The 72,089-nt window shown below is 38.9% G+C and overlaps 2 protein-coding genes across 3 annotated transcripts; both read left to right on the forward strand.

Moving 5' to 3' along the window:
- Positions 1 to 13,622: 13,622 nt before the first annotated feature.
- Positions 13,623 to 14,985, forward strand: LOC122042559 (leucine-rich repeat extensin-like protein 6). The gene has a single exon (XM_042602728.1). The coding sequence runs from the start codon at positions 13,694 to 13,696 to the stop codon at positions 14,834 to 14,836; it is 1,143 nt and encodes a 380-aa protein (XP_042458662.1). The 5' UTR covers positions 13,623 to 13,693; the 3' UTR covers positions 14,837 to 14,985.
- A 24,447-nt stretch (positions 14,986 to 39,432) lies between these two features.
- On the forward strand, positions 39,433 to 53,999 carry LOC122042560 (methylcrotonoyl-CoA carboxylase subunit alpha, mitochondrial-like). Of its 2 annotated transcripts, XM_042602729.1 has the most exons (16): positions 39,435 to 39,866; positions 40,121 to 40,242; positions 40,346 to 40,493; positions 41,033 to 41,170; positions 41,982 to 42,077; positions 42,153 to 42,212; positions 45,966 to 46,058; positions 46,208 to 46,319; positions 46,811 to 46,915; positions 46,988 to 47,124; positions 50,927 to 51,149; positions 51,238 to 51,404; positions 52,897 to 53,013; positions 53,186 to 53,425; positions 53,520 to 53,615; positions 53,698 to 53,999. In XM_042602729.1, exons 1-16 carry the CDS (start codon positions 39,510 to 39,512, stop codon positions 53,710 to 53,712), a joined length of 2,226 nt encoding a protein of 741 aa, XP_042458663.1. In that variant the 5' UTR covers positions 39,435 to 39,509; the 3' UTR covers positions 53,713 to 53,999. The 2 variants fall into 2 exon arrangements, with proteins under 2 accessions (XP_042458664.1, XP_042458663.1); XM_042602730.1 differs by lacking the exons at positions 53,186 to 53,425; positions 53,520 to 53,615; positions 53,698 to 53,999 and having other exon boundaries at positions 39,433 to 39,866; positions 52,678 to 53,014.
- Positions 54,000 to 72,089: the final 18,090 nt, after the last annotated feature.

The raw sequence follows: 72,089 nt of genomic DNA on the forward strand, positions 1-72,089 counted from the left end.
CCTCCTCTCCTTCTCTTCTTGGTTCCTCCCTTCTCCCAATAAATTTCATTGTCCCCATGTGCCAACACATAAATACAACAGCATCTCATTCAAGAAACTTTAGACAACTCAATAGAAAATGAGATTTTAAACCTCAATGGTGAGCTTTCCTGCGAATTTAAATGTATAGCTATTAAAATTTTTATGGTGCTTTTACCTACCCTATTTTGATGTCATCTACATGTGCACTTTATGAATTGGCAAATGCTATGTGAATGTGATGACATCTTTGAAGCATCGATTAGATAAAATTTTAGTGGATGCTAGATTTTAATACACTTTGAAAATATTTATTAAATTTGAAAAAATAAAGTATTGAGCTACATTTGAGAAAAACCTATAAAAGTTATGCTAGATTTTTATATATTAACCCTTTGAAGTACTAACAAGGTTTAATGGTAATGACTCGATTTTAAAAAATAAAATGGGTACAGCAAACAATTCATCCATCAGTTGAAAGCACAAAGCGGCTGGGAATAAGATAACCTATTTTGATGTCATCACAATTTTTTAGCAATAGAATTTTAGCTCATATTTATTGTTGTTATCATTCTAAACAAAGGGATTACTAAAACTACTGAACATAAAAGTTCACATTACAATATATTATCTATCCCAGTCAAGTTCTAATTAGCCATACCTTAATTGCTCGTGCTTGATTTCTAGCAAACTTTAATTGCACGTGCTCGTATTTTACATTCACTCATATCGTTGTCTTCATTCTAAAATATCATGCAGTTATTTATACAACAATCAATCTTCTCTACAGATAAACCTAAACCTCTAACCAATTTCTTTGTACTGTAAAAACTATCCGTCATTATGTTGTCAGCACGAAGCAACTTTGACATTAATTGACATATGTCATCAACATCTTTGTGAAAAATGATGTTCTACTTTCATATTCAATAACTTTATAGTAAATGATAATTGCGAATGACCAGAGGGAATGTCTTTCCACACTTCTCTTTTACTAGTCTTTAACATTTCATATAGTTACTGATATTCAGATGTTGGTATTTCGTTGATATTGGAATAATCAACTACAACACTCATTGCATCGTGAACCATCGATTGCACTCCAATATCATAAGTTGATGATTTAGACGCAGTAAAAGTTGTGTCAAATGAAGAACCACCAAAAGACTTAATTGGTTCATACAAATAATGCTCTCCGTAATAGTACCAATTATAGTAATTTGGCACAAAATCATTTCTACATATATGTACTTTCACGGTATCCTCATCACGGAAAGCTCTATTTTGATATTTTTTATGATTGCACAGACACTGTAACTCGGCATCATTCATATATTCTAGATGACTCTTAGCAAAATTCACAAATTGTTCTACTTCAGCAATAAAATCATCTCTAATAAATCATTTTTCTAATCGATTGTATATCCATGCTTTGTTTATAGACATTGTCACCTAATGGGAATATAATTTAAAACACTATTAAACTTGTACAATTTAATTTAACCTTAAATAAAGTAATCAAATATAATATAGTGTGAGTAGTTTCCATTTAATAACATAATATGTTAGATCAAATATAACATTCACTTTTATTGAACATTCAACTTAGTGAACCAAAAGAAACCTAGATTATTTTTCCATACATTGAACATGGAGTATCTACCAACACTAAAATCACCATATGACTATATCATGTTATATATCAAAATATTAACTTAACCTACATCTAAATTCAACCATGTAGATTATACCTGAATATATGTAGTCCAAATAGAGAAGAGCAACAACAAATGCAGTATACTGCAACAAAAATAAAATTTAGTCAAAATTAAAAAAATGACATGCTAAGATACACTCAATTGGAATAAGCCTCTAGCTGCCCGACCTACTCATTGGCGGGGAACACAATCGCCAGCCGAGTGTTGGCGCCCGCAACAGTAGCCAGGTGAGTGCTAGCAGCCGTCGTAGCCACCAGCCGCGTGCTGGAGGCCGCCGCAGCCACCAGCTGCGTGCTGGCCGCCGACACAGCACGCCAGCTGCGTGATGGCCGCCAACACAACACGCCAGCTGTGTGCTGTGCCAGCTGCCAGTCACTGTCAGCGTCGAGAATAGTAGGGAAGAAGGAGAAAGAGAGAATGTACCAAATCACCGAAGCGAGAGATCGGAGAAGGCTGCGCACGCATGAAGGCAAAAGGATCAGGCATGCCTTAGTATTTTAGGTGGGATTACTGACGGAATTAATATTCCGTCAGTAATTTAGGTTTCCAACGGAAATATACATTCCGTCGGTACTTTGTGCACATTACCGATGAAATGAGCTTTTTTCGTCGAAAATCTCAAATATATCGACGGAAATTTAGTTCTGTCGGTGATTACTAATGGATATTTTCATCCGTCGATAATTCCATCAAGAATGCTAGTTTTTTTTTTTTATGGATATCGCCGAGGCAACTCCGGATAAGTCATCTTACACAGTTACACTTATTATTCCTCGTAGAGTCATCCAAGGAGGAAACCTCTTTATAAAGAAAATAAAGAGGGTGACATATTTCGACCGCATCATCATACATAACTAAAAAAAATAACATTAACAATATCCAACAAATAATCGTGACTTTTCAATTATAAAATATTTATTAACTAATTAACTACCCGATCATAATTCATTAATGACATAAATTAACTCACTACCTCTATTGCGTCTGAAGTGATCTTGGGTTAAAACTTAGTATGTTCAAGTATGTCCTCTTTCAACTCAGCTCACCTCAGCTCAGTTCGACGCTCGACTAGCTCAGTACGACGCTCGACTTATTTACAACCGTATGTAAAGATAAGGTTTGAGGTTTTAGTTAAATAATATATTTGTAAAATCAAATCTTTCTTTTTCTCTTAAAATGGAGCTAATAATTAAGGATAAAATAATATTATATATTTGACCTTTTAAAATAAATTATTTTATCTGTGAATTATTATGAAGCATGTGAATTGTTAGTAATGATGAAGTTGTACTCCCTTCTTCTAAAAATAAATATATTCAATAAATTATATATATATATATATATATATATATATATAAATGACTACAAGTAAATTAAAATTTATTAGTTAATTAAATATTAAATAAAAATTATAAATTAAATTAAATTAAAAAATTATAAGTTAATTAATTTATTAATTAAAAATTATAAATAAATAAAATTAAATATCATAATTATTTAAAATATTAAATAAATATATATATATATATATATAATGTAGGGCTCATGCTTGCATCCACTAACTTATAGTAATAAAACCTACTTCAGTCAACCTCCACTCACCCTTAATCACGTACGAACCCACCGATTCTTCTTTAACTAAGTCAACATCGATCCACATGTAAATGAATGACAATAAATGAGAAGAATAGTAAGTTCGTCCCCACAATCATTATCTCCATCTCCAACAAAACTATAAAATCAACAAATAAACAGTCTATTAGAGGGAGCAGTACTTAACTCTTAATCCTGCCAATTTATTGTTGATGACTACACTTAATATTTTACCTAACAAGATTGCTAGTTCAATGTTTGTTCAGCCTTACAGAGATTTGTGAGCTTAGCTAATTAGCTCAGCATGTGTAACGATCGACTACAGAGTTTATTGCATGCGGTCAGAGTGATTCGATGGCCGAACAAATCGAGTTGTTGCAACGTCTATCCGATCATATCAAATGAATGAACTGTTAAATTGAATCGGATTTAATAATATAAAAATACTAATATTTAAATTAGAGCTTTCCTAAAAGAGATCTGCTAAATGTCGACACAGTTTATTGGGCTTTCTTAATGTAACATAAGCCCATAAATATTTGCAGGTGTCCCCTGAAAGTTTCGATATTTCAGTAAATGTATCGAAGGGAAAAAGAGAAATATTATTGGCCAAGAGAATTTTTTCTCCTATCCAAAATTGGAGATGACGGCAAACTATGTATATGGTTGGAAAGTTGACGGAAGGAAGACTTCATGCAAATTTACAATACAAAGTCATTAGTGTCAAGTTAAAAAAGGATTTTCAACAATGATCCTCTGACGCTTAAGTCAATTTTTGATGAGTAGAAAAGATGGAGAACTGTTCAAGAATGTGTAGAAAATAAAGTTGCGTATCTCTTTGCCTATAGGTGGGAACATCCTTTTATAGTGTTACTGTAGCGTTCGTACACGCATCTCAAGGCTTAGACATGCTTTTCTAGATGTCCTAGAAAAAGACAAGTCAAAAGTGTCTCTGACACTATTCCTTAAACAATCATTCAACTTTACGATACGACAACCTGAAAGCTTTTAAAATACAATTTGTCTGACACAAACTCCCAAGAAAATATGATGGGATATTTCGTGGGTCCACATGTGGTCGATCGACCGCTGCTTGGCTAGGTAATCTTTATCTAGATGTCATGCATAGAACATTATCCTTCTTTTCGTTCGGTTGTATTACTGTCGGAGGACTGCCCTTGGTCTGACCAAACATACCTCCTGATATGAGGGAGTTGTTGCTTGATTATCAACTTTAATCATGGGCTTTCTTAGAGCAATCAAGTTTACTTTCTGGACCGATGCCTTCGATTACTCTAATTTTAACTTCCACATCTATTATTTTTCTTCTATTTTGACCCATTAATAGAATTCTTCTTCATCATGGCATCATTTTCCACTATATTGACGATTGAAAATACAAACATTCTTTTTTAAAAAAAGATGCTCTTTGTAATTAAATTATTCGATGGCAAAGAAAGAAACACCCAAAAGTTTAAAGTAAATAAGCGAGCGTCGACTTTTGCTTTATTTCCCTTTCTCGACCCTTGATCGATCATATTTTTCAAAAAAAAAAACTATATTAATTTATTATTATTTAAAAAAAAAAAAATGGAGAAGGTCTTACTGACCACGATTAACAAAAAAGGATTGGCTACCAACCAAAGGCCAATTAACTCAACCACTCACGTTCAACGACAGCGGCAAGAAGCCGCCCCCGTAAACTAATCCCCCAAAGCGATTCGATGCCGCTGGACCGTCCCCCATCAGACCGGACCGGCCGATATGCCCGTGACAACGATCCGTCAACCACGGAATCGAACCGTTCACGTCAAGGGGCACGCTGGTAATTTCATACCGCAGTGGGTTTTCTTAGTGAACCATCTTAATCGCCAACGTCACCGATTCGCTTAATTATGGGCAATTAACTCTTTCTAGCAACTGAATTTGCACCGAAAAAGGTGTCCTTTTATGTTTTTATTTTATTTAATAGGAAAAATCTTATCTAAACGATATATAGATATATATATAAGGCGACATAAAATTGAAAAAGACGTTAGAAAACTATTGATTTTGTGATAATTAATTTTCACCGCACTGAACTGGTCTCTACGTATCTATCGAACAAACTCGATCAACGCACCCGATTGAGAAAATATGTTTGTTAAAATGATTGAAATTTTAGTTAAGACAAAAAATGAATTGCATTGGCGACTTGGTTTAGAGTTACAGGAGGAATCTTGCTAAGTAAAACAATGATATATATTAAATATAATTTTATTCGAGTTCGATTGACTCGGTCGATCCATTGGGTCTCACCCACTCCCTTATATTTTTCTCGTGAAGTGGACAACTCGAGTTTGTTGTGTCCATATATAAATATTCCAATGCTGATGATATATATATAGCTATATATATATATATATATATATAGATTTAAGCAACTATATATGTGGATGGATTATGTCTAGGTGAGACACGGTATAGTTTTATTAGGCTCGTGTATTTTCATGTTGTGACTCGATCGATGTGATTTAAAATGAGTCGTGTAGGGCAGGGCTAGGAAAGACCTTAAGTCCCATCTAACATAGATTCGAGATTGGGTGACTCATGTTGGCCCACACTTGGGCTCGCAACCCCAATTTATTATTCAATTATATATATTTAATTATATCTTGACTTTAATTATTATAAATATTGTGTTACAATATGAGAATGATAATACATATGTAATTATAAGGTTATATATCTTCTTAGCGTATAATCAGATAGATTATATATATATAATATGACTTATTCTAAACGATGTAAAAATAATAATTATGTATTTTTATTTCATTAAATAATGTTATTGCTTAGGTTGTGTTTCCATATACTAAAGATAATATTGCTAAAGTTTTTTATCCTAGCTAGTGTGATGCGATTTTATATAGCGAATAAAATGACAATTCATTAGATTTAATTTGTATATGAAAATTTTTCTTAATTATGAAATTCTCTTCGATGTTTGGCACAACTTCTTTCCACGCGTTAATTAAAAGAGACGAAGCTTGGTGTTTGACCGATCGAGACTAACTGGAAGTCGTGCATGATTTTTGACGGGCAGTGCAACCTTTGTATTGCTACTAATTAAAGATTAAAGAGGAAGAAATTAAGCATAATTAATACGAAGAAGAAAACTTGGTCTAGATGATTAAATGAATTAAGATGCTGTAGTTAGTAGCGTGGATGGGAATGATGTGTAAGCTTCGTGGAAAACGCGCTTACTAACGTAATCTAAATTAAATGTTTGCATTTTATTTTATCTATATATTGGTGGCGAGAGATTGAATATAAGACAAAAAAAACTAATCTTTAATTAACAATATTATTATATAAATTTCAACCCTACATTAACTATCTAATTTGGTGATTCAACAAAGTAGCCACCGTTAATTACTTCTAAGCTGTAGGATATGAATTGAGTTGACTTCCATTGAGGCGACTTTTAACCAGCTGGGGGTGTACGAACGTTTAGGATCCTTTGAGATAGTCAAAAGCAAGTTATAATGGGGATCAAGGCGGATTTTGACACAATGCCTTCAATGCTCAAGTTCAATCTCAGCGATTAGAGAGTTAAAGCAAAAGAAGAAGAAGATGTTAAGTAAAGAAAAAAAGATGTTTTTTATGTGTGTACCTCCGTTCGCAAGAGTGGACCCTTTTTTATATAGCTTTCTTGATGGGAGAAACAACACCTTGCATTCCTCTTTAACCACATTTTAGTTGAGGAGGTGCCACAATACCACATCGTCCTTTACTCCTTTATCTGTGCCCCTAGACACCCATGTTTTAAGGGCATCTCCAATGAAAAATATTTGGAGAAAATATTTCTCCAAATATCCCTCCCTCTCAAATATCCTCCACAATCAAATATCCCCCATTGTGGAGGATATTTGAGAGGTGAATAGAAATCACCGGGCATAAAATAATCAAATATCCCCCATTGTGGAGGATATTTGAGAGGTGAATAGAAATCACCGGGCATAATTTTATGCCCGGTGATTTCATTCTAGGTGGCATGCAAGTGGGCCCCACAAGGGGTAAGATTATCTTTTTTGAGATATTTTATTATATAATTTGAGATATTTGAGAGTAAGATATTTGATAGGTGAGACCTATAAATATTTAGTTGAGGGGATATTTGATTGTGAGATTTGAGAAGTGAGATATTTGAGTGATGATGTGGAGGTGGGGACCACAAATATTTGGAAGAAATATTTAGTGTTATTGTGGATGCTCTAATTGAGGAGGCCATGACGCCACATCATCTCCCATCTGTGCTCCCAAATAACCACGTTCTGGCATGAGGAGGAGGTCATAATCCCACATCCGTCATTATCCATTGATATGATATGTTATGAGTGGACCTAGTACTAGTGAGGTGAAAGTCAAGGTCAAGGTGAAGTGACAATGAAAGTCAAGGTGAGATGGTAATCAGGATCAGAGTATAAGTAAATGACTAAGTCATCCGCACCAAGACTCAGCTCCTCACCCTCAACGTTAAGGCATTCAGCATGGAGTCGCTCAACTTTAAAACCGATCAGACTTAAGGACCTCAATGCTCTACACCTCAGTGCCAAGACACACAGAATAAATCATGTCAGCCCAAATAGTCAGTCGGGTTTACAAGATAGCTCCTTACCTCTTAGCATATGCCTGAACGACCCAAGGGCTAGACGGGTTTACAGGGAGTAGTTCCCTATCTTGCAACACTAAGGCAACTCTCAGCATATAGTCGGTTGGCCCAAGCGTCGATCGAGTTTACAAGGCATAACTCCCTATCTCCCAGCATATGTTTGGACGACCCAAGGGCTGGTTAGGATTACAAGGCATAACTCCTTATCTCTCAGCATATGGTCGGTCGGTCATAACATCGGTCGGGTTTACAAGGCTTAGCGCCCCCACATATATAAGGCAAATATATGAGGTAATTTTCAGTACAAACTTTGTTGGTCTAAGAGTTGGTCGTACTTAAGGGAGTTAATTCTCCATTTCTATTGTCAAGTCTCCTATCATATAGTCAGTCAGCTATTAGGTCAATTGGACTGCCTATAGGAGACAATATTTCTAGAATCGTAACCACCAGTAAGAAAATAATAGCTACGTGTCAGGGAATATTCTGTTGCTAGAACATATACGCGCGATGGAACCTTCCTCGAAAGGTGGTTATACCCCTCCTATCGTCCGACATATTCTGACACTAAATATTCTTTGTCGCCTCATTATTACAGAGGTTATGAGAGGCAATATGAAAAAGGGTTTCCTTCGTTGGCGAGGTGCGCAAAAATGAAACATCCTCATGCTTTCAATTGCAGATATGCATCTACTGTTCATTTTCTTCTTCACTTTTCGCTCGGGCATCGTACTGACTTGAGCCTTGGAAGACCTGTGCCAGAGACCCCCTCCCTGGTTCTCGCCTTTTCCCTCTCTCTGGTGTGTAGAGAAGAAGAAGGAGTCATTTTCTCCCTAGTTCAAAGTCTTCTCCAGTCAACAACAGAAGTATGTACCTAGTGCGTTATCTCTCTCACTTTTAGATAGGATCATCTGTACCCCCAGTCAGCCATGTTTTGGTCGAGGGCTAGCATGTCGTCATTCCACGTTCTTCGTACCTTCCGCTAACCACATTCTCTGCACTCAGGGTGAGGGGCTCTTAGGGCGTCCGGACATAGATGCATTCGGACATCAAGGAATCGGGCTTCTATTGAGTCAGATGTTAGTCAAATATAGAGTAACATTGCTCACGGCTAGGTCAAATGTAAGCTCGGCTTGATTTGACATGAGCACTATCTTGGTCGAGTGTGATCTCGCCTTACCTTTGACTTGTTGGTGCAATATCCCTCAGGTCAAGGTTGACCTGGGTAACCAAGCTGAGTCTTGGTTTGGGTTTAGATGTTTGACAATAAGATATTGATTGAAGAAGAGTCAAGTAGGTCAAGGTTGACTGGATACTTGACTGGAAAGTCCTAACTGGGATGTTAGGCAAAATGAAAGTCCTGGTGAGTGAAGCCAGGCAGAAGAAAAGTCCTGGTGAGTGAAGCCAGGCAGTAGGAAAGTCCTGGTGAGTGAAGCCAGGCAGAAGGAAGTCCTAGTGAGTGAAGCTAGGCAGATGGAAATCCTGGTGAGTGAAGCCAGGTGAAAGTCCTAGTGAGTGAAGCTAGGCAGATGGAAATCCTGGTGAGTGAAGCCAGGTGAAAGTCCTAGTGAGTGAAGCTAGGCAGATGGAAAACCCTAGTGAGTGAAGCTAGGTGAAAGTCCTGGTGAGTGAAGCCAGGCAAGGGAAAATCCAGATGGATCAAGGATGATCGGACATCTGGTGCTGGGAAGTCCAAGTAGGTCAAAGGATTGACTGGATACTTGGCATGAAAGAAAAGTCCAAGTAGGTCAAAGGGATTGACCGAATACTTGGCACAGAGAAAAGTCCAAGTGGGTCAAAGGGATTGACCGGACACTTGGTAAGGGAGTCCTAGCAGGTCAAGGGAGTGACTAGATGCTAGGCATGACATACCAACAGGTCAAGGTTGACCGGATGACATACCAACATACCAACAACTCAGTTTGACTTTTAACCTGATTATACTACATGAATATCGACTATCTACCGCATCAATTACCATTAGATTTAATTGTTTCTATATTTTATATTTAAAAAAATTAATAAAAATTAATGAAATTAACTTCACGGCTTAAGCTTACATTCAAAGCTTGCCATTAAGCATATTGTCATCATCATTGTCAAGTAGTCTCCCATCATACAGTCGCTCATACTTAATGGACTTAGTTCTCTATTTCTATATTCAAGTCTCCCATCGTACAGTCAGTCAGCTATTAGGTCAGTCAGACTACTTACAGGGGACAACATTGTTAGAATCACAACAACCCATCAGAGAATAGCATTTACTTATCAGAGAATATTCTACTGGTATAACATATACATGCGATAGAACCTTCCTCGAAAGGTGGCTATACCCCCTTCCATCGTCCGACATATTTTGACACCAAATATTTCTTGTCACCTCATTATTACGGAGGTTATGAAAGGTGATATAAAAAGTGAGTTTTCTCCATTGGCGCCAAGATACGAAAAATATCCTCACGCTTTACAATTGCGAATACGCATCCACTGTTCATTTTCTTTTCTACTTTTTGCTTGGCCACAGTATTGACTTGAGCGTTTAATGACCTGTGTCGGAGACTCCTTCCCTAGTTCTCGCTCTAACGTTCCCTTTGTCCTCTCTTTGGTGTGTGTAGAGAAGAAGGAGCCCTTTTCTCTTCAGCTCGAAGTGGTATCCCAGTCAACAGTAGAGATGCGTACCCAGCTCACCATCTCCCTCGCTTTCAGATAGGATCATCTGTACCCCCAGTCAGCCATATTTTGGTTGAGAGCTACCACGTCATCATTCCATGTTCTCCGTACCTTCCGCTAACCACATTCTCTACACTCGGGATGAGGGGCTCTCGGGGCATAGATGCATTCAGACGTCGAGGAATCATACTTCTATTGAGTCAAACGTCGAGTCAAATTTAGAGTAACACTGTCTGTGGTTAGGTGGAACTTGAGTTTGATTTGACTTAACTCGAGCCCTATCTTAACCGAGTATGGTCTCGTCTTGCCTTTGACTTGAAATATAGTTTAACTTTTAACCTGACTGTACTATGTGAATGCCGACTATCTACCACATCAATTAATTGTTTCTATTTTTTATATTTTAAAAAAATGAATAAAAATGAATGAAATTAACTTCAAAGCTTGAAGCTTGTCATTCAAACGAAGCATTCACATCATATACAAAAAATTTACAAATATATATATATATATATATATATATATATATATATATATATATATACATATATATATATATATATATATATATATATATATATATATATATATATATATATATATATATATATGATCCTGTCCGAAAGCTAAATCAACGGACGCTGGGCACTTGGCGCTCTCCAAGCGGTTGACGTAGATCTCCTGACTGTCTGCACGGGCCTCCGGTGAACCTGCACAGAAGTCGGGCCGGGAAGGGGTTCCCGGCGACGACCCTCCGACGCTCAAGTCAGGCAAGCGAACAATGAAGAAGTGACTCCAAAAATCGTAGAACGCGTACCTCTGGTGAAGTGCAAAGCTCCTTATATAGAGCTGGGGAGGAGCTCAGACACACATACCTAGACAAACACGTGTCCTCAGCCCATATCTCAGTAAGGGTCTGTCAGCAAGCTTACCTGACACCATACTGCTACAGTCCAAGCATGTCTTCGATGGGACAGCGGAACCCCTTGTCGTCAGATTTGGAGTATGGCTGGATTATAAAGCATGTCCGCTGTCAGAATATGTCCCTTGTCCTTTTCTCCTTACTCCCTGTCGGGCGTCCGGTCGGCAAGCACTTGCCTTACGTCCGGCCGGCCATATACAGTGATCTACTTGGGAGATACTCGGTAATGTGCTTCGTAGAGACTGTTAACAGTATGCTACCTTATGTCTTCGGTCGAGCGTGCCGTCCGCTCAGCCTTACGGCCCTGTTCAAAGAGCGCCGGAACCCCGACTCCTGCCGGGGCGCCTTTTGCCCTCAATTGGACATCGGTCGGCCGGCCGGGCGGTCGGCCCCCCATTCTCCGGTCGGCATAGCGATCCCACCTTTTCTAAGTCGTCCGGTCGGCCACCTGGCCCTTTGACTTCCACGTGGCGTTGACTCCCCAAGACGGGGGTCCCCTGCTCTTATCTCCGGATCAATATATATATATATATATATATATATATATATATATATATATATTCACAACAACTCGTCAAAGAATAACATTTACTTATCAAAGAATATTTTGCTACTATAATATATACATGCAATGTAACCTTTCTCGAAAGGTGGTTATACCCCTTTCCATCGTCCAACATATTCTGACATCAAATATTTCTTATCGTCTCATTATTACGAAGATTATGAGAGATGATATAAAAAGAGTTTTCTCCATTGGCGAGATACGAAAAAAATGTCCTCATGCTTTACAATTGCGAATATGCATCTACTGTTCATTTTGTTTTCTACTTTTCGCTCGGCCACCTTACTTATTTGAGCATTGGATGACTTGCGCTGGAGATTCTCTCTCTGGTTCTCGCTCTAACATTCTCTTTGCCCTCTCTTTGGTGTGTGCAGAGAAAGAGCCCTTTTTTCTTCAGTTCGAAGTCTTGTCCCAGTAAACAACGTACCCGACGCACCATCTCCCTCGCTTTCAGATAAGATCATTTGTACCCCCAGTCATCCATGTTTTGGTCGAGGACTACCACGTGTCATTCCATGTTCTCCATACTTTCCGCTAATCACATTCTCTGCACTCAGGGTGAGGACCTCTCGGGGCATTCGGGTATAGATGCATTCGGGCGTCAAGAGATCAAACTTCTATTGAATTAGACGTCGAGTCAAATTTAGAGTAACACTGTCCGTGGTTAGGTCGAACTTGAGCTCGACTTGACTTAACTCGAGCCCTATCTTAACCGGGTATGATCTCGCCTTACCTTTGACTTGTGATTTAATTTGACTTTTAACCTGACTGTACTATTTGAATGCCAACTATCTACTACATCAATTAATTATTTTTATATTTTATATTTTAAAAAAAATGGATAAAAATGAATGAAATTAACTTCAAAGCTTAAGCTTGCATTCGCTTGCCATTCAAACGAAGCATTCACATCTTATACAAACAAATTTACAGCTATATATGTAGAAGATCATTGATTTTTTTAAAAAAAAAAAAATCACAGCTACGTACGTAATGACTTTTTTCGTCTCTTGTTCTTTTTTCCACTTATTCATGCCCAGTTGTTTCAGGCAAGTAGCTGTATTTGTCTGAGAGTTATCAACCTCCAGTGATGGCCATAAAATGAGGAAAACATTCACCAACAAACACATTTTTCTATTCCCCCTCCCTTCTGTTTCTTTCTTTCTTTCTTGTTCCCTACAACAATAAGGCACTCACCTACACAAAACACAATTATAATATTATTATTATACATGTGTCTTTCTTGCAGCTTTCTGTTAACTGAGAGGCTGATGCATACCGTAAAGCAAATTAAACAAGAATAAAGAAAATTTCTTGTTTCTTCTCCCACTTTTTGGATTGCCCTGCGTCTAAAAGTGTATATATATATATAATAAAATGACAGAGAAACAAATTAAAACTTAAGAACCAGTCAATCTTTCATTTTCTGACCAAAATACCAACCAATATTCTACCAAAACCTTCTAAAGAAAATTAACTGAATATCATCATCATTGTTATTTATCACCTTATATATAATATTGTTGTCTGTACTCCATTTCCATTACGAATCAAGCATGGTCTCCTTCTTCCTCTTCCTCCGCAGAGGAAGCTTCAGATTCAGCTTGTTCTTGCTCTGTCTTCTTCCTGTGCTCTGCTCCTCCCAGTACTACCCGCCGTCGAATCCGCGGCTGGAGAAGGCCTACGTGGCGCTCCAGGCCTGGAAGAGAGCCATCACCGCCGACCCCAAGAACGTCACCGGCAACTGGTGCGGCCCCCACGTGTGCAACTACACCGGGGTCTACTGCGCGCCGGCGCCAGACGATCCCTGCCAGATCACCGTCGCCGGAATCGACCTCAACCACGATGCGTTGCAGGGCACCCTCCCTGAGGAGCTCGGCCTCCTCGCTGACCTCGCCGTCTTCCACCTCAACTCCAACGGCTTCCGCGGCACTCTCCCGGCGTCGTTCAAGGGATTGAGACTCTTGTACGAGCTCGACATCAGCAACAACCAGTTCGAGGGCGGGTTCCCCTCCGTCGTGCTCGAGCTACACTCGTTGAGGTACCTCGACATCCGCTACAACCGTTTCTGCGGCGGCGTGCCTTCCTGCCTCTTCGATCTCCGGCTGGATGCTCTGTTTATTAACAACAATGACTTCACCTTCTCCATCCCGGAAAACATCGGGAACTCGCCGGTGTCGGTGCTGGTCTTCGCCGACAACCAGATCAACGGATGCTTCCCCAAGGCCATCGCCAACATGCGCGACACCCTGCGCGAGCTCATCATCATGAACAGCGGCCTCAGGGCCTGCATCCCGCCGGAGATCGGCCAGCTCACCAAACTCCGCGTGCTCGACCTCAGCTACAACCACCTCGTCGGCCACCTGCCGGCCTCCATCGGCGACATGAAGAAGCTGGAGCAGCTGGACGTGGCCCACAACAAGCTCTCCGGCGAGATCCCCTGCGGCATCTGCGACCTCCCGCGGCTCAAGAACTTCACCTACTCCTACAACTTCTTCTGCGAGGAGCCGGAGAGTTGCCTCAGGATCCGCCGCCACGACGACCGCTTGAACTGCTTCCCCTTCCGGCCGCTGCAGCGCCCGGCCGAACAGTGCGCCGCTTTCCTCTCCAAACCCAAATTCTGCGACTCCAACGGGTGCATAGCCCACCCACCGCCGCCGCCGCCGCCGCCGCCGCCGCCCCCTGTTCATCCGTACTGAAAATGAGATCGTTCCTGGTGATGATTGCTCGATGCATTTACAGTTTACACTTTAATTTTCTCCGTCAAATTCGAAGTTAATATATGATTTGTGAACTTTAATTAGATTACTGGATATAAAAAATAAAGCTTTGTGAATTGTGAAACCCATTACGTCTTTCTTCTTCTTCCGCTTCGCTGCAATTCTTCACCTAAACGAACGATCGAACGAACGAACGAAATCTCTTGGTCAACTTCTTTCCTTAGGATGCCAGGCTGTTGAGCACCAAAGAGGCGAAATGTCTGATATGTTCGTAGACATCTGCGGAAGGAATACGAGTCTTAATGATAGGTACGCACCTTTCGTCATCTGTTGGATGCTGCGTTTCTTCCGCATGGCGCTGTGCCAGGAGTCAACGCAGTGAAAGGGTCAACCTCCTGCTCGGCTTCGAGGCAGATGCCAACTTAAGGAGAAGGGAGGTTCACTTGATGTGGTTAGACAATCGCGATCTTTCATCATCGTCTTACAGTGGCAATGAATCTACGAGGGAAATACCCACTTGAGGAACATTGATCATTAGTTCTTTGCCATAAGAAGAAAAACTCAAGAACACACACTACTCGATAACAGTGATCAGTATTTTTTTTAATATGACGATGTGTGGATCATGCCTTTTGGGCAGTCGAGGCATCCTTTTGGAAAGTTTAAACCACCTTTTACAGATTAAGGAAAAAAGTTTTGGGAGGAAGGGAAAAAAAATAGGGAGAGAAAAGGCTAGCTCAAATCTAAAAATACCGATGACTTGAATAAGTCTTTCTCAATTTACTAATTTTTATGAATTCCGAGTTAATTACTTCTCAGCCTTGAATACCTGGATTGTAAAAACAAAAAAATCACGCCTCTTCAATCTACATAGACGGAGTGATATCGGACATCGAAACCTCTTCAATCTATAGAGACGGAGTGATATCGGACATCGAAAAGTTTAAAGGTCACTCTTGCTATTTAAAATGACGCTGGGCCAAACGACATTTCCTACTGTTGCTGGAGCCAATGTCCTGCACCTTTCTTAATTCTGATTTAATGGTCTTCAATGTGACTTAATGATCTTCAATTCTGATGGAATGATAAAAGGGTAAAAATTAAAGAACACTCTAAATTATATATATACCCATCAAAAGGCGTCTTTTTTTTCATTTTTTTTGTTTCTTCTGAAACAATGCCTTATAAAATATTTTATTCTCAAAGTACTTCTTATCTAATGTTATCGTAACTACCGAGTAGTTATTATAAGAGTAACATCGTTTCTTATTTTTTGAGTGTATTTAATTTAAGATTATTATACATAATAAAAATTTAAATAATATAATGTAATAAAAATTTATTTGTTTGAAAAAGATTTTTTATATAACTTAATACAGAAAATGGTATAAGATTGCCACTAATAAAATAAAATATATAATAATATTATTATTATTAATGGTGATATATAAATAAATAAATTAGGACAATATTTTAAATTTGTTTTATTATTTTAGAATTTTTTTTGGATAATTTGTTGGGTTTTAAATATTAAGGTCGCGTGATCCTCTTTAGAAGCTGAGACCACTGAATGACTAGAATGATATAACTATAATGTTGACTAAGTCGCCATGTCCCAAAGAGGAGGGTATGATGAGCTATCTTCTATATTGACTAAATCGTCAGAAGATCTCTAATCAACGCTACCTGTAGACAGGGCCGAAGTTTCCTGAATTTCTAATACCCTAATGCTCGAGGCAGATCCCATAAATATATAAGGAATGATGATCCCGTCCGGAAGCTGAGTCAGATGAAGGCGGGTCTTGGCGTACTGGAAGTTGACGAAAAATCGCTGCAGCGTCGAATCTACCTGGCACCCCCCGGAAAGGTTCGCACATGCGGTTGACAAAGGAAGATGACCGGGACGATGACATTGCGGCTCTGCATACACTCAGACGAGCTCACGAGTCGTTAAAGACCAGAAATCAGGGGAAAAGTCCCCGGGTCAGGCCCTCCGATGCTCAAATCAGGTACTTTTTCCCCAGAAAGCACAGAGAAAGGACGAAAAGTAAAGACTAGTGAGAAATGACGAGTGAGCGTACCTGTATAAGAGCCAAAACATCCTTTTTTTATACTGCAACGGATGTTTCTGGGACCTAGCGGGTGTCAGGGAATGTCAGTTGTCAGGCTTTGTCTGGCGGTGAATGATACGTGGCTTCTCCTGATAGACTGGCAACATAACCAAAAGGGGAAGGAGCTCCGACTGTTAGTATATTCCCTGACATTATCTGACGAGCAGTTACGATTCCCTGGCTTGTTTATCCTGTAGTGCCTGGACGCTAGGTCTGCATCTCGACCTGCTTCGATCCGCTGCTATCAATGGTTTGTACGTTCCGACCTGTACGACCGGTCTGTATCCAGACCTGCTTCTATCCGCTGTTATCCTTGGTCTGTACGTTCCGATCTGAACGACTGGTCCATATCCCGACCTGCATCTGTTTACTGTTATCCATGGATTTTACGTTATAACCTGCACGACCGGTCTGTTCCCTGACCTGCTTATGTCCGTTGTTATCCATGGCATGTACGTTCTGACCTGCACGACTGGTTTGTTTCCCGACATGCACTCGTCTACTGTTATACATGGCTGGTATGTCCCAACCTGGACGCCAGGTCTGTATCCCGACCTGTATCTGTTCTACTATTATCCATGCTTGTACGTCCCGACCTATACGTCGGGTCTATATCCCGACCTGCATCTATTCTACTATTATCCATGACTGGTACGTTCCGACCTGTACGCCAAGTCTGTATCCCGACTTGCATCTGTTCTATTATTATCCATGGCTGGTATGTTCCGACTTGTACGCCAGGTCTGTATCCCGACCTGCATCTGTTCCACGATTATCCATGACTTATACGTCCCGACCTGTACACCGGGTCTGTATCCCGACCTGCATCTGTTCTACTATTATCCATGGCTAGTACGTCCCGACCTATACGTCAGGTCTGTATCTCGACCTGCATCTGTTCTACTATTATCCATGGCTGGTACGCTCCGACCTGTATGTCAGGTCTGTATCTCGACCTGCATCTGTTCTACTATTATCCATGGTTGGTACGTTCCAACATGTACGCTAGGTCTGTTTCCCGACCTGCTTCAGAGGCCTTCTTTACCTAGCCTTTGCGTGGTTTGTGGGCTCAGTCCTCAGCTGTGCCTGACCTGTGGGCCCAGTTCTTGATCGCTATTGAGGCTGGTTTTTTGTTTGACTTGTGATCCTCTCCTTTGACCGCCCCGTCAGTTGAGACTTTGACCCTGGCCACGTAAGCTTGACTTTTGACCTCTACGTAAGCTTGACTTCTGACCAGCCACATAAGCTTGACTTCTGACCAGCCAAATGAGCTTGACTTTTGACCAGTCACGGAGGCTGGACTTCTGACCTTCACGTAAGCTTGACTTCTGACCAGCCTGTGGTCTTAACTCCTAACCACATCATCTTACTGACCCCACAATCATGCACCGTATCAAATGGGATAATAAATAGAATAATGAAATAAATAAAGAATGACTATGACGACATATATACCCTAGTTCAGGGGGCGCCGTTTGGTGGATCTGTGAGCTAGTCATGACGCTGATCGAGTCATCGTGACCCGAAAGAATAGATGAATATGAGTCGAATGAGGAGCTGGATCTGACAATCGAGAGTTGGACGCAACATGGATCCAAAAGGCGACATGCAACCCAAAATACAACAGCGACTCACAGGCCGAGATATTAACGACACAATCCAAAACACGATATCGGCTCGAAGGTCAAAACACAATATCGGCTTGATGGTAGGATAGACACAGAGCCGACATAGAGCTGAAACAGGTGCAAAGTAGGCGCGTAGACTGCCGACATGTGAGTTGTCGGGCCGTGAGGTTGCCGGTAAGGGGGACTATGGCGCGTGGCACCGGGGGGTGGCGCATGGAGAGGGAGAAAGGGTTGTCGGCGCTAGGAAGGCGGCGGTGGCAGTCTCAACACTAGAGAAGGCATTAGCATTGGAGTTGCTCACTAGGGTTGCTAGCGAGAGGGGTTGCGGTGCGTGGCGCCTACCGCCGAGGGTGGTTGCGACGCGTGGCGCCTGTTGGCGAGGGGGGTTGTGGCGCGTGGAGAGGGAGAAAAGGTTGTCGGCGCTAGGAAGGTGGCGGTGGCGACCTCAACGCTAGAGACTACGTCGGCGTTGGGGCTACTCGCTAGGGCTGCCGGCGAGAGGAGTTGTTGACAAGAGGAGAAGGAGATGGGGCTGCCTGCGCATGGCGACATGCGTGAGAGGAGGAGGCGATGGTGTGGTCATCGACATGGATAGGAGGAGATAGCATCGAGGAGAAGGTGTCACAGTGGCTGTGGACGCCAGGATGGAGAGGGAGGCATCGCCTAAGCTACTGGTATGCCTAGGGAGAGAGAGAGGCGACATCCCTATGCGTGGTCGGGCGACAGACCAGAACTCGATGCTCCTCTTTTCCTCCCTAATTTCTCTTGGGTCCCTAAGCTCCATCCGCATCACCGTGTTTGGTCAGCGGTAATATAATAATAAAATTTGTAATGCAATGTAATGTAATTAATATTAAATTACTATATTTGGTAAAAGAGTTGTATATTATGCATGTAATCTTTGATTACAAAGGTGATTATATTATTTCGTTTAGTGTCTATTTTTTTAATTCATATTATTATAAAATGACAAAAATATCATGTGATCTTTGCCAGTGCGCGATCGAAGACGGCAGTGACCAGAGGCAGTAGCGGTGACGGCGACGGTGACATCTACCACTAGTTGGTGCAGGAAATGGACTAGAGGTATATTTAACATTTAAATTTTAGTTAAACATTGAACTTGAAATGTAATTGGATTATATGACAATATTGATTATAAATTTTTTTTATCTTTTATAATCCATATTACATTCTATTATAACTTTAAAATTGTACCAAAACGAAGTAATCAATATTTTAATATAATCTTAATTACATTACAAGACTAATTATCTCTCACCAAATGTAGCCTTAGTTTATCTCAACTATAAGTTGATTGATTTAATTAATTAAATTTTTAATTTAAAAACTATTTAAAAAATTAACTCAACTCGTCCCTCTCTCACACACGTCGCCTGTGCCCGTCGCTTACCACCGCTCACCATCTCCGGCCAAATGCTAGTCACGTTGCATGTGCCAACCACATGTGGTCATGCCTGGCACCTTCGTCAGCCATTTCTGGCTGAATGCCAGTCACGCCACATGTGCCCGCCGCTTGGTACCTCTGCCCGTTGCCTGCCACCTTTGCCCCTTGCCCATCGAACATCAAATGTCACCCACTGAACGCACCAGTCGACCGCTAACACCATCGCCACCTACCATGTCCGCCTGCCACCTTCTCTCGGTGGCCGCCACTCCGCCAACCAGAAGTTGCCGTTGGATTTCGAATAATCCTTAAATCTAGAAAACCCTCTAGAATTGGAGGTAATATGATTCCGGGGTGTATTCCCTAATTGATGATGTATATTGATGTTGTCGGACATGAACGATTACTTGGGAATGAACCAAATAAGATTTTTGTTGATAATATTGGATGGATAATCAAGGTTATCAATGATAACCCCCAATCAAATATACCCTTAAAGTTATTGTAATAGTTATGACTAATTGCTATAATGTGTAAAAGCTATTCTATAACTATTATAAAGTGTAGAAGTTATTAAGTATTTGTTATGACTATTTTAAAGTGATTTTAATTAATTTAATATAATTTTTGATGAAATTTAAATAATTTTGATTAAGTTGATAAAAAATATTTTGATATAATAACATTTAGAAATTATGATTTAGAGTTAAAGATATTAAGATTTAGAATTTAACCATCTATAGAAGATATACTGTAAGCGTTACATATATTATATAGAAGCTATTCGATAATTACTACACTATATAGAAGTTACTTGGTAGTTCTGCAATATAAAAAATTGAGTATATCAAAATGTAAGATTTAGGATTTAGGATTTTAAAATTTACGATTTAACCACAATTTAAATAGGTTGCTCCGTAGTTACAACATAAAAAAATTTAATTATTTTATTAAAAATTTAAATCATAAATTTTAAATATTATTATATTAAAATATTTTTATTAACTTAATTAAAATTATTTAAATTTCATATAATTATTTAAATCAATTAAAATCGTTTGGAAAATAGACGTAGCACCTACTAAATAATTATTATAACGTATATAAGCTACTAACAAAATTGTTGCAATACTATATAATAATAATATTATTATTATATTAAATAATACACATGAACTACTATAATTGCACTGAAATTAAGATTCATCTCAATATAAAATATATAATTGGGCGTTCTTTTCACCTTTCATTGAAAAAAAAAAATAATTTTACATGCAGTCTCTATTAACAAACATATTTTTACATGTAGTTTTTATTCATGAAAATCTTTATTTTTACTCCCCAGTTAAATATCTTTACCTAATTACCATGATATTTTTAGGTACAAAAAGTCTAAAAATCAGTATAAATCCTCTTAAATTGAGTATATTAACTTAGAATCTAGTATATTTTCTAACAAATTGAGTACGATTCTTTTTTCACCTCAAAATATACTCGATTTTAGTTTAATGTGTTGAATTTAATAGGAATTATACTCATTTTTAGACTATTTGTACCGAAAAATATGAGGGTTAATTTCGATAGAAAATATACTCGATCCTAATATAGAGTACTAGATTATAGTGTAAAGTGTTGAATTTAACATGAATTATATTTATTTTTAGACTTTTTATACCTAAAAAATAAGAGGGATAATTTTGATAGAAAATATATTCGATTTTTAATATAAAGTAATGACTTTAAGAAGAATTATATTCATTTTTAGATTTTTTGTACTCAATTTTGGATTTTTTGTATCTAAAAAATTTGAGGGGTAATTTATGTATCAATATTTATATGAGGGAGTTGAAACAAGTAATACATGTAGAGAGTGGAAACAAAGTTTTTTGAATATAGAGATTGTATGTAAAATTAATATTATGATTGAAGATTTTTCTCTAATTTATCGAAAAAAAACATGACGTCTTTTTTATTAGCTATTTTTTTTTATTTAATCATCAAAATACAATTGTGATTTAATGACCATGTAGGAAAAGTTAGACACGATTTGGGCTTCCTAATTGGAAGTCCACTGCCATTACTATAATTTGGGCTAAATTGATGATGGTTAAAATCAATGAATAAACTTCGATAGAGCTTTAGAATTCTTTTTAATTTCATATTTAAGAGAATCAACGTTCGTGATTTTCATATTTAATTTCATATTCGATAGATCAAATTGATGATGGTTACCATTCACGAATCAACGTTGGCTATGGATAATACTCATGGACGAACTAAATGTCTTTAATTCATACTTAATAATATGGTGTGTAGTGGCTAGATAGTAAATAAATCCAATGTTCGTGAAAAATTTAATGTTCGGTTTGATAAAAATTTATTTATGTTTGTTCAATATATATAATACCAGTTAAACTAATAAATTTATAATTCGTTAAACTAAACGAATAAACTTGAACACATATGTATTAAACTCGTTAATGTTCGAGAATAATATTGATGAACATATTTGTGAGCAATGTTCGTGGTCACATGTTCACAAATATGTTCATGAACAACGTTCATCAATAAAACTCTTATCAACCTATTAAATAAATAAAAAAATAAATTTATCAAGCTAAAATAATTGACTAAATAAATTTAAAATGTAAAAATTTCAAACAATCAAATAAACTTGATTTGAGAACTTGATAATATTTAAACGAATTAAATTTAAAATCACGTTCGAACCAAATTCAAGTTCAATAAAAAAAACTAAGTTAAATTTAAATAATTATTTTAATAACTTAGTTCATTTTAGATTGAGTTTGACTTGACTTGACTTGACTTGACTTTTATTTTAATTAACTTATTAAATAAATTTGAACACCAAAATATTTTTAAAGAATAAATAAGAGATCAAAATTAGAAAAAGTTTGGATAAGTTAAAAGAGTCCAACTAAGCTTCGTGTTTATCTATTTATTTGCGTTTTGCATATTTTTTAAAAACAAATGTTTTATACATTCCATAAAAAATGCTTTAACACGGTATTGTTTATTCAATTTTTTTTATCTATATCTTTTATTTAATTACTGAATTTGGAGTGCACTAAATAAACTTGATCTCTTCTTCTATAAATAAGAGATCCAAATTTGAAAAAGTTTGGATAACTTAAAAGAGTTCAACTAAACTTCGTGTTTATCTCTTTATTTGAGTTTTGCATATTTTTTAAAAACAAATGTTTATACATTCCATAAAAATGCTTTAACACAGAATTGTTTATTCGGATAACTTTGTCCATGCCTCCAAACCAGTGTGGCTGAGTCAGATTCGCGTCACACATACTAGCTTTAAAGTCTCGATAAAATTAGATCTTTATCTTAGTCTCATCCCTATGCGAATTAGTTTAATTGAGAGAATAAATCATGGGCAAAAACTTAAAAGGGGCGTCCTGTTTTTTATTGAATCATCGAAGAGACCTTCCATTTGTCAAAACTGGTGTCCTATCCCTATAAAATAATATAAATACTCTATGACATAGTGTATATTTTTGACTCATGTGTTAGGACTCGTGTGGGTCAGAGGAGGTGAATTATTTCGATTCCTTTTTTTCGATGCTTTGTATACTTATCGTTAAAATCTTGCTTCAATCTTGACTCTATATACATAACTTTGAGATTTAGTTAATATCCATTTTCTTGAGATAACTAATTCAAATGATAACTTCTAGCGATCACATCCATTAAGAATTTCAATTTTTCGGAGGCGAAGAAACATCTTACAATATGTTCTTACAAGAACAAGAGAAAACAATACAAGACACAAATGAATATGAAAACAATAACACTTTACATTTAAAAACCTTATTTGTTTGATCTATTATAGCTTAGAAATGCTTTTTGATGATTCAGAAATACAGTAGCACTATCCTCCAAAACCTAAGAACTAACGGCAAAAAACTCCTCGAAACCTCTCCTTTAGAGTCTTTAGGTCGGGGCTAATTTTTACTTATCAGCCTGTTAGGACTAAAATGACTCGTACTAATGAAGATATCTCCTCTTTTAAATCATAAGCCCCCCTTAAGTGGAACGTCTATTCGTTTGACGTCCGATCCTCAGTCCTGTTAGAGTGTATACTAAAAGCCTAGCTTTTGGTATAAACATTTATCTAGAAATAAGAATCACATTGGTCAAATGTCTACATTTATGATAAATGTAGTTGTTCAATTAATTTATATTGTAGATAGCATGGTGTGTGGTGTCACACACAGAGGATCATGTTATCAGTATCTTATAAATTATAAACAGTAGCTCACGACCATAATGGAAAGGAACAAACCATTGGAAGGTCGTAGTGTGATTAGGTATCAGTTTATCTTGACTGTATAATTATACTAGTACACTCAGAGTGTATTGAGTAGGACCATTTGAGGTCGTTTCTTTTATACTGACTTTATAAAGAAACAAAGACCTCGGTTATTATGGAAGTGTGTGCTCTTAATCCTAATATAATAACAAGCACATATATTTGATATTTATTTCTTTAATTTATCAATGGGTGAGATTTAGTTCGATAAATCAATAAGCCCGATAAGTTGGGAAATGGTATCACTTATAGTGTGTGTTGTTGATTATAAAAGGAAACTGTGTCCTAGAGATACTAGGTTGATAATGTCCTCAAGAGGAGCTCATAAGGATTGTCATGTTAAACCCTGCAGGTGGACTTAGTCCGACATGATAATAAGGTTGAGTGGTACTACTCTTGGACTAAGATATTAATTAAATGAGTTGTCAGTAACTCACTTAATTAGTGGACATTCGATATCTTAAACACAGGGAGACTAACACACTCATAATAAGAAGGAGCCCAAAATGTAATTTGGGATTGGTGCGGTAGTTCAATAATAGTTCTCTAGTGGAATGAATTATTATTGATAAAATTAAGTTGTGTGTTCGGGGCGAACACGGGATGCTTAATTTTATCGGGAGACCAAAACCAATTCCTCCTCTCGGTCCCTATCGTAACCTCTTATTTATAGAGTACTATATCCACCTATACCCACCTTCATACCCATGAGAAAGGGGCCGGCCAAGCTAGCTTGTGGTTCATGGGTGGCCGGCCCTAGCTTGAACCCAAGTTTAGGTGGCCGGCCCCATTAAATTAAAAAAGAATTTTAATTTTAATTTTTATTATGTGGAAGATATAATTTATTACAGAAAATTAAAATTAAAATATCTCACTTTAAAAGATCTACAAAAGATTAAAAGAAAGAGATTAGATCTCTTTTCTTATTTGTAGATTGGAAAGATATTTTATTTTTTCTCTTTGAAAATTATTCACATGTAGAAAATTAAAATTATATAAATTTCTTTTTATCAACCATGAAAGGATTTTAAAAGGAAATTTTATTTTTTAAAAATTTCCACAGACAAATAAGGAAGTTTTAATTGTTGATTAAAATTATCCTATTTGCTCTACATGAGGTGGTTGACCACATACAATTAATTAGGAAAATTTATTTAATTTTTCTTAATTAATTGTTGTCAAGGAAAGTTAAAGAAATTTTATTATAAATAAATTTCCTTATTTGCCAAAGCCAAGGAATATAAAAGAAGGGTAGGGGTGCCTTCATGGGTAACAACCTCTATTATTTTCTCCCTCTTTTCTTTGGTGTGGTGGCCGGCCTTCCTTTCTTTCTCTCTTCCTCTTGTTGGCCGAAACCTATCTTCTTGGTGGAGCTTTTGTTTGTGGCCGGATAAGAAGAAGGAGAAGAAGGAGAGAAAGTCTAGCATCCCTTGGAGCATTGGTGGTGACCGAAATTATTCATCCTTGAAGAAAATTATTGTGGCCGACCATCCTCTTCCTTTCTTCCTCTTTTGTGGTGGCCGAAACTTATCTCTTGCTTGGAGTTCTTGTGGTGGCCGGATACTACTTGGAGAAGAAGAAGAAGAAGGAGAGAAAGCTTGTATCCCTTGGAGCTTGGTTGGTGTTTTGTTCTTCGTCCTTGGTGAAGCTTCTTTGTGTTGGCCGAACCTAGCTAGGAGAAGAAGAAGGTGCTTGGTGGTTTCTCATCTCGGAAGATCGTTGCCCACACAACGTCCGAGGTTAGAAGAGGAATACGGTAGAAGATCAAGAGGTTTTTCTACAAGGTATAACTAGTAATTTTTCTTTCCGCATCATACTAGTTATTTATGGAAATAATACCAAATACAAGAGGCTTACGATTCTAGAATTTCGAATATGTTTTTCGATGTTGTGTTCTTTTGTTTTTTCTTTTCCTTGTGATTTGATTGTTCTTTTCGGTTAACCTAAAGTTATTTTAGGAAATTAAATATTAGCTTTCTATAAAATGTTTTGTCTAGTCGGTGGTGGTTGCTCCCATATCCAAGAAGGCCGTGTGCCTCGCCACGTCAGTACTGGGAACCAATTATGGAAATTAATATTTAATGGAATTAATAACTTAAGGTGATTTGGGTCGAACGTGTTAAGTTCCGCAGGAGACCCAAGTCAAAACCTAAAAGAACGAATAGATTAAGTTTTGGATCAAACGTGTTAAGTTCCGCAGGCGATCCAAAATTTAATTTAAAAGAACACATGGTAGCTAGGAAAAGGTTCAGACCTTTGTACAAAATTTTTGTACAGTGGAACCTCTAGGTTTTCCGAGTAGCAACCAACAATTGGTATCAGAGCTAGGGTTTTGTCTCTGTGTATTTGGTATTAGTTTAATTATGCACATGTCATACATAATTTAGGCAGGTTAATAGTAGGATGTGCTAACTTTGTGGATGCAGGATCCAACTATTATGACTTTTAGTTATTATGTGTGTGATTGGACCCTTGGACATGTCAAGGGCATTTATATGTGTGTGCATGATTGTATTATAAAATACAGCAGGAGCTGTATTTAGTTTGATTAGGATTTTATTTTTGATCTAGATACATGTACATTCCTTTTATGGAATATAGGATCAAAAATGTAAAATTCTATTTATGTCGCGGATCGAATCTTGCAAAGCGTGGAACCTTCTAAGGACCAGAGGCGCAGCGGAACTAGGAGCAAGATGGATGCGACAGCTAGTCCCGGTGGCGGTGGCCAAATATGGCAGCAGCTTGGGATGACAACACACGGAGGACAACTAGAGATAAAAGCCATAATAGTTGAAAATTAGATTTTCTATTTATTGCTTTTATATTGTCCTGTGCATGTTGGTTTACATATTTAGTAGGCTAGCATAGTTAAAATTCCTCATTTATAAATAACTAAGTGGGAGAGGGATTTTTAAGTAAACCCCATGGTCTCCATTACTGGTTTGTAAGTGATGCAAACAAGCTTGCGCGTTGGCTCTGAGTGCCTTCCTCCATAACGGATGAGCTTGTTTGTGGATCACTAGAACAGACTTCCATTTTGGATGACTATAGGAAGTTAATTAAGAGCGTGTGATCTTCCCCAACGGAAGGGGCATAATCTTATTAATGGACTTAGTGTCAAGTAATGGTATACACTTAGACACATTTAATAGTATCCTCCCCAACGGAGTCACTACTATCACTTGTGTGACCAAAGGGAAACCAACTATTGATTTGTCATAAAACTAGATTGGCAATATAATAAAATTAATAAACCCCTCTTACAAATGTTTGAATTTGTATACGTCCACACTAACGTGGCATACAAGATTCATGGTGTTTGAGGTAATTTTATTTGTCAAAAGGTTATATTGACAAGATAGTCAATGGGTAAAACCCTCCTCTTACAAATGATGAATTTGTATACATCCACACTAACGTGGCATGCAAAATTCACGGTGTTTGAGGTGTTGGTGAATTTAAATAATATTGTTTGAGGAATCAATATTATTTTAAATTAAAAAGTTTTGACCAAATATTTGATCAAAGATGATCAACTATTAATTTTATTCGTCATAAAGTAAAGTTGACGAGATAATAAAATTAATGAATAAAATCTCCTCTTCGATTTTGTATCGCAAAATTTATGGAGATTTTAAGGAGTTGATCTTGACCAAATATTTTGTGATTCTTAGGATGTTTGTCAATCCCTAGTAGTCATACTATAGAAAAAACTTAGTAGTCCCAATTGTAATGATTGGAAATAGGACTTGGACATTAAGGTAGGCCTTCTTAGAACTAAGAACAATTTAGGTGTATTTAATTCATTAGTTGAAACATGTCTAGTGGTGTTATCTACCAGAACCTGGAGTGTAGATACAAGATGCCATTAATCATGTCTGCAATTCATTGCAGGGTTCCAGGAAACCCGACAACTAAATGAAAGGTAAATCACCGTCCACATGGGCACTACTGTAAAAGTGGTAGCTATTGCAGTGGGAGATGTTTATCCTTTGATAAAAATAAAATATGGATTTTAAGTAATTGTCTTTACGTACCAAGTTTAGAAAGAACCTGATTTCAGTTTCTAAACTATTATAGATATTGTATCTATTTTGATAACAAAGTTGTTATCAAGAAAAATAGGGAAGTTATCTATTCTGGTATGATGGTTGACAATTTATAATCCAATAACTCCCACGATGCAACAAATGGAAATTAGTAACACATCTTCTAATTTTAAGAAAAAGCAACCTTCGGAAATGAACCAATTATATCTTTGGCATCTAAAAGCTAGGTTATACTTGAGTATGATTCATTGGTAGCTATTGAACTTTTGGGTTCATTGGTAGTGGAAATATTTCCAACCTGCGAGTCTTACTTGGAAGGAAAATAACCAAGAAGCTTTTAAGTCCAAGGGGTATGGAGTCAAAGATATGTTGAAATCGATTCATTCTGATTTGTGTGATCCTATGACTATCCAGACAAGAGGTAGTATTGAATATTTTGTCTATTTTATAGACAACTATTCAAGATACAAATAAATTTACTTAATGTACCGCAAGACTAAGTACTTTAATTAGTTAAAAGAGTACAAGGTTGATGCGGAGAAATGTTAAAGTAAAAAGTCACTATGGAAGATCGTAGTGGCAAGTACCTCTTGAGAGATTTTAGGAGTCACTTATTAGTAGTTGGGTTTCAATTCCAACTAACTGCATCTGGTACACCCCAACAGAATGGTGTAGTAGAAAGAAGGTAAAGGACTCTTATGGAATAATTAGATAGATGATGAGTTATTCAGAAAATTACCAAATTTGTTTTAAGGATAAAACTCTGAAAACGAAAGTGAACATAGTACCTTCCAAGTTAGAACTCTCTACTCATATAGAATTGCTGAATAGGCGTAAGCCTATTTTGAAGCATATTCGGATTCGGGTAATCCAGCACATATGTTAAAGAGAGATAATAATAAGTTGGATAGGAGTTCACTTGTTTGTAAGTTATCCTAGATAAACAAAAGTAGGTTTATAGTCTTAAAAATCAGAAGGTCATTGTTAGCATCAATGACTGATTTTAAAAGGACTATATAATGAACCACGTGCTCATAAGTAAATTTGTTCTTAAGGAAATAATAAAAGACATGTCTAATCTAGTACCAACTGTACAAGATGAGATACCACAAGAAAACTGTAACACGTATCACAAATGATACACAATTGCAGAAAATGTCTTATCGTAGTGGGAGGGTTGTTAAGCAACCTTAAAAGATTCATGTTTTGGGATAGTTTTTGAACTCGATCCCTGAAGGACATGAACCTGATCTCCGGACATATGACGAAGCACTCCAAGATAAATATGCAGCATCTTGGCAAAGAGTAATGAATAATAGAATTAGAATATATGTATTCTAATAAAATCTGGAAGCTTGTAGAACCACCAAGTGGTGTAAAAGCCTTTGGGTGTAAAAGGTCTATAATAGGAAAAAAGAGGGATAGACAGGGAGGTAGAAACCTTCAAAGCAAGGCTTGATGAAAAAGGAAACTTTTTTCACTGGTAGCCATGCTTAAGTCTATCCGGATTCTTTTATCTATTTGGCAAGTGGATGTCAAGACAGCATTCCTTAATGGAAGTCTTGAAGAAAGCATCCATATAAAGCAACCAAGGGTTCATTGCAAAGGCTAAGAGCATCTTGTGTAAGCTCAATCGGTCTATGGACTGAGGCAAAGCTTCAAGGTCTTGGAACATCCTGTTTATCAAAGTAATTCAGACCTATGGATTTATTTAGTAACCGGGTAAGTCTTGTGTATACAAAAGGTGTGATGGAAGCGTTGTGGTATTTCTTGTACTATACGTAGATAACATTTTTGGTAGTTGGAAACAATATCAAAATGTTGTCAGAAGTAAGGGTATGGTTGTCCAAACAATTCGATATAAAGGACTTGGGAGAATGAATATATTCTTGAGATCAAAGTAATAAGGGATCGCAAGAAAAGAATATTTTACTTATCCCAAACTTCATACATCGGAAAAATCCTTGCTCATTTTAAAGCATGCAAAACTCCAAGAAAGGTTTCTTACCTTTTCAGGATGGAGTAACTTTATCTAAAGATATGTCTCTGTAGACATCAAAGGAGATAAAGGAAATAAAGGCAGTTCTTTATGCTTCGGCTGTCGGAAGCCTAATGAATGCTATGCACGAGATAAGAAATCTGTTTTACCAAGGGCATAGTTGGCAGATATCAAAATAACTCTGGACAAGGACAGTGGACTGCAGTAAAGCATATATTGAAGTACCTCAGAGGCACTAGAGATTATATGCTAGCTTACAAGGCAGTTAATTTGGTCCTTGTGGGTTGCATGGATTTTGACTTCCAATCGGATAGGGACAATAATAAGTCAACCTCGGGGTTTTGTGTTTACTTTAGGAGGTAAAGTCATAACTATGGAAGAGTGATAAGCATAGGTGTTTTTATGGACTCCACCATAGAAACTTAGTATATGGCAAGCTTCTGAGGTAGCTATAAAAGCTGAATGACTCAATAATCTCAAGATAGACTTAGATATGATTTCTGGTTTGTCCAAAGATTATTACAATTTATTTTAATAATATTGGTGCAGTAGCAAACTCGAAGAAACCATAAGTCTATAAAGGCAAGTAAACACAATAGAGCGCAAGTACCACCCAATACGAGAAATCGTATAAACGAGGAGAAGTTGTTGCTGCCTAGATTGCATCAGGTGATGACCTATAGATCCTTCCACCGAGGTCTTTAAGGCAAGAGCTTTTGATGGACATGTTGAAGGGTTAGGAATCAGATGTATGGCAGTAGATATAACAGCTTAGTCTTTTAGTATAAGTGGGAGATTATTAGAGTGTATACTAAAAGCCTAGCTTTTGGTATAAACATTTATCTAGAAATAAGAATCACATTGGTCAAATGTCTACATTTATGATAAATATAGTTGTTCAATTAATTTATATTGTAGATAGCATGGTGTGTGGTGTCACACACAGAGGATCATGTTATCAGTATCTTATAAATTATAAACAGTAGCTCACGACCATAATGGAAAAGAACAAACCATTGGAAGGTCGTAGTGTAATTAGGTATCAGTTTATCTTGACTGTATAATTATACTAGTACACTCAGAGTGTATTGAGTAGGACCATTTGAGGTCGTTTCTTTTATACTGACTTTATAAAGAAACAAAGACCTCGGTTATTATGGAAGTGTGTGCTCTTAATCCTAATATAATAACAAACACATATATTTGATATTTATTTCTTTAATTTATCAATGGGTGAGATTTAGTTCGATAAATCAATAAGCCCGATAAGTTGGGAAATGGTATCACTTATAGTGTGTGTTGTTGATTATAAAAGGAAACTGTGTCCTAGAGATACTAGGTTGATAATGTCCTCAAGAGGAGCTCATAAGGATTGTCATGTTAAACCCTGCAGGTGGACTTAGTCCGACATGATAATAAGGTTGAGTGGTACTACTCTTGGACTAAGATATTAATTAAATGAGTTGTCAGTAACTCACTTAATTAGTGGACATTCGATATCTTAAACACAGGGAGACTAACACACTCATAATAAGAAGGAGCCCAAAAATGTAATTTGGGATTGGTGCGGTAGTTCAATAATAGTTCTCTAGTGGAATGAATTATTATTGATAAAATTAAGTTGTGTGTTCGGGGCGAACACGGGATGCTTAATTTTATCGGGAGACCAAAACCAATTCCTCCTCTCGGTCCCTATCGTAACCTCTTATTTATAGAGTACTATACCCACCTATACCCACCTTCATACCCATGAGAAAGTGGCCGGCCAAGCTAGCTTGTGGTTCAAGCTAGGGCCGGCCAAGCCTTGGTTCATGGGTGGCCGGCCCTAGCTTGAACCCAAGCTTAGGTGGCTGGCCCCCATTAAATTAAAAAGAATTTTAATTTTAATTTTTATTATGTGGAAGATATAATTTATTACAGAGAATTAAAATTAAAATATCTCTCTTTAAAAGATCTACAAAAGGATTAAAAGAAAGAGATTAGATCTCTTTTCTTATTTGTAGATTGGAAAGATATTTTATTTTTCTCTGAAAAATTATTCACATGTTGAAAATTAAAATTATAGAAATTTCTTTTTATCAACCATGAAGGGATTTTAAAAGGAAATTTTATTTTTTAAAATTTCCAAAGACAAAAAAGGAAGTTTTAATTGTTGATTAAAATTATCCTATTTGCTCTACATGAGGTGGTCGGCCACATATAATTAGGAAAATTTATTTAATTTTTTCTTAATTAATTGTTGTCAAGGAAAGTTAAGGAAATTTTATTATAAATAAATTTCCTTATTTGCCAAAGCCAAGGAATATAAAAGAAGGGGTAGGGGTGCCTTCATGGTAAACAACCTCTATTATTTTTCTCCCTCTTTTCTTTGGTGTGGTGGCCGGCCCTTCCCTTTCTCTCTTCTCCTCTTGTTGGCCGAAACCTATCTTCTTGGTGGAGCTTTTGTTTGTGGCCGGATCAAGGAAGGAGAAGAAGGAGAGAAAGCAAGTCTCATCTCTAGCATCCCTTGGAGCATTGGTGGTGACCGAAATTATTCATCCTTGAAGAAAATTATTGTGGCCGACCATCCTCTTCCTTTCTTCCTCTTTTGTGGTGGCCGAAACTTATCTCTTGCTTGGAGTTCTTGTGGTGGCCGGATACTACTTGGAGAAGAAGAAGAAGAAGGAGAGAAAGCTTGTATCCCTTGGAGCTTGGTTGGTGTTTTGTTCTTCGTCCTTGGTGAAGCTTCTTTGTGTTGGCCGAACCTAGCTAGGAGAAGAAGAAGGTGCTTGGTGGTTTCTCATCTCGGAAGATCGTCGCCCACACAACGTCCGAGGTTAGAAGAGGAATACGGTAGAAGATCAAGAGGTTTTTCTACAAGGTATAACTAGTAATTTTTCTTTCCGCATCATACTAATTATTTATGGAAATAATACCAAATACAAGAGGCTTACGATTCTAGAATTTCGAATATGTTTTTCGATGTTGTGTTCTTTTGTTTTTTCTTTTCCTTGTGATTTGATTGTTCTTTTCGGTTAACCTAAAGTTATTTTAGGAAATTAAATATTAGCTTTCTATAAAATGTTTTGTCTAGTCGGTGGTGGTTGCTCCCATATCCAAGAAGGCCGTGTGCCTCGCCACGTCAGTACTGGGAACCAATTATGGAAATTAATATTTAATGGAATTAATAACTTAAGGTGATTTGGGTCGAACGTGTTAAGTTCCGCAGGAGATCCAAGTCAAAACCTAAAAGAACAAATAGATTAAGTTTTGGATCAAACGTGTTAAGTTCCGCAGGCGATCCAAAATTTAATTTAAAAGAACACATGGTAGCTAGGAAAAGGTTTAGACCTTTGTACAAAATTTTTGTACAGTGGAACCTCTAGGTTTTCCGAGTAGCAACCAACAAATCCATCTGGTCTTCATGTCCCACGGTCCAACAGACCTACTAGGCGTTCCTACCCCTCGGTCCACTTTACCTAGTAAGACTTGCTCGATTAGATTTAAAATTTAGATATCTCCACAATAGTATGATATTATCCACTTTGAACCTAAGTGATTATGATTTTATTTTTGGGCTTTACTCAAAATACCTCATACCAATGGAGATATCTTCTTCTTTTAAACCCATGATTTTTTTATGTGTTTCTAATATGAGACTTTGTTTACAACCTTACAATCCCAACATGATCTTACCCATCAATCGATTGATATGGTCTCTAACCGTTGAACGGCCTCTGAACTTTCTAAAATCTATTGGTTTTGTGGATAATTCGAACAAGAGTCGACTAATGTCCAACATTAGTTGACTAAGATCGTTAGTTGAACAGAGCACGTGAGGCTCACTCACTTTTGTGCTATTTAATTTGATATCAGTTGACTAATGTCATTAGTAGAACAGAACAAGTGATTAGTCTTGCTTACTTTTGTTCTCTTTAATTTGACATCAGTCGACTAATGTCAATCATCAATCGATTGATTCCATTAGTCGAATCAAATCAAACAAATTTGACTCGCTTCTATTCAGTTTCTAAAGTCATTAGTCAACTGATTCTATCAGTTGAGTCTAGCAAATGATTCGACTTACTTAAGTTTAGTATCTAAAGCCATCAGTCGATTGATCAAAACCATTAGTCGACTAATACCTGAGTTTGACAAACATAGATCTCTGAACGAGCTCAATTTTACAACGAAAATCACCTAATTCTGATATTGATATTTGGAACTTTGCTCTGTCTAAACTTCTTCATTTCATGCCAACTCCCTATTAGACTTCCGATCGCCAAGTGTCCGATCAACTGTGATCCACTTGGACTTTCCGTCTCATGTTAAGTTTTTAGCTCCCAGTTAACCAACTTTGAACTTGACTTAATTCCCAACTTGGTTTCCTAGTTTCCAACTAGGTCTTTGACCACCTAGGTGTTGGGATATGCCCGATGTGGGTGTGTGCTAGAACACGCTTTGTAAACATGCGCAGTCAAAAAGAGAACAATAATAATTCCTAATTATTACATTAAACATACCACACGCATACAGGGATACAACACGGCAAACATGATCGCATAATTAAAATTTTACGAAAAGTAAATTTATACTAGGTATACTTTACGAATGACCTGTAACTAGAAGAGCATCAACCGTAGCGACGTTGTCGAACCTCGCCTCTATTTGTATCCACGTTGAGCTCCTCAAGACAACTCCTTTAGTACAAGCCTTTTCTTCGGAAGTTACTAGCCACGAGCAAAGAAGAGAGATCAAGAGCAAGAAGAAGAGAAGCACACAAGGAAGAGTTTTTCTCTTTTGTGGTGGTCACGCAACAAGAGGGAACACCCTCTTGTTGGCGGTGGGAGAGAGAGGAGAGGGAGAGGAGAATTGAGTTTTCAAAAGCCAATTAACAAAATATGAAACTTATTTTTAATTATCTCCTAATTACATCTATATATAATTCTCTTTAATAAGTTAGATTAGAAAGCTCAAATTCAACTCATTATCTCTTAACTAAAAATTAACTCATTAACTCTTTGGTTTGATTCACAACTAAACCAAGTTGGTTCATGACTAATTTATAATTAAACCAAATATGGTTCAACTCTACCATAAGAGATATAGCCCACCCACGTTTCCATCATGACAAATATTTCTATATTTATCTTATGTATGATCTAACCAAACATCCTATTATTTAACTTGTTTTACATCTTTTAAAAATTCATTAGTGTGTGTGACTCAATAGGTTCCAGATTTATCTTGTCCATGCATAATTAACTGCTTAATTATAGAGCGATTATGAGTGACACCTACTAGTACATTATGATCCCAATTAGCCGAAAAATCATAGTTGATCTTAGAACTAATTCTAAATCCTTCAGTAGCTACAGTGAGTCGTGCCTTGTTCCTTTCACTCGTCTTATATCCACTTGGTTCAGGACATGGTCTATGTGTCTGTCTCCACTAAACTGACTATGTCATACCTAGCCCAAGTAATACTTCCTCGTTCTACGGATTCAAATTACTCATATATGTGTACAAAAGTGTCGTACTCTTAATAAATGATGTTTTGACCAAAGACTTTGAGTAATAATTCTAACAAGTAGCCATAGGGTATATGTCTCCTCACAAGGAATAGTGAGTCCTCTATGGGATATTCAAACATCTTCGGACATTTTGACTTATACCCAATCATCCCAGGTCTACACCTCAATGAGGTGTTTGGTTAAGATATCAAAGTATAAGTCTCTATGACCAAGATAACTTATATGCCTCAAATCGAAGGAAACTTGTACTCGAGTTGCAGTAAGAGCTTCACATATATATATATACATATATAGATAACCATATGAAGTCTTACAGCGAGTCACTCCAATGAACTAGTTATCATAACTAGCATACATGTCTAATTCTCGACATCCCATTGTCTCCAGCTAGTGAGAATAGTTATTTAGCGAACTAAGGAGTATAACCCGTGCTAGCCTTATAGAATTGATGATGTTCGAATACATCAATTCGACGACTAGGGAAATTCTAATACGTTCATAATTGCACACATGTAGAGATAATCACTAGTTGTGATTCAATCACAAATTCTCTCATGATATGAATTGTATTGCGGACATTCAGTAAATGAATGTAAGACAATCAAACATATAACATGCACCCAAATAGTGAATCTATATTTAGTAAAAATCGTAAGGCGATTGCCTTAGGACATCCCTCAAAATCTAACACTAGGCCCGCTATGACTTTCATTACCTAGTTCTTAACTAAGACTTTCATTGCCTAATTCTCAACTAGGTATTCCACTACCTAGCCCGACTAGGGTTTTCATTACCTAGCTCCCAACTAGGTCTTCCACCGCCTAGCCGCTGTTAGGACTTCCATTTCCAAGTTCTTAACTAACACTTCATTGCTTAGTCCTTAACTAGGGTTTCCACTACTTAGTCCCGCTAGAACTTCTATTATCTAGTTTTCAATTAGGTCTTCCACTGTTTAGCCCCGCTAGGGCTTCCATTGTTTAGTTCTCAATTAGGACTTCTATTGCTTAGTTTTCAACTAGATTTTCCACTGCCTAGCCATGCTAAGACTTCTATTACCTAGTTTTCAACTAGGTTTTTCACTGTTGCATAGTCCCACTAGGACTTTTACTGCCTAGTCTCACTAGGATTTGCATTGCATATTAATTATACATCGAAACCTCAACTTAAGTCAACTCGAGTTGGGTCAACTTGGTCAACCTTGACCAAAGGTCAATTGCACCAACAACGAGCACTCTTGCCTATATTCCCGTCTAAATCAGATCATGTTGTAGCAGCTATGAAACTATTGCTACTATAACAACAAGTTAAATTTTAAGAGTTCATAACTTTTGATTCGGGTTAGCCATGAATGTACAATATATCAAATTGAAGCTTGTTCAAAAATCTTCTATTTGATATGTTGTGCGTCCCACGGTTCAATTTGAGTCAAAATTTATGACAACTCAAAATTTACCCAACATACATATTTTAGCTGTTACAAAATCAGAGTTGTTATAACTACAAGTTTAACTTTAAGTGACTCAAACTTTTGATTTAGAAGATATACAATATATTAAATTAAAACTCGTCCTGAGGTCTTCGATTTGATATATTGAATGTCCTATAATTCAATCTGATTAAAAGTTATGAGCTCTCAAAATTTATCTCGTATACATATTATAGTAGCTATAATTTTATAGCTGCTACAACTCTAAGTTATAACTTTAAAAGTCTATAATTTTTTATTCAGATTGAATCATGAAACACACAATATATCAAATTGTAGCTTGTTCAGAGATCTTCGATTTGATATATAGTGTGTCCCACAATTCAATTTGAGTCAAAAGTTATAACTTCTCAAAGTTTATTTAATATACATGTTGTAATAGATATAAAACCATAGCTATAATCGTGTGACAACTCAGTTGTAGTAGCTACGAAATCATAAGTGCTATAACTATATAATTGTTACGAAATCGTAGCTGCTATAACTATGTGATAACTTAATTGTAGTAGCTACGAGATTACGAAATCGTAACTACTATAACTATGTAACTGTTATGAAACTGTACCTGCTATAACATGATCCGATTTATGTGGGAATATAGGCGGGAGTGTACGTGTTAGATGTATGAGTGTGTCAAAGTATATTTATAATATTTTATAGGAGATAAATTGTTTTTGATGAAAATTAAAGTGAGATGTTTTTTTTTTTGACAGTCCAATAAAATAGGGGTGTTGTTTTACTTTTGCTTTCTATCTAGATTTTTAATTGGTAGAACAATATTTTCTTTCCATTAAATACATTTTTCGTAGCATAACCCAATGGCAAGCTCATGACGACCGCTTGGCCGTGAACTCATGACCTTGTTGTAAGCTTATAATTGTATCATGAGCTTGCAACTAGACTGATACCATATGAGTTAAGGTGGTGTTTAACTTTTATGGTAAAAGATAATTCGCTCATCCTCAGCGCTCTCGCTAATTCGTCCTTAGGCTAATATGGAGGAGGTAAATCACGGATGACTATTAGCCATTAATACATGCGACCAAAGTATAAGGGAAGATATACTTGGACGTACTGAGTGTTCCCAGGATCTCATATGACAATGCCTCATATCTTAACTACAGTACCATCCCGAGTAAGGATGGTAATGAGGCGGGATGGGGACGAGTTTGTCATCCCCATCTCCGTTCCCGAATTCCATCCCCGCCCCTAGGATTGAGGGAATCTCCGAATCCGAATAAATGGGGATCAAATCTCCATCCTCGCTCTCATTCCCAAAATTATCAATATTAATAATAATGTTATTATTATTATTTCAATTTTTTAATACTAATATTATTATCAATATTATTTAATAATAATAATAGTAATAATAATAATATTATTATTATTATTATTATTATTTCGGAACGGATTTGAAGATGAGAATAACATTCTATACCCACTCTAATCCGTTCCCATCCCCATAAAAAAAATCCCTAAACTTACCCCATCTCCGCACCAATAAAATCGAGATCTCAATCTCCATTTCAGATTTTTTTTCACAGAGCTCTAAATTCATGGAAAAATTTATCAACCCGAGAGAGAAAAAAAGGTGGTGTTTAACTTTGACCTTGCGGGAGATGAGCTTGCCTCTCTAATCGATTGGTAGGTGCAGTGCTCCATTGGGCAGCCGCGATGCTGGATGACGTGGCCAGTATCGCAGCTTCCTTTTACTGTTCCCTGTTCTGAACCAAGCATTTCGATCTCTTTCAGTTGGACGCTAGACTCTCCATCTTGGGTGATTAATAACTCTGTACTCTGTTTAGCATGCCCAAGAGTATACCTTTATTTCTATTTACTTTAACAGTTGGTTGCTTACTCTAACACAGTCATAAAGAAGGTAAAACATGGAGTTTGAAATGTTGGATTCCTCGAAAAAGGGGCCGGGAAAACCTTATCCGTGAGATCGGAATGGGGTCTGCGGCTCTCCAAGATCTTGTCCATTCATGTAAAACCAAGGGCCAGGATCTCATACATACTCTTCCATCAGTGTTTGCATATCTTGCCGCAGCAAAATGTCGACGAGATCAAGCGAACGCAAAGTAGAGATTTGAGAAGAAGAAGAAAGATGACGATAATGGCGACGCTCGTTCGTCGCAGACCCCCGATCGGGACTCTGATTTGGAATAGCCACCCTGGTTTCTCACTTCGTAGATTCTTTTCTTCACCGGCGGCGGCAGCGGGAGAGCCGGAGCGGGGCATCGAGAAGATCCTTGTGGCGAACCGGGGAGAGATCGCCTGCCGGATCATGCGCACTGCTAAGAGGTTGGGAATCCGGACGGTCGCAGTCTACAGCGACGCCGACAGTTCCTCCCTCCATGTTAAGTCCGCCGACGAGGCCGTCCGAATAGGGCCGCCCCCCGCCCGAGCTAGCTACCTCAATGCGTCCGCGATCGTCGAGGCCGCTCGTCGTACGGGAGCTCAGGTTGTGTTGCAAAAGTTTTCTTGTTTTGTTTTTTGTTTTTAAATTTCATCGTATAACTAGCGGATTAAACTTAGAGGTTGGTATAGTTTTAAATTCCATCGAACGCGAAATTTGTTGAAAGATAGGTTTCTATTATCATTCAGGATTCTTAAAAGTTCGAAGATGCAATTTTTCTTCAATGGGCTCGTAGATATTCATTTTAAGGTGTTAGCTTGATCAACTATTTCCTGTTACTGAGATTGCCAATGTTTTAGGCTGTCCACCCAGGTTATGGTTTCCTCTCAGAAAGTGCTGATTTCGCACAGCTTTGCGAGACTGAAGGGCTCATATTTATTGGTCCTCCAGCATCCGCCATAAGAGACATGGGCGATAAAAGGTATGAGTCCAGGTTTCTCTTCCTAATTGGTTCTATTGCTTTCATTGCCAGACTATTTTTAAGATAATTAATCGAACTTCATTGTTAATTTGAGATACATCAGTGCATCAAAGAGAATCATGGGTGCAGCAGGTGTACCTTTAGTGCCTGGTTATCATGGTGACAACCAAGATGCCAATCTCTTAAAATTAGAAGCTGAAAAGATTGGGTATCCTATTTTGATAAAACCCACACATGGAGGTGGGGGAAAGGTATGGCTTTTAGCAATAGTTTGATGGCACTGCATGCTTGCTTCAAACTGTGTGCACACTTTCTCATATAATTTTAACTAGTTAGATGTACTTCTTGATGTGTACTTATATCATGACCATCCACAATAAAAGTTTGCAAATTGAACAAAAATTTGAAGCGTTCATATTAATTCTTAATTGTCGCTTTTCCCATGTCTTCCTTATTGATCTGTTTCAACTCACGCACAAAGTGAGTGTGAGGGCTCATCTGTGTTTTGTTTGAAGCATGATATCCTATTCTGCTTTTCTATCTGAACTCAACCATCCCTTAAATTTAGATGGATGTTTCTTTTGTCCAAAAGGTGATTTTTTGTTCTTAGTTTGTGCTAGTGTGAGCAATAAGTTCAAAAATGTAACCACCAATTTAGCTATTCCTGTAATGCTTCTTCTTCAATGAAGCTATAGCATGGATTTGTTCTAAGTTATAGAAAGTATTTGTCGAACATACATAGCCTCAATATTTATTCTTTCTTATATTTAGTTATTGGTTTTTTTTGAAGGGTATGAGAATTGTTCAAAGGCCTGATGAATTTATCGAAGCTTTTCTGGGAGCACAACGTGAAGCTGCTGCTTCCTTTGGGATAAACACTATCTTACTAGAGAAATATATAACTCACCCCCGCCATGTTGAAGTCCAGGTAAAATTTGATTAAAACTTGCCCTATGCTATAATTTGTTTATGCACTAGCTTAAAAAATCATTTACTACATTCAACAATTGTTTAATATTGTTAGTTCATATTTTTCCCCCATTTATTCCCAGAGATTAGATCCAACATATGAAATGTTGCTCCTTTATATACATATTTGTGTGTGGATAGAACCACACATACACACATATGCACACACACATATTGAGTACTCTGTAAAAGCAATGTTTTATTTTTTTTTGCTTATGTCATTCAAACATTTCTTAAATCTCATCCCAAGCTTTTTACAAGAAACCTACCTTGGTAAATTTCATTGCATTCGCTAGTTTGGGCAAGCACTCTTACCCGTGTCATAATTTTTATTTATTATTAATATTTTTAACTTTAAATGGTTGCCAAAGCTACTTCAATCATTTTGTTTTTCTGATCACATCTTGTTAAGGGCTTATTCGCGGCTTATTCGCGTGAGTGACTGGAAGTATCTGAAGTTTTATTGTAATCATGCTGGAAAATGATTTTGATATTTAAGGTCCATGTATTTGTTTATAATTGCTAAAGTGATGAGTGAAATCAGTGATGTGTGTTCATATATCATCAAGTATATTTGTGAGGAAGTTCGTTGCAGTTACTAAAACCTCTTAACCATCAGAAGAAAACATGCATCCGTCATAAAAACCTATTTGCAAATTCTGAAAAAAAGCACAATTCATTTTAAAATGTACTTGACTGAATTCTGAATGATGACTCTTGGCATATTTGTCATGCCTTACATTTGGTTGATTGCTTTGTTGATCATGGAGGTATTTGGAGATAAGCATGGAAATGTAATACATCTAAATGAGAGAGATTGCAGTGTGCAAAGAAGACATCAGAAGATTATTGAAGAAGCTCCAGCAGTAAGCTTGTGTTCATTGTTAACTTATTGAAAATATCTGGTGATTACTACAGCTGTGAGAATTAAATCTTTGCAGCCAAATGTCACACATGAGTTTCGTTCCCATTTAGGTAAAGCTGCAGTTTCTTCTGCCAAGGTAATTGGTCCTACATGTTCTTTTGAACCTACTTTTGGAAGTATTAAATGAGCTGGTACCAAACATGTTGTTTCAAATCACTCTTTTTTGTGGTCTCAATTCACTTTCTCAGTCTCATCAAACACTAACTTTTTATACTTAAATTCACCATATTGGTCTATGACTGTGCTTATTGTGCGAATTTTTAATTTTTTCACTATCAATTAGTTCAATCCCTTGTTTTTCGTCCTAAAACTTCTGACATTTTAAACTTTCTGGTCTTAGGGAATATTATTAAATTTAATCCTGTTAATTCATGATATGGAGAAGATAAGTGATATATAGGAACTCTTGAAGTTTACCTTTTTGTCTTAATGTGTTCATCCCACTTCTTTTCAATTTATTGTATAAGAGTATCATCATGTAAGTTGACGATTCTCGGATGAGAATGCTAACATATTTCAGTTGAGCTGATAATTATAAATGCTACATTTGAGAATAGTACGTTATTGATTATTCTCATAAATATGTGTGGAAAAACAGTTTAAGCTGGCATGTCAAAGTGTGACCTAATATAATTTCTCTGGTAGATAACTTGAAGCCAATCAATAAAAGAATGTGCATGAGAATTTGACATAAAGCTTAAGAATGCTTAGTTGAAAGAGTTAACATAGTTTGATTATTCTTAGTTTCACTAATGATTTTAAGTTAAATAAAAAAGGCTTCATATGGCTTAAGACTTGAACTAAATGGTTGGGACATTCTAACTTAATTTTTTTATTTTTGTTGAAATTATTTTAAAAAAATGAGTTAAATAAAAAAGGCTTCATATGGATTAAAGACTTTAACTATATCTTTGGGACATTCTAACTTATTTTTTTGTTGAAATTATTTTTTTTTAAAATGATTCTTTTTCTTGTGTTTGGTAAGACAAATTTACCCAACCTCCTCCTTCCTACCATATATCATGCATACATGTAGAGGATATAGCGTGAAGACTGAAGAATTGAACCTCCCAAGTTAATGCAAGGGTAAAGCTCCTCATACAAAATCACTAGCCGTCTAAGCTAGGATACTCCACATATGGGTGCCTCAACAATCTCTGACATAGCTATGCGAGATTAAGGAATTCCTCCCTGCACACCCATCAAAATCATCATATTCCTTATTGGGCAAGGGTGCCCTATGTTAGTACCTAGCATGAAAAGCCTATGTGCCTCACTCACAACTCTTAAGGTAGCATGCCTCTTTGCATTTGTTCTCTCAAAATCCCAACACATTTTTGCATTTGCTTAGTCAATTTAGCCCTAATAGAAGTTTGGCTAGTTCAAGCATAATGATGTTGTGTAATGCAACGGTCGAATGATGAGGTGGGGATGTTAGTGGCAACCATCCCTAAGTCCTTTATTTAATATAATATTTTATTTAAAAAAAATTAATTAACACTTTGTAGAACAATTACCTCACAATTTAAATTACCCGCATAGCTAGTTATAGCAAAGCCAACTCATAGAAAAGGACTAGGGACTTGCCTGATCCACACTTATAATCACCTCTAGGCTTGTTGACTTGCAATATAGGACTAAGGAACTGCCTCTTGCCTATCAATTTAGCTCATTCATTTCCTCATCAAGTAACGATCCCAACAACTTTTGTCATAATGATGATTATTTACATCACAATTGGGATAAGGTAGAAAGAACGTTGACAAAAAAAATATAAAATATATATTCAATTGCATTTCATTTGACAAGTGATGCGGTTAAGAAAAGCTCAATTATGGGTAATAATTCATGCACCTAAACTTTGATAAGTGGGATATGATGTCTTTGGTTGCTTTTGTTAACTGGGAAAAACATTGTATTGATCTTATTCTTGAAAGCATCACTATTACATGGTATATATTAAATTTAATATAAACTCTAAACCTAAAATATTTAATGTGGGACTAAACTTACTATACATAACTCCTAGAAAGTCTAAGACTCCTCAAGCGGGAGCATAGATACAATGTTCAACTTGTTATACAAACTAGAAAAGATAACGGATTAAGACATGAGAATAATGAAACCTAAAACATTAAGACACTAATTAGCACATCAATTGAGAGAGAAAGATGTAAGATCCATGCAGATGAGAAACTTGACAACTACTGAATAACAGGCATCACGAGAGCTACTTGGCTGATGACATGAGTAGTAAGTTCAGCTGAAGACGTGAGTAAGAAGTTGCTCATTTAAAGATGCTAGCAAGAAAGAACAGTGAGGAAGGAGACAAAGCTTGTTGCCATAGAAGCAACATTGGGAAGATGAGATAGCTAGGATAGAAGATCTGAAAGTGGCAAAGAAGGAAACTATCAAAGAGGAAATAATTTGAGATTGTGTTAGAAAGTTTATGCTAAAGGGCGAGGAGATGCACCAGCAAGTAACACTTGATACAGGTACATGCTCTTTCAAAGAGGAAATAAATTGAGATTGTGTTTGAAAATTTATGCTAAAAGGTGAGGAGATGCACCGGTAAGTAACACTTGATACAGGCACATGCTTGGATCTGTAGAACTCTAGGAAAGGGCTATCATGCAAGACAGAGAGTAATACAATTCTATCAAAAAGGTGTGCTAGAGGACACTTTTGAGGAGGCACTGTGTGCAAATGACTTTGATGATGTCTTTACTGCATCAATTGTAGAGGATGTGCACATAGGAGGAAAATCATAGAGGATCCAATCAGAGATGGAAAACATGAAAGGTGAGCTTGACTGTACCTGTTGGCAGCTCCACGAGGAACCAAGTGGCAAAAAGATGGAGGAAAAGTGTAAGGATTTTGTGCTTGTACATTGGTGAACTACATTTTGAATGGAGGTGTGGCCTTTGGCTTGTCGCAGGTGCAAGTGGGATGAAGCAGAACCTATGGGCGAGACCAGGAGATTTGGAACATTGTGTTTCATGAAGAATTGACCTCAATGCAATTAGGGAGTGGCCTAATGGTTGCCATTGCAGAAGCAAGCATAATTCTGGAACTTGCTCCCAGGAAACCAAGGAGACAACCATGATGATAGGAGCTTGAGAATATGACATCAATGCAGGGAGATCGTTTATATCATTTTAAAATCAATGGCTTCCTCCTAAGTGATTATTATTATTAATGGTTTGATGCCTAACTCTAGCCTGAACAGGAAGTTCATGAGAAACAATAAACAAAACTTCAATTGACATCAGTTTGATTAGTGATTGAGTTGAACAAAGCTCAATCTTAAAAAAGGATTCATGTGGTTTTAGCCCAAACAGTCAAGAGAGGGAAATCTAACTGAGTTGTGCTTGATCATATGTCTAGTACCATTAAACAAGACTTCAGCAAGTGACATAGACCTGGTGTGAAGCATAGGGAGATTTGGTGAGGTTTTTTTCTTTTTATTTTTAAAACTGCAGGTGGAATTAAAATATTGATGGCATGGATGCTTTTATTATAAAACAAAGTCATGCATAGGTTATTGATAGACTGATTGAATGATGTTGATTGGGTAGGTTATTTCACAGATGGTGTTCCATATCAACCTATTGTGTCCTTGTTCTCCCTTAGAGCCAATGTTTCTTGAAATGGAAACTTATATAAATTGATTGCCACTTTAAAGTTACGTTAACGAGTATAAATACAAGGAGAGATGACTACCTAGGGTAACTAACCTTAATGTTTTTTCTGTCATTATCTTCTTTATGCTTCTATGATTTATTGTACTCTAACTTCATTATCCCTGTTGCATTGATTACCTACGAAGGCAGTTGGTTATTACAGTGCTGGAACAGTAGAATTTATAATGGACACCATCTCAGGGGAGTTCTACTTCATGGAGATGAATACTCGTCTTCAGGTATGTTGAATGTATTTTAGATTCACTTACATTGCTGCTACATCTGCAAGCACATAGTGGATATAAAAGGAAGAGGCACATGTTGGTCTTCCATGCTTTCTCATAATTTATTTCTAGAACAAATGCCTTATATCTATTCTTTTGTAAAGGTTGAGCATCCTGTCACTGAGTTGATCGTTGGTCAAGATCTTGTGGAGTGGCAGATTCATGTTGCAAATGGGGGACATTTACCATTGAATCAAGAACAAGTGCCGCTGAATGGTAAATCCTTGAGCATGATAACCTAGTATCACCATCAAATATGTTTCAGTTTGTTATTATTCTCTTGTCTTGATTTCCACATATATATTTTTTCTTTTGAGCTGATGTGAAAATTTGGTTCAAATTTTGCCTCTATCATGGAAATTTTATACACATTTAACTTACACGTGTAGCAAATTCCTTCACTTATCAAATGTTGCCTGCTTACTTAACATACTTGAAGTACTTGAATACATTTAAAAAATTCAGTGTCTAACTCTAGTTTCTCAAAATTATACAAACCTCGTTCATGCAGACACTGTCATTTTAGGCAGATTTTCCTGAATTTTGTCCACTAGATTATGCAGATACTGTCCATATTCTATTTTGTTTATTTTTTTTTTTCAAAAAAAATATAAAATTATTTTATTGCAATGATACAACACTGCCTTTCTTGGAATAGGAAAATGCATAAGATCATTTTTTTAAATTTTTTTTTTTTTGAACTCTAGGCCATTCTTTTGAAGCTCGAATATATGCCGAAAATGTTCCAAAAGGATTTCTGCCTGCAACTGGAACACTACATCACTATCGGCCAGTTCCAGTTTCATCTACTGGTATCACACATGAAATGATTATCAGAAAAATCTCTGTTTTACATTTTTGTATTAATTGTTTGATTGATACAGTGCGTGTTGAAACTGGAGTGGAGGAAGGGGATACTGTTAGCATGCACTATGATCCTATGATTGCTAAACTTGTAGTATGGGGAGAAAACCGATCTGCTGCCTTAGGCAAGCTGAAGAATTGCTTGCACAATTTCCAGGTGCATTTAACATACTAAAATTTGTATATTTGTCATTTAACATTAAATGATCTCCATGGTGTCGCTGTAATTATTTCTTATTGCATTTTCCATCCTGATATCTTCGCTATATGTTCTCATGTAAATGTCTGTTCATTTCATTAAGCAGTCAAATGCAACATTTGGCAAATAGTGTCAGAATCAATTAATTATGCTTATATCAACTGTCTAACTCATGTTAACCTAATGAATTATTTCGACCTTGTTTGGTTGTTTAGTTGGAAATAAGGACTAGTTATTTCCTTTCTTTACTAAACACTGATTTGCATATGATTTCTTGCAAATTTAAGAGAAAAATAACTAATAGTTACATCAATATGGTAAAACATGGATAAAAGACTATAAAATTAACTTGCCATTGCTAAAACTGTTAGGTTGTAACAAGTGATTTACCTTGGTTGTTGGTTACACTAAGGATTAGCTCTAAGGCCCTATTTGTTATTATTTTAAGATGAACAACTAGATATATTCAAGATACATCTTCTTTGGTGTAGATTATTTACAATGAAATGGAGAAATTTTTTTGAAACTAACAATTTACATTAGGTAGAAATAATACTAAATCTATGAATGCAATTTTGAACTTTCAACATCAAGAGGCTCTTCACCATTTACTAAACTGAGATATAGAGATATAAATGAGGATATCATTTTCTAGAATAGAGATAGAGGTTCGGATGAAGAGGATCTTCTTGGGTTTTTTGTGATCACAATAGGTCCTTAGGCTAAAAGTATTTTTTGATTAGATTATAGGATGAGCAGTTATATTTTATAGGTTAGGGTGTTGAACAATTATAGACAATATTAAAAAGGTGTGACAAAGATTAAATGCTAAGGACGTGATTAAAAAAGTGTAACAAAGATTAAATGCTAAGGATGTGTGGGGTTATTAATAGGTTTTAAAGTGTATGGAGTTGGTGCATAGTATCCATATGCTGTATTTGAGAGTGTTTGTAGTTACCTATGCTGTTCATATTAAAATAACATAAAAAAATTTCACTTCCAAAATGAATTACCATAGTAAAAATTGTTTGGCAATCATAGGAACAAATTATGTAGGCAAGAGAAAAAAGACATCATAAATTATCTGAGAAGGGGCTAGGCAGGTAATAATGGGGAGTTTTAGTTGAATTTGTTCAACCTAACAGGTTTAAGTAAACCACATCTTTGATTATTTAAAAGTTGGCATATGCAATTGTATAGACCACATGTGGAGATCACCTAGTCCGTCTACTGATGTCTTTCTCATATAGGAGACTGCATGTAATATCCGAGGCAAGTCCTCGCCATATATGCTTAGGTGGTCACCTATGTGGTTGCCTAGGCCACTTTTTGAAGCATTCAATAATAGAAAGGAAAATAAAAAATAAGAGCCAATAGTTGATGACAAAATGAGAGAATAATTAGATCATCTGGACATTTATAAAGACAATCAATTGTCTCATATAAACAATTTGAATCATCAAATAGAGTTAAAGATGTAATGGGTAGATGAACACCAAATAAAATTTATGGAACATAATTAAAATCAATTTGAAAGATTTGAATGTTTCAAGTATAATGATTCTGTGGCCAATTCTACAATTTTTCAATGTCAGTATAATGATTCTGCAACCAACTGTATAGAGTTGGGGCTAACACAAATTGTTGGTAGGTTAACAAGAAATAACTTTTCAATCCTTCTTGATTTTTCTTCAAAGAGAACATGCCCTAAAATATATAAAAAATGACTAGTAATATAAGATTGACTCACTGCATAGTTCACATGCAAATATTAATAAATATTAAAAACCTTATATTGATAAAATTCCATAAGTATATTAATATTGTTGGGCACATCCAATACATACAAAAATAGTATATGCCATCACTTAGTGCATAGCACATTAAATGATAATCAATTTTAATTAACAATTAAAATTGTTTATATATATATTTATCAAGGTTTAAAAATTCACCAGGCGCTAGTCGGGCGCCAGACCGGTGCCTAGCGCCTAGGCCACTTAGGCGGGGACTAGACACCGCTAGGTGGATTCCACGGTATTAACATAAATTACATAATAAATTACATTCTATAACTCCAACACAATAACATTAAATTTAAAATGAGTATAAAATTACACAACTAATAAAATATCACAATTTTATTTTTACTTCTCCATAATTTTTAACAATTTGTTCTTCATCAGACACAAACTCAATATCATCATTATGATCCTCTTTTTTTTTCGGATGCAAAATCATTCTTGTGAAGTTCTCTCACTCTATAGCTTAACGGAGTTGTCTGATGAATTGACATTTCCAAAGGATGAGACTTTAGCCAACCTTCAATTCAATCGGGTCCAAGGCATTCGGAAGGATCAGACAACCAATTTTTCTTCAAATAGATTTCTCCAGCTTTTTATCTCTTTGATTTCTCAAGAATATGGGCTTCTTCTTTCGCTCTAATTTCTCCAGCTCTGGTTACTTAGTACGATAATGATGAAGTTTGGTACTAGCCACTAGGGTAAGCCAACAAATCGATTTTCTTGTTGGACCAAAGTTTAGGGCTTATAAAACTTAAACCCAACCCAAAAAAAAGGGTTACATTTTAGTTTTTTTTATTGGGCTTTAAATTTAAAAGCTCAAACTAAAAAAATCATGAAAATCCTGTATTATTACCACGATGCCTAGACGATTCGACCGATTAGTCGGCGCCTAAGGTCGTCTAATCCTGCCTAGGTGCCGAGGCCTCCTAAGTTGGCCGACTAGCATGTTTTCAGTATGGTTGGCTGGCGCTTAGTGCCTAGGTGGCCACCTAAGCCGATTTTTAGAACACTGATATTTATATATAAATATTAAAGTGGCGTTTATATGATTAATGCCTAAAGTGTTTATCACTTGCAAAATAAATATTTAAGCTAGCAGGTACAAGTTACAAGCTACCAAGATAGCTTAGGCTTTCAAGTCTAAATTTATCCAACAAACCAAATAAAGCATTTTTAGATTGTGCATAGGCTGCATATGCCATATGGGTGCCTTTTTTAGAAGTGAGTCTATCATAATGTTACAAGCTTTATTGTCACTATGTAGGTCCCTTTAAAATGTGGTTAAGTGGGCACATATGCACCTGCAATGAGCTGTTTAAAAACTTCATGATATCTTTCAATTGTACATATTTGGTAGTTCACAGGAAAATGAAACCGCATTCAGAATTTGGGTTTGAGTTTGATTGGTACTGTATCATATCTTACCAATATCAAAACAATAAAAAATTATTAAAACTAAAAAAATTTATGTTGTAGAGCATAATATCAAGACTATACTGTTACATACCGGTACAAATATTACTTTCGGTCTATATATCAATACATATTAGTAAATAACGTCATTATTGGGAGGTACAAACCAAATTTTTTTATTTAAATTGTTTTGTGATCATTGTATTTCTTGAGACATTAGAATATTAATTTCTTATCTAAACGTCACAGAAAAATAATTTGTAGTTAGAAAATATCCCTCAAGGTTTGCATGTTGGAGAAAATTAGCACGGTGGTTGTTTACAGCAATAAACAATTTTAGGTATAACAATATTTATTCTCATGCTTCTTGTTTTATTATGCAATGATCATTTGGACCCCTAAAATTCTAAAATTCATCTCTCTTTCTTGGTATGTTTTCTTTACAATAAATCAAATAGGAAAAATAAAATCAATAATAATATGCTCAGTTATTTATCTCCTGTGGTATGATTGTATTCTAATTGTGAGTGAATTCGTTGCAGGTTGCTGGGTTGCCTACCAACATCGCATTCCTCAACACACTTTCAGATCATTGGGCCTTTAAGAAGGGTCTAGTTGAAACACACTATATTGAACATTTTAAAAATGACCTTTTTCCCTATGAATTACCAAAGGAAATGTATGATGTTGCTATGCAAAACGCAACAGTTGTTGCTGCCTGCATATGTGAAGTGGAGAAAATCACATCTAGAGAGACTATTCCAAGTACGCTGACATTGACATTTTAAATATGCTTACCTGAATCCTCATTATTTATCACGTCTAAGCAGTTAGCATCATGCATCATTGACAGGTGACAATCCGTTACTTTCACTGTGGTATAGTCACACACCTTTCAGAATGCATCATAATGCAAAACGCCTGATAGAACTAGAGTGGGATAAAGAACTAATTGGCAGCTTTGAGGAGATTCTGAAGCTTGTGATTACCTACCAACCTGATGGGAGCTACTTGGTTGAGGTCAGACAGTATGGTTTGTGAAAATTTTGGTAAAATTTTATTTTTTAGAGAAAAAGGAAAATAAAATTAAAAGAATAAATTTGTTATGACCTCAATTTTTCTATGAATGAAAACTATTTGTTGACACGAAGGATATTAATCTGTTCCTATAATGAGAAAAAAAATCACTTTTTTATTTTTTATTTTTTATTTTTTTATTTATTTTGATAGCATACCCATTCTCTTAAAATTTGTAGCAACCCCATTTTGCAAAACAATTTTGGTTCTTTGAGAAGAATATTAAATATTTTATGAAAATTGTCCTGAACAAGTGCAGCTTAAACAAAGCCTGAATGTAAGAACAGTTAGTTTGGTAAAGATAATTAACAGTTGTCACTAGCATTACTGACTGAATATGTATTTGTTAGCAATATGGAGACTTTTTTGCCTCGTGGTTTAGTAAGGCACTTCAAAAAGATAAGTGATAGACAATTTGTTTTCAGAGATTTTAATTTCTTGAAGTTATTGACAGTTTTCCACTAGTTATCAAGGCTACATGCAAGTCTTCAGATTTGTCATCTGGGCTAAGGGTTGTGTAAGTTATGATATAAACTAAATGATTTAAGTAGGAAAAAGACTAAGTGTGAGTTATGACTTGAAGGGTTAATTATTAAATCTATCATGAACACTTTAAGGTTTTAACAAATCTATCTCATAATCAGTTTCTATGAAAATATCTCACATGCTTTCAATTTATACCAAATCTATAATGGAAGAAAAAAATTATGACCAATTTTTCTATTAATAATTGATAAAATTGTTTTCGCATGACTTCATGTGTCATTTTGACATCTCAGTAGATTGTTTAATGATCAAATATGTCATATGTTAATAAATTTGTCAATTAAGGTTCAAAATTGTTTACATTTTGACTTGTTTTTAAAATATAAAAATAATTATGTTTGAGATTTGAATTTATATATGCCATGATGTAATATTCATCTAAAAAAGTGTCATTTGATTGGTTGAGTTGGCAGCAATTGGATAGATATGTGGTGATAAATTGGTAATTAATCCTAACTTCAAATAAGGATTTCAAAATTTTCTCTTTTGAATTTTTAACATTTTTGATCATGAAGAAATTATTCAATCTGTTGGCTGCCAAATCATCTTTTAGATCAGCATAATTATTTTTTAGTTGATTGCACTTGTAAATTTTAAAGAAAATTTACAGAATATATAAAAAAAAAAATTGGCACAGTAATGATAAGTATTTCCTAATATTTATTTCTAGGATTCATGGAAAATTCATCATAGTTCATGTTCATTGGAAAGAAAAAACTACCGTGTGGAAACCCTCCTACCTTTATTAAAGATTTAACACTGCCCCTCAAGGATCTGTGCATGTATGCTAAAATGTTTGGATCCAAACAAAGTTGATATCGTGTTTTTTTTTTTTTTTATAATGTTAGTGTAATCAATGCCTTATTGCTTTCCTTTTGCTACATTGTAGACTGAAGGCGGTGGTCCTCCTGGTTTGGAAGTGAAGGTTATGCATGTAGGAAATAGAGATTACAGAGTAGATGTTAACGGGCTGCAGACCGATGTGACTTTGGCAATATATTCAAAGGTAAATTGTTAGAAAAATATCTTTACTTGCTTGGAAGGACATTAGTACAAAATCTTCACAATGCCTGGTTTGGTTGAACGATCATGGACACACGTTTTCTTTCTATCTTACTCAAATATGCGCAGTCGAGTACATGGCTTGAGTTGTTTTTTTATCATTTTGCTGATACCAGGAAAGAAACAAGCACTTTGAAGTTTGGCAGGGCAAGCATCATCATCATTTCAGGCAATCTGCTAAGCTTCATCAATCAAGTGATAATGAATTAGAGCACAAAACCAATTTGCAGACCTCTCATCCCAAAGGAAGTGTTTTGGCGCCTATGGCTGGTTTGGTGGTTAAAGTGCTGCTTCAAAATGGTGCCTTCGTCGAGGAAGGCCAACCTATTTTGGTTCTTGAAGCAATGAAAATGGAGGTGAAGACAATTTACAGTTTCATCTTATTTATATATTCTATTTGTTTCACTTTTGAATCATATTAACTAAGTCTCGGTGGTGCACGCTTTTCAGCACGTCGTCAAATCTCCCCGTGCTGGCTACTTGAATGATCTTCAAGTTTCTGCCGGCCAACAAGTCTTCGACACCACTGTGTTGTTTAACATAAAGGTAAAAGCCCTGGACGTTTCATAGAGAACTGCCAATTTGCTTATTCCCGGTTTGCTTACCATGTTTAATTCTAATATTCCAGGATAAACAAGATTGATAACTAGAAAATACTTATTACCTCAAATGCATTTTGAGCTACAAGCCTGAACTACATGAGCAATCCTTTGATCGACAAAGAGATCTGAGTTCGAGGACAAAAATCTGAGAGAGTGTATCATGATAAACCTTGCACAGTGAGTCATGTAAATTCAAGTTCCTCAGTTTTAAGCAGAATACTTCATCCGTATCATCCTTACACTGATAAATAAATCCCTTTGTTGGCTAAACTTGTAGAGTTTTTAGAACATTAACGATTTAATAAAGGAAATTTGTCAGTTGTTTTTCTGTGCGATACCTTGTTTCTTGTTTGATTTTGATGAAGTGTCTGAAAGAAATCGGAGGTCAATGACATGGTTGATGTCAAGAAATGTTGAATGAAATTCTCTTCATTTTCTCTTTCAAACTTTTCTATGTATAAGAATGAATATATATATATATATATATATATATATATATATATATATATATATATATATATATATATATATATATATATATATATATATATATATATATATATATATATATATATTCATTAAAAATATATACATAAAATTTTTTAAAATTTTTATGGTACATTGTTTATACATAAAAATTTAAAAAATAAAAATATTATATTTCTAAATAAGGAGATTTTCCATATCAAGGAATTTATATTATAAGAGATTTTTCATATTAAAAGATTTTCATAATCAACTATCCTTAAATAAGTAATCTTTTCAATACAAGCTGGTGAATATATATCATTAATTCTTGATTTGAATATAATCATTGAAAAGTCGTGTCCGTTAAGTTTCCTTGTGATTACATTTACAAGTTGCTCCTTTATAAATATATAGGGAGTATAAATTAATTTGTTGTCTAACTTCTCCTGTATAAAGTGTTTATCTATCTCGATGTATTTTATCCTATTATGTTGTATTAGATTATAAGTAATATTAATGATTGACTTATTGTGGTAGCATAGTCTCATAGGCTCTTCCCATTTTATTTTGAGATTTTCTAGCATGATCTTCAACCATGGCAGTTCGCACACACCTTGAACTATAGCTATGCACTCTACTTATGCACATGATCGAATTACCACATTTTGTTTCTTACTCCATGTGATCAGATTACCACCTAGGAACGTCCAATAACATGTAGTGGAACGTCTATCACTCAGAGATCCTACATAATTTGCATTAGTGTAAGCTTTAAGAATTAACCCCTCACCTTTCTTGAATAAAATTCCTTTTTCTGGATTAGCTTTCAAATTGTGTAGTATGCGATTTGCAACTTGTAGATGAACTTCTTTAGCTTATGCATGAACTGACTTATCACACTCACAACATAAACAATGTCTGGCCAAGTGTATGTTAAATATATTAGTTCTCCAATCAATTTTTGGAATCCTTCTTTGTCTACTATATCATCATTCATCTCTCTAAATTTATGATTGAGATCAATCGGAGATAAAAATGGGTTACATGCTAATTTATCTATTTCTTTCAAAAAGTCAATCACATCTTTTGTTGGGGAATGAAGATACCTCGCCAAGACTGAGCTACTTCTATCTGGAGGAAGTATTTTAAGCACCCTAAGTCTTTGATATCAAATTCCTTTGCCAACCAATTTTTCAAGGTCTCCTTTTCTTTTTCATCATTTCCAGTAATAATTATGTCATTAACATACACCATGATCTGGCGGTTAGAACACGGGACCCCATAGCGAGGGGTCAACGCCACGTGGAAGTCAAAGGGCCAGGTGGTCCATCGGAGAAGGGTGAGCCGACCGGACTCATGAGAGAAGGGCAGACCGACCGGCCGACCGGAGAAGGATGAGTCGGCCTCCCGACCGGCCGACCGATGAACATCCGATAATAAAAAGACGCCCTGACAGAGATCGGGGTTCTGACGCTCGATTGAACAGTAATGAAGGGCCGAGCGGACGTCATGATCGTCCGAAGGCAATGTAACATACTGCTAGTAGTCCCTACATAACATCTTACCGAAGATCTCCCCAGCATGCCGATGGAGAGAGAAGGTCGGACGTGAAGTAAGTGCCGTCCGGCCAGGCGTAAGAAGAATGCCAGCCGGACGGACGCCCCGTCCCACCGGCCGGACGGACGCCCCGTCCCGCCGGCCGGACGGACGCCCCGGCCTGTGGTCGGTAGAGGAGGACCAGAACATCTTATGACAGCTGTCAAGTCCTATGGCTAGGCCATACTCCAAGTCTGACAACGAGGTGTTCTGTTGTCCCATCGAAGACGTGCTTGGACTGTAGCAGTATGGCGTCAGGTAAGCTTTCTGACAGACACATACCGAGGTATGGGCTGCGGACACGTATGCGCCTCGGTGGACGTGCAGGAGCTCTTTCACCGCTCTATATAAAGAGCCTTATACTTCGCCGGAGGTACGCGTTGGACACCTTTGGAGCCACTTTTTTCACTACTTGCTTGCCTGACTTGAGCGTCGGAGGGTCGCCGCCGGGAACCCCTTCCCGGCCCGACTTTTGTGCAGGTTTGCCGGAGGTTCGTGCAACCAGTCGAAGATCCACGTCAGCAGCCGGGGAGCGCCACGTGCCCAACGTCCGTTGATTCAGCATTCGGACAGGATCAAATTGGCGCCGTCTGTGGGAACACTCTTGCATCCGAACGAAAACAATGGACGAGGCTGGACGACAACACACGGTGACGCTTTCCACGGAGGAACTCGACGCTCTGATCGAGTTGAGGGCCGCCAAGCTTGTGGAGCAAAAACAGAAAGCAACAGCCGAGCGGCCGGAGCAGCAAGCAACGTCAGCGTCTGGTGGTCGAGCGGAAGCACCACCTGCCACCGTTGCATTTCATCGGGCCCTATTCCGCACCCCCGAAGCCGCACCCACTCATAGAGATCGGGGATCTTCTTCGGATGAAATGCCGAGACGAGATGACAGAAAAGGAAAAGCCCCTCAAGCGGACTCATCGCCCGAGCGGATTAATCGCCAATTTTCAGAGGCTATTCTACGAGACCCTCTGCCCAAGCACTACGTGCCTCCGACGATCGGCGAATACAATGGAACCACCGATCCGGATGATCATTTGGGCAAGTTTGATAACACGGCAACCCTGCATCAATACACAGATGGGGTGAAGTGTCGGGTTTTCCTCACCACCCTATCTGGATCGGCTCAACGTTGGTTTCGGAGGTTGCCGGACGGATCCATCACAAGCTTCAAGGACTTCCGAACGGCCTTCCTCCACCACTTTGCAAGCAGTCGGCGCTATCAAAAAACCAGCGTTAGTCTGTTCGCCATCAAACAAGAAGCCCGTGAATCGCTCCGAGCTTACATCCAGCGGTTCAACAAAGTGGCCATGGATATTCCAACGGCCACCTCGGAGATCATGATGAATGCCTTCACACAAGGCCTCGTGGATGGGGATTTCTTCCGATCGCTCATTCGAAAGCCGCCCCGAGACTATGATCACATGCTACACCGGGCCAACGAATACATCAACGTGGAGGAAGCGCAAGCGGCCCGGAAAAAAGAAACTCCAGCCGAGCGGGCTCCTCCTGCCGAACGGAAGTCGCACGTTGCTCATCAGCGACCCAGAGGACCACGGGCCGAAGCAATTCGAGCTCATCCAAGACCTCATGTCCAAGAAGTAGCAGCCGAGCGGCCTAGGACAAAGAAGAGATGGACCCCAATGTTCTGCTCCTTCCACCGGACGTACACACACAACACCAAGGATTGCCGCAGTCTTCCTCTAATTGCCCACCCCGTTCCCAGAGGCGCCGGTCGTCGGTCGCCATCAGCCGACAGACGGTAGAGGCCTCGTGAAGCCGATCGGATGGTAGCCGACAGGCGGCAACAACCGACTCCCGAGCGGCATCGCTCTCCGAGGCGGGAGAATCTCCGAATGTCTAGGGAACGTCCCCGACCTTCCGCCCGAGAAGAAGAAAATAGAAGCAATACTTCCCGAGGCGAAATCAACATCATAGCTGGTGGGCCGACCGGAGGAGACTCCAACCGAGCAAGAAAGGCGAGCGTCCGGCAGCTCCAGATCCGTGCAGTCGGCTGCAGCCGAGAGCGGGCGAGTGGACCCGAAATCAGTTTTGGGCCTGGGGACTTGGAAGGAGTTGAAGTGCCCCACGACGACGCTCTGCTCATCAAAGTGGTAATAGTCAACTACACTATTCACCGCGTTTTTATTGACACAGGAAGCTCGGTCAACATAATATTCAAAAAGGCGTTCGATCAACTACAAATTGACCGCGCCGAGCTGCTGCCCATGACAACTCCCCTCTACGAGTTTACGAGCAATGAAGTCCTACCGGTCGGACAAATCCGGCTAGCCATCTCACTGGGAGAAGAGCCGCTCAGGAGGACGCGGACAGCGAACTTCGTGGTGGTAGACTCTCCCTCCTCATACAATGTCATTCTGGGACGACCGACGCTCAGTGAGTTCCGAGCGGCCGTCTCTACCTTCCACCAGAAGATCAAGTTCTCCGTCGAAGACAAAGTGGGAGAAGTACGGGGAGATCAACTGGCAGCTCGGCGATGTTACGTCGAAATGGTCCGAGCAGAAGCAAATTCCGCTCGGAAGTCACCACGGATCGAGGTGAATGCTATAACTGAAAAGCCTCCCTCTTTAGTTTATGAAGAAAAAGAGGAAGTGCAGATACACCCGACCCGATCGGAAGCCACGACATTCATCGCGTCCGATCTGGAGATGAATCAGAAAGAGGAGGTGATCCAATGCCTCCGGAGAAACCATGATGTCTTCGTCTGGTCGACACATGAACTGCCCGAAATTTCACCAAGTATAGCACAGCATGAGCTCCACGTTCGACTCGACGCTCGGCCAGTAAAGCAAAGAAAAAGGGACTTCAGCGCCGAGCAGAATGTCATAATCCGAGCGGAGGTGGAGAAACTCTTGGAGGCCGGCCATATACACGAGGTCCAGTTTCCGAGCTGGCTGGCGAATGTGGTGCTAGTTTCCAAACCCGGCAACAAGTGGAGAGTGTGCATCGATTTCCGGGACCTTAACAAGGCGTGCCCAAAGGACTTTTACCCCTTGCCCCGAATCGATCAACTAGTGGATTCTACGGCCGGCTGCGAGTTGATATGCATGCTCGACGCCTATCAAGGATATCATCAAGTGTCGCTCGCCCGGGAAGATCAAGAAAAAGTTAGCTTCGTGATGGCCGACGACACCTACTGCTATAATGTGATGCCGTTCGGATTGAAGAACGCGGGAGCCACTTATCAACGCTTGATGAACAAAGTGTTCAAGGGGCAGATCGGGCGGAATCTGGAAGTTTATGTGGACGACATTCTTATCAAGTCCGTCCGAGCGGCCGATCTCTTCAAAGACATGGAGGAAACCTTCCGAACGCTACGGAAATATGAAGTGAAGCTAAATCCCCAGAAGTGCCTGTTCGGAGCAAAAGGAGGGTGTTTCTTAGGTTACATAGTGACCGAGCGGGGCATCAAAGCAAATCCCAGCAAGGTGAAAGCTCTACAAGACATGTCGCCTCCAAGAAATATAAGGGAAGTGCAGTGTTTGACCGGTCGGATAACTGCTCTGTCCAGATTCATCTCCAAAACTGCCGACCGGAGCCTTCCTTTTTTTCAAAATCTTACGCAAGGCTACTAAGTTTCACTGGGACGAAGAATGTGATCGGGCGTTCGATGATTTGAAGGCATATCTGAACTCTCTCCCGGTATTAGCCAAGCCGACTGCGGGTGAGCCACTTTGTATTTACTTGTCTTCAACCGAGCGAGCAATCGGCTCGGCATTAGTGAGGACGAGCGGAGAAGAGCCTGTGTATTTTCTTAGTCATATTTTAAAAGATGCTGAATCTCGCTACACTGGGCTCGAGAAGCTGGCTTTCGCTCTGGTCCTCGCCGCTCGGCGCCTTCGTCCATACTTCCTGGCGCATACCATCATTGTCAAAACCAATAGCCCGCTCGGGCGTGTATTACTGAATCCAGAAGCGTCCGGGCGGCTCATCAAATGGACGACGGAGTTAAGTGAATTTGACATCCAATACCAGCCCCGCTCGGCAATCAAAGCGCAGTCCTTGGCAGATTTTATGACTGAGGTGCAGAATTCAGAGCCGGAAGCTATGTGGAAAATATTTGTGGACGGATCATCCACTCGGCTCGGAAGCGGGATTGGAATACTGTTGCTCTCCCCTCAAGAAGAAAAGATGCACTTATCCGTCCGGCTGGATTATAAAGCTACAAACAATGAAGCAGAGTATGAGGCCCTCATAGCCGGCTTGCAGGTAGCACGGCATGTGGGTGCCGGTCGGGTAACGCTTCATTCGGATTCCCAGTTGGCTGCTCAGCAGCTCTCTGGTACCTTCGAAATCAACAGTGCTCGGCTCAAGCTCTACGCTGAAACCTTTGAGAAACTTAAAGCCAATTTTAGAGAAGTCATTGTCCAGAAGATACCTAGAGCAGAAAATCAAACGGCTGATGAGTTAGCCAAACTCGCGAGCTCAATAACGCCGATCGCCATTCAGCAGCCAATTGAACAAGTATTGTTGGTGGCGCACGTCGACCGTAGGGAAGGCCTTACGTTTCCGAGCGACTGGAGGACACCCATCACGGAGTTTCTGCGCTCGGGCGCCACACCGTCCGATCAGAATGAAGCCCAGCTGCTAAGGAGGAGAGCCGGTCGGTTCACACTCATCGGCAATCAGCTTTACAAGAAGGCTTTCTCACGCCCGCTGTTGAAATGCGTGAGCTCGGAGGACTCGGCTTACATCCTCCAAGAAGTGCATCAAGGGTCGTGCGGAGGACATCCGGGCGGGCGATCACTAGCTAAAAAGATACTGCTGGCTGGATACTTCTGGCCTACTTTACAAGTAGACGCCGCTCGGACCGTCGCGACATGCCTTTCTTGTCAAAGGTATCATAATTTCTCCCACCGACCGACAGAAGAAATGAAGGCCGCTACTGTGTCTTGTCCTTTCGACCAATGGGGAATGGATATTGTGGGTCCGTTTCCTATGGCGACTGGACAGCGAAAATTTTTATTGGTGGCGGTTGATTATTTTTCCAAGTGGGTGGAGGCCGAGCCGCTAGCCAGGATCATCGAGCATATGGTTAAGAAATTTATTTGGCAGAACATCATCTGTCGGTTCGGCATCCCTCGCCGACTTGTTTCCGACAACGGACGGCAGTTTACCGGAAAATTGCTCGAAGATTGGTGCCAAAGCTATGGCATCGAGCAACACTTCACGTCTATAGCATACCCCCAAAGCAATGGTCAAGCTGAAGTAGCTAATCGGGAAATTCTTCGTATTCTGCGTGCTCGGCTCGACCATTTGGGAGGAAGTTGGGTGGATGAAGTGCCGGGAGTCTTATGGGCCATCCGAACGACTCCAAAGGAAGGGACGGGCGTCATGCCTGTCCAACTGGTGTATGGCGGTGAAGCGGTCATTCCTGTTGAAGTCGGCGTTGAGTCCGTCCGGATCCAGGGCTATGATGATGGCAACGCCGAACGGAGGAACATGGAGTTGGATTTGGTCGACGAGGAGCGAGCCAAGGCGTCCGTTCGGCTGATGGCGTACCGGCAGCGGATGAAGCAAAACTACAACCGCCGTGTAATCCCCAGATCGTTCCAGGTCGGCGACCTTGTCTGGAAGAAAGTCAAGCCGGTCGGCGATGGCGGCAAGCTGGAAGCTCCCTGGGCGGGCCCCTTCAAGGTTATCGAAAAGCTCCGCTCGGGCGCTTACTATTTGGAGGATGAAGAAGGACGGCAGCTGGATCGGCCATGGAGCGCGAATCATCTCCAGCCTTATCGAGCTGGATGAGAGGTGCACCGATGTAACTCATTTTTGTGTATATGCTAGTCGCCTATGTCCTTGTAATGCAGGAAGCAAAAATGATTCCAAGGATGACTAATGTGTTCGCCAAGCGGCTTCATTAAAATTACCCTTTAAGGCCGTCGAGCTGCGACGTTAAAAATCGAGAGACGAGCCGGCGTCTATAAACTTCCGAGCGGAAGACCGTCGAGCTCCGACGTTAAAAATCGAGAGACGAGCCGACATCTATAAACTTCCGAGCGGAAGACCGTCGAGCTCCGACGTTAAATATCGAGAGACGAGCCGGCGTCTATAAACTCCCGAGCGGAAGACCGTCGAGCTCCGACATTAAATATCGAGAGACGAGCCGGCGTCTATAAACTTCCGAGCGGAAGACCGTCGAGCTCCGACGTTAAATATCGAGAGACGAGCCGGCGTCTATAAACGTCCGAGCGGAAGACCGTCGAGCTTCGACGTTAAATATCGAGAGACGAGCCGGCGTCTATAAACGTCCGAGCGGAAGACCGTCGAGCTCCGACGTTAAATATCGAGAGACGAGCCGGCGTCTATAAACTTCCGAGCGGAAGACCGTCGAGCTCCGACGTTAAATATCGAGAGACGAGCCGGCGTCTATAAACTCCCGAGCGGAAGACCGTCGAGCTCCGACGTTAAATATCGAGAGACGAGCCGGCGTCTATAAACTCCCGAGCGGAAGACCGTCGAGCTCCGACGTTAAATATCGAGAGACGAGCCGGCGTCTATAAACTTCCGAGCTGAAGACTGTCGAGCTCCGACGTTAAATATCGAGAGACGAGCCGACGTCTATAAACTTCCGAGCGGAAGACCGTCGAGCTCCGACATTAAATATCGAGAGACGAGCCGGCGTCTATAAACTCCCGTGCGGAAGGCCATTGAGCTCCGACGTTAAATATCGAGAGACGAGCCGGCGTCTATAAACTGTTAGAGTGTATACTAAAAGCCTAGCTTTTGGTATAAATATTTATCTAGAAATAAGAATCACATTGGTCAAATGTCTACATTTATGATAAATGTAGTTGCTCAATTAATTTATATTGTAGATAACATGGTGTGTGGTGTCACATAAAGAAGATCATGTTATCGGTTCCTTATAAATTATAAACAGTAGCTCACGACCAAGATGGAAAGGAACAAACCATTGGAAGGTCGTAGTGTAATTAAGTATTAGTTTATCTTAACTATATAATTACACTAGTACACTTAGAGTGTATTGAGTAGGACCATTTGAGGTCATTCCTTTTATACTGACTTTATAAAGGAACAAAGACCTCAGTTATTATGGAAGTGTGTGCTCTTAATCCTAATATAATAACAAGCACATATATTTGATATTTATTTCTTTAATTTATCAATGGGTGATATTTAGTTCGATAAATCAATAAGCCCGATAAGTTGGGAAATGATATCGCTTATAGTGTGTGTTGTTGATTATAGAAGGAAACTGTGTCCTAGTGATCTAGGTTGAGAATGTCCCCAAGAGGAGCTCAAAAGGATTGTCATGTTAAACCCTGCAGGTGGACTTAGTCTGACATGATGATGAAGTTGAGTGGTACTACTCTTGGAGCTAGATATTAATTAAGTGAGTTGTCAGTAACTTACTTAATTAGTGGACATTTGTTATCTTAAACACAGGGAGACTAACACACTCATAATAAGAAGGAGCCCAAAAATGTAATTTGGGATTGGTGCGGTAGTTCAATAATAATTCTCTAGTGGAATGAATTATTATTGATAAAATTAAGTTGTGTGTTCGGGGCGAACATGGGATGCTTAATTTATCGGGAGACCAAAACCAATTCCTGCTCTCGGTCCCTATCGTAGCCTCTTAATTATAGAGTACTATACCCACCTTCTTACCCATCCTATAGGGGGCCGGCCAAGCTAGCTTGGAGACCAAGCTAGGGCCGACCATGTTTTGGTTCATGGGTGAATTCATGTGGCCGGCCCTAGCTTGAACTCAAGCTTAGGTGGCCGGCCCTATTAAAATAAAAAGGAATTTTATTTTTAAAATTTTTCTTATGTGGATAACATGATTTAAAAGAGAGTTTAAAAATTTAAATCTTTCCTTTTATAAGATTCTACAAAAGATTAAGAGAAGAGTTAAATCTCTTTCCTTATTTGTAGATTAAAAGGTTGATTTTAATTTTGGTAAAAACTTTCCTTTTAATCATGTTCATGATTTAAAAGAGAGTTTAAAAATTAAATATCTCTTTTATAAAGCTTCTACAAAGATTAAGAAAAGATTAGATATCTTTCCTTATTTGTAGATTGGAAGAGATTTTAATTTTTAAAGATAACTTTCTTTTTATCCACATGTTTAAAAGAAATATTTTAATTTATAAAATTTCCTTTTTATTGACCATCATGAAGGGAAAAATTATTAAAGAAATTTTTTATAAAATTTTCGGAAACAAATTAGGAAAGTTTTAATTCTTGATTGAATTAAATTTCCTTTGCTTAGTTTAAAGTGGTCGGCCACATTGTTGATGAGAACAAATTATTTTTAATTAAATAAATTTTCCTTATCAATGGCAAAAGAATTAAGGAAATTTTTATTTAAATTTCTTTATTTGCCAAGGCCAAGGATTATAAAAGAGAGGGTAGAGGTGCCTTCATGACTAACAACTCTATTATTTTTCCTCTCTCTTTTTCTTCCTTGGTGTGGCCGGCCATCCTCTCCTCCTTTCTTCTCTTTGATGGCCGAACCTCATCCTTCTTGTGGAGACTCATATGGTGGCCGGATCAAGTTTAGAGAAGAAGAAGAAGAAGGAGAGAAAGAAATCTTTGTTTCTAGCATCCCTTGGAGCATGGTGGTGGTGGCCGAACCTCTTCATCCTAGGAGAAGTTTTGATGGCCGAAACTTGTAAGGAAGAAGAAGGTGCTAGGTGGTTCTCATCTCGGAAGATCGTTGCCCACACAACGTCCGAGGTTAGAAGAGGAATACGGTAGAAGATCAATAGGTCTTTCTAAAAGGTATAACTAGTAATTTTTCTTTCCGCATCATACTAGTTATTTTTGGAAATAATACTAAATACAAGAGGCATACGATTCTAGTGTTTCGAATTTATTTTCGATATAGTGTTCTTTTGTTTTTCTTTTCCTTGTGATTTGATTGTTCTTTTCGGTTAACCTAAAGTTATTTTAGGAAATTAAATATTAGATTTCTATAAAAGGTTTTGTCTAGTCGGTGGTGGTTGCTCCCATATCCAAGAAGGTCATGTGCCTCGCCACGTCAGTACTGGGAACCAATTTTGGAAATTAATATTTAGTGGAATTAATAACTTAGGTGATTTGGATCAAACGTGTTAAGTTCCGCAGGAGATCCAAGTCAAAACCTAAAAGAACAAATAAATTAAGTTTTGGATCAAACGTGTTAAGTTCCGCAGGCGATCCAAAATTTAATTTAAAAGAACACATGGTAGCTAGGAAAAAGTTCATACCTTTGTACAAAATTTTTGTACAGTGGAACCTCTAGGTTTTCCGAGTAGCAACCAACATAAACGTCCGAGCGGAAGACCGTCGAGCTCCGACGTTAAATATCGAGAGACGAGCCGGCGTCTATAAACATCCGATCGGAAGACCGTCGAGCTCCGACGTTAAACATCGAGAGACGAGCAGGCGTCTATAAACGTCCGAGCGGAAGACCGTCGAGCTCCGACGTTAAATATCGAGAGACGAGCCGGCGTCTATAAACTTCCGAGCGGAAGACCGTCGAACTCCGACGTTAAATATCGAGAGACGAGCCGGCGTCTATAAACTCCCGAGCGGAAGGCCATCGAGCTCCGACGTTAAATATCGAGAGACGAGCCGGCGTCTATAAACGTCCGAGCGGAAGACCGTCGAGCTCTAACGTTAAATATCGAGAGACGAGCCGACGTCTATAAACGTCCGAGTGGAAGACCGTCGAGCTCTGACGTTAAACATCGAGAGACGAGCCGACGTCTATAAACGTCCGAGCGGAAGACCGTCGAGCTCCGACGTTAAATATCGAGAGACGAGTCGGCGTCTATAAACGTCCGAGCGGAAGACCGTCGAGCTCCGACGTTAAATATCGAGAGACTAGCCGGCGTCTATAAACTTCCGAGCGGAAGACCGTCGAGCTCCGACGTTAAAAATCGAGAAACGAGCCGACGTCTATAAACTCCCGAGCGGAAGACCGTCGAGCTTCGACGTTAAAAATCAAGAGACGAATCGGCTTCTATAAACCCACCGATCGGAAGGTAGTCTAGTTCTGACGGTAAAATTTGACGGGCGACCTGGCCTATAAGGCCGCCAGACGAATGGTTTCCTGCGTAAACCTCGGTCGGGCCCGCCGTAACATTGTATGGCCGAGCGGATCCTTTATAAAATGTACTTGGGGCACAAAAAACTTAAGACCAAGGCAAAAATAAAAAATTGGACGCTGGAAGAACGAGCAAATAACAAAAGGAGACAATTCATTCACTCCGACCGGCGGATAGACAAAATTTATAGTGTTTGCCCCGAACAGCATGCATGCAGAAAATTACAAAATAACCTCACAGACACTCATTCTTAGTCATCAAAATTAAAAAGATGGTCAGGGATGGAGCCCATCATGGTCGCCAGGTCTTCTGCAGGGACGGACAGATCGGCAGGAACATGGCCCTTGTTTTTCATGTATTCCACCGCCACTTTGATTGCCTCCTCAAAAGTTAAGGAGAGCTTGTCACTAAATTTCTCACCAAACTCGTCCGAGCGGACGAAGGCTTTGCGCACCCCCGCCGATCGACCGGGCTCTCCATCTTGATACTCCTTGAGAGTAGCCTTGGAAGCGTCCAGAGCAGCTTGAAGATTTTGCAAGGCCCCTTCTGCTTTTGTCTGATTGGCGGAGCGACCCTCCCGTTGGGCAGTTAGTGAGGCGTCCAGCTCTTTCACCCGCTGCTCCAGCCCCCGATTTTCTACCTTCATCAGGTCCATGTCATCAATGGCCTTGAGCTTCCGAGCGGTCGCGGTCTTAATTTCTTTGTCTCGCTGCTTGACTAAGGCTTCGAGGCGGGCAACCTCGCTTGTCAAGCCGGAAGTCTTACCCCGCTCGGCTTCTAGCAACCTCTTGGCCTTCTCCAGGACGGTCGTCGATTGTCTGCTGTCCCCCGCAACTTTGAGTTTTTTCAACTCGTCCTCCAGCTCGGTTAATCGATTGCTGATGGCAATCTGCTCCACCCAGTTCTGCGAACGGATATGAACAACTTAGAAATTCGATCCACAATAACCAACAAAGCGAGAGAACATACCCCGGTCGCCTGTTGTAGATTGCTGTCGCCGAGCTGCCCAGGGGTTAGCATGGCAATTCTGAGATGAGCATCCTCCCAAGCCTTGGCGAGAGGACCCGTGAGTGTGATTTGCTGCTCGGGAACCACCGGCCGATCAATGGCCGCCATGTATTCTTCTGAAGGGAGGCGCAGGACGGTTTTTATCAACTTTGGGCCGCTCGGATCGCCCAGAGAAGCGGCGGCCTTACCGGACGGCCCACCGGTGGAGGAAGAAGGACATTCGCCCAACCGCTTAAGACGCCGTAGTGTTCGGGGAGGACTGGAGGGCGGCACCTCAGAGGTAGCCCTTGGAGAGCCGCGCGACGTCGGGGTACTCTCTATAGAAACTGTCCCGGATAACATTGGAGCTTCATCGCCCCGCTCGGACTGTGGCTCATCAGATGGAGTTGGTGTAGATGCTGACTCTGGCCGTCTGCGCTTCCAAGTGGCCAGGGGAACGTCGTCGGCCGAACGACCCTCTACCTCGACTTGAGTAGAGGGTTCTATGTCGCCCGCAACCTCGTCGAGAGAGGCAGGAGCATCTAAGGCTTCGGGGACATCCTGAGTCCCCTCACCTTCTTCGCCGGCCGGATCAACTGAAGCCAGGCCCCGCTCGACGACCTCCTTATTCTTGGTCGCCTCGATCTCAGCGGCTCTCAGTTTCAGCCGCTCGGTAGCCTTGGCTCGCCACATGACTTCAGCTGCAGAAGCAAAGAATAAATCAGTTAGAACAAAAGAAATGGGAAGATAAGAGAACTTACTCATGCTGCAGGGCAGATCGGCTGGGATGGAAGACAGGTCGAATAGATACAATACTCCCGGAAGGAGCAGCTTGTCGATGTGATACCGCTGGCCGACCAGCCGGTCGGCTGCATGAAGGTAGGCCGGATCGCCCCTAAACTTGCCGAGCTCCGATTGCGCTGGCATCGCCGTCTGCCATTTGATACGGAAGGCAGGTGGCTCGGGGAAACGCACGTAGAAAAAGTGCTCCTTCCAATGTTTGTTGGAGCTCAGCATGTTATCAAAAAGGACGAAACCTATCCTAGATTGAAAAACGAAGGTACCCCACTCGGCTTGCTTTGGGTAGTAGAAGTAGTGGAAATTTTTGGGATCTAGGGGAATGCCGTTCAGTTTAAAGAGAATTATCACCCCGCTCAGTGATAACCATCATTTTGTCATAACATTTTGATCCATATAGGCATACATTTTAATCTTCTCATATGTTAAAGTCATGTTTACACCATGTTTCATGAGTTAGAGCCATTTATGGACCTAATTGCAAATTATATCATATTTGTGGTTTCTATGCTAATATTTGGTTATACTCTTTGTAGGCATCAAGGGATCATGGATCCGAGATTGATCAAACCAGATTGAACTCAAATCTGAGCTTGAATGGGAAGATCAAGCTTTGAAGCTACATGAACCATTCATTCAAGATCAAGAGAGATCTGAACCATCCATTGGAGATCTAGTTCATCCGAGCTAGGAGAGAATAGATCAGGTCCCTTGATGAAGATTTGCACCTTTGGATCAGATTTAGATCAAGATTCACCGTTGGATCAGAGGCAGGATGATCACAGCCGTCCATCACAGAACTGAGATTAAATTTAAAGGGATGAGAAGCTACAGTGATGGGTGAACTGGCTACAGTCCTCGCGTCAAGAACAGGGGAGCGCGGTCTGCTCCGGCGATCTTCCTCCTCGATTCATTCCACCGCCGGCGAGCTGCTGAGGTCAAGGGCGTTTCCCTTCCTCCGGTCATCACCCATCTTCAAGTCGGCGACGCCATTTCCCCCATCTGATTTCTATTTCTGTCGCGATTCCTGTGCGAAGAAGAAGTGGAGAAGCAACTAGATTCGATCTGGTTTCCTGATCTTTAAGCCGGCGATCTTCTTCCTTGGAGTTTCGCACCCATCTTAACCATCAGGAGTGTTTGTTTCTGACTAATCTGATTTCTACACCATTTCCAGCCGCATCTGCCAGTTTCAGAGATCGTTAGTTTGATTTCTCCTCGTCTGCAATATCTTGACATCTTCGTCAAGATCAGTGAGTACTCGGGAATGCCCAGCTCACTTTGGTTCATCACTCTCCCCAATCTCCATTACTGCATTTTGTTTTGTTCTATTTCTAGTTCAAGTTTAAGATTTGTGCCCGTTTAATTCTGTAGATTTACATTGCTTGAGTTAGCTGAATTCTTAGATCTGTTTCTTTTCTTTGATTTTGCTGTATGCTTGTTGAATCTCTGCGTCTAGATTTGAAGTGTTCGGTAAGTTGTTCTTGAATCGATTACATCTACTGTTCGTCCGAATTCAAGTTCTTGTTTCAGTAATTGGCTGAATCTGATTAGGTTTTGTTCTTGTTTAGTATTGTTGGTTTCTTATCTGCTCAGTTGCATGAATCTGAATAGATCTTCTATCATCTGACAAATGGTGGTTTGATCTATTGAATTGATCTTTTGTTCTTGTCTTGTTCTTATTTTACTCTTGTTTAGTTTCTAATTTGTTTGGATCTGTTAATGATGAAATTCATAGCATAATGTGACAATATGTTGTGGGTTCATGATTAATAGATAGATAGATAGGATTTCTTCCATTGCGTTAGATTTAGTTTCATACTTATCTTGCTATTTCACTCTTTAATCCAAGAAGTCAATAAAACCCAAAAACCCCAAGAGAAATAACAATTCAATCCTAAAATATTAAGCATTGGCTACATTCATTGGGAGACGACCCGAGTTATCTCTATGCTACATTAGTGTAGAATGAATTCGGTCACTTAATTCTTTTGATACCCATTTCACGACAAAATTAGGGTTTATCACTCAGCAACCTTATAGAATTCGGAACTAGCTGGCCGAGCGGGATGCGGAAGTAATTGCAGACTTGCACGAAAAACTTATGGGGTGGAAAGCGTAACCCAACCAAAAATTGGTCTCGGAAGAAGAGAATTGTGTCGGGCGGCGGTTCATGAGGCCGATCGGCCGGTGTGGCTAATACTATGTGGTGGTCGGAAGGGATGTCGTAAGTCCGAGCGAGACGCAACGCGTCCTCCTCGTCAAAACGGCTCTCCATGGTCGTGTACCATAGACCAGGAGCGCCGCCGGTCGACTGCGAGGTGCTAGTCATGGTCGAAAGACAAGAATGCGGAACCAAAAGGGAAGGTTCGAGCAAGGGAATACAAGGCATGGGCAAAGTACCGCCGAACGGATGAGCATCCCTAAGCCTGGCCGAGCGGATTAATGTATCGGTCGTTACTCTGTCAGATCGGCAGTCTAGTCAGTCGGACTTCGCCTCCTTCGACTAGACTTGAGGGGAAGGCAAGTGATCCGGCGATTAGAACACGGAACCCCATAGCGAGGGGTCAACGCCACGTGGAAGTCAAAGGGCCAGGTGGTCCATCGGAGAAGGGTGAGCCGACCGGACTCATGAGTGAAGGGCAGACCGACCGGCCGACCGGAGAAGGATGAGTCGGCCTCCCGACCGGCCGACCGATGAACATCCGATAATAAAAAGACGCCCTGACAAGGATCGGGGTTCCGACGCTCGATTGAACAGTAACGAAGGGCCGAGCGGACGTCATGATCGTCCGAAGGCAATGTAACATACTGCAAGTAGTCCCTACATAACATCTTACCAAAGATCTCCCCAGCATGCCGATGGAGAGAGAAGGCCGGACGTGAAGTAAGTGCCGTCCGGCCAGGCGTAAGAAGAATGCCAGCCCGACGGACGCCCCGTCCCACCGGCCGGACGGACGCCCCGGCCTGTGGTCGGTAGAGGAGGACCAGAACATCCTATGACAGCTGTCAAGTCCTATGGCTAGGCCATACTCCAAGTCTGACAACGAGGTGTTTTGTTGTCCCATCGAAGACGTACTTGGACTGTAGCAGTATGGCGTCAGGTAAGCTTTCTGACAGACACATACCGAGGTATGGGTTGCGGACACGTATGCGCCTCGGTGGACGTGCAGGAGCTCTTTCACCGCTCTATATAAAGAGCCTTATACTTCGCCGGAGGTATGCGTTGGACACCTTTGGAGCCACTTTTTTCACTACTTGCTTGCCTGACTTGAGCGTCGGAGGGTCGCCGCCGGGAACCCCTTCCCGGCCCGACTTCTGTGCAGGTTCGCCGGAGGTTCGTGCAACCAGTCGAAGATCCACGTCAGCAGCCGGGGAGCGCCACGTGCACAGCGTCCGTTGATTCAGCATTCGGACAGGATCACACCAAAAGAGCAGTAGCTCCTCCTATGCTATGGGTTTGATGAATAATACATGATCACCTTGACTTTGTTTATGCCCAATAGAGCATCACCTTTGTAAACCTATCAAACCAAGCTCTTGGAGATTGCTTGAGTTTGTATAATGTCTTTTTAAATTTGCAAACCTTATCCCCTTTGATGTCTCTTCTAAAGTCAGGTGGAATCTCCATATGTATCTCTTCCTCTAAGTCACCATGAAAGAAGTCATTCTTTATGTCAAATTGTTGTAAATTCCAATTGAAATTTGTTGCTAAGGATAATAGAAGCCTCACTATATTCATCTTAGCCACGGGTGAAAATGTTTCTTGATAGTCTACTCCATAGGTTTGTGTAGCCCTTAGCAACTAACCTTGCTTGTTTCTTTCTAGAGTCCCATCTATCTTGTACTTTATGATAAACATCCATTTGCACTCCATTGCTCTTTTATTTTGTGGTAGCTCCATAATTTTCCACGTTTTGTTCTTCTCAAATGCCTCCATTTCTATTCTCATAGTTTCTCTTCACTTCTCATTGGATAAAGCCTTATATAAGGTACTAGGAATTGGGATAACATTTAAATTTGCTAAGATACTTCTGGGAGATGAAGAAAATATGTGAAAAAATACTGATTTGGCGAATGAACATCTTGGATATTTAGTACACTCTCGTATCCCTTTTCTAAAGGCAATAGGTAAATCACAATCAGATGAAATAGAAAAAGAAATTGGTTTTATGCATACCTTATTTTCAGAAGAGTTGAGTTTTGGACTTGTGTCAGTTAGGTTCTTGTGGAGATAATTCTTATTGTAGGGTGGCTCCGGTGCAGGTGATCTTGAGTGAGATGAGTAAGGGGTCCCTAAGCTAGGTAGATCAAGAAAAAGTTTTTTTTCTTTATCTTCCACAATAGAACTAGATCCCCTTTGGAGATAAGGGTGAGAAAAAAATGATAAACCTTCTTCAAAAGTGACATCAATAAAGATATAAAATTTTCATGTAGGTGGATGATAACACTTGTAGCATTTCTATGTTGGAGAATAATAGACAAACACA

This window comes from Zingiber officinale, chromosome 2A, assembly GCF_018446385.1.
Source record: "Zingiber officinale cultivar Zhangliang chromosome 2A, Zo_v1.1, whole genome shotgun sequence".
NCBI lineage: Eukaryota > Viridiplantae > Streptophyta > Magnoliopsida > Zingiberales > Zingiberaceae > Zingiber > Zingiber officinale.

Bases quoted from the DNA above. Each gene is read 5' to 3' on its own strand.
- LOC122042559 (XM_042602728.1), top strand. From the start codon at position 13,694: ATGGTCTCCTTCTTCCTCTTCCTCCGCAGAGGAAGCTTCAGATTCAGC.
- LOC122042560 (XM_042602729.1), top strand. From the start codon at position 39,510: ATGACGATAATGGCGACGCTCGTTCGTCGCAGACCCCCGATCGGGACT. The intron at 42,213-45,965 runs GTAATTGGTCCT...TTACCTACGAAG, and splicing joins CTGCAGTTTCTTCTGCCAAG to GCAGTTGGTTATTACAGTGC. The intron at 53,426-53,519 runs GTGAAGACAATT...CACGCTTTTCAG, and splicing joins TTGAAGCAATGAAAATGGAG to CACGTCGTCAAATCTCCCCG.